Source organism: Cygnus atratus, chromosome 16 (genome assembly GCF_013377495.2).
Source record: "Cygnus atratus isolate AKBS03 ecotype Queensland, Australia chromosome 16, CAtr_DNAZoo_HiC_assembly, whole genome shotgun sequence".
Lineage (NCBI taxonomy): Eukaryota > Metazoa > Chordata > Aves > Anseriformes > Anatidae > Cygnus > Cygnus atratus.
In genome coordinates, this window is record NC_066377.1 from 21,998 (window position 1) to 82,945 (window position 60,948).

Consider the following 60,948-nt stretch of genomic DNA (forward strand, 5'->3'; position numbering starts at 1 on the left):
GGATGGTAGGTGTACAATGCCATTATTTTTACAATGCCAACAAACAGTTGTTTGAGCCAATTCTGTTCAGGTAACCACGAAGTTAGTTTCTCCCAAATGTTTCTAAATGCCCAGGAACTGTCACCTTGAGCTACTCTATGTAGGATCTTTCCCCCCCACCCCCCTCAATATACTTTTTTTCCCCCCAAATATCAGCCAAATTCGTCCCATTTGATCTACATATTTAATCACAAAATGAACTTTCAAGAGACCTTGGGATACCAGGTCCTTGGGATTCATCCACGAGTACTTTCTCATTCTGACCCCAAATCTCTCATATGATTTCTGTGTTGTCCATTATTATTATTCCAGCCAGGATCAGCAAGTGGGTATTTCTACCCTGCCGGTATTACCCCTGGTCCTGGAGGATGAGCTCTCTCCCATTTTTGTATAGCAGCTCTCCTCCCGATCATTCCCATTTCTTTCCCTGTAAACAACATACTTATAGACATAATTCCCCCTCAAGAGTGTAAGTTAGGTCCTAGGAACTGCTCTAATAGTTCAGCTAGCCTGTTGGGGTCCTCAGCTAAGGACTTCATCTCCTCCTTAAAACTCCTAACCTCTCTGCCGGTAAGGAGAGGGGGGAGTTCACCTAAGAGGATACACAGTTAGCGTTAGTACTGTTAGTATCAGGGAAGGCAAAATTCTCAGTATCTCTTCTACCTTGTTCTAATTCTTGCCAGAGCCTAGAGTACGCTCCCTCTCTAGGGATAGTGTTAATTACAGTCCCTGTCTCCCTTCCTGGAGCGACTGCTGCTGCCACCGGTGCAATATTAGGATTATAGGGAGCGTAACTTGGCTCCTTCTCTGAAAAAGGAATCTTATTGTTTACATATAAATTTAAAGCCTGAATTTTCATCAGACCCGTATTTTGGCCAAAATACTGCTGTTTCCTTAATTGGTTCTTTTGTCCTGACTGATACGCAATATTTAACCTTTTTTTTTTTTTCCCTTATATCATCTCCTCTGATTTTGATATTATTTTTCCAATTTCTTATCATTCTTCAGGAAGACCTGTCGGTAGGCACTCCCCCAGGGATATCTCCCTGTCCCCTGGAACTCATATTTCCCATTTTTCCTAGCCCTTGTCAGTGTGCTGCTACAGAAATTTCCCTCCTGCAGGGTACCACACACTAATGTTCCGATTCTGGAAAATGGGGGCGTACTGCCAAGCACTTTACCGTGCAAGGGCTACTGTACACCAAATTTCCCTGGTGTACTGCCAAGCACTTCCCCATGCAAGGGCTACCGTACACGAAGTTTCCCGAGACTCTTCCTTTCTCTCTCATCTCGTGCTTCATCTGTCTCCAGCCATGCCCCTCGCAGAGCTACAGAACCAATGATCAGGACTCTCCACCCTCGCTTCATACAAAAGTACGTCTCAATCACATATCACACAGAGCCTCACCCACCCACCAAGGCAATACTCAACATTTCTTACCTTGGTCTGTGCAAAGAGTTACCGGATCAATTCTTAAACCCCATAGTGCTTACGTTCTTCCCTTCCCCACTACTTCATGTATCCTGCCTCTTTAATCAGTCTCAGGCCCTCTGTCAGCTTTCTGCAGAACTGCCTCTAACAGATCCTGCTAGTTGTTACCTTAAAAAGAAGGATGTACCAATCTCTAATTAGAAATGCATCAGTCCATAGACTCTGGCCCACCTAAAGACCCCTGCAACTGACTGAAGGAAAACCAAAGCACTTACCCCAAAGTGCAGCCCAGGCAGAATGAGCTCTCTGATGGCATGCCTGGGGCTCATATACCATTTGGCCCTGCCCAGCACCCAAACCCAATCACCTGGGAAAGGTGAAAAGGAGGGGCAAAGCACAAGAAAGTAGAAAGAGAGCAGGAGGAGCAGCAGCTGTTTTTTCTTTTCCTTTATTTTTTTCTAGCTTTTCTGAACAGCATGCAGAGTGCAGACAGGAGAACTGGTGTCTCTCTAGCAGCAACAATACCAATGCTTTTGCTTCAGCTGGGAATATTGAAATGACATATGAGAAAGCAAGTTACTGAAGCTAACTGGAATTAGCTCAACCTTTCTTCTACACAGGAAGAAAAATCTAGCAGCATAACAGATAACACCCCAAAAACAAAAACAATGTAGTAACATCACTCGCAGGAAAAAAAAACTGCGCATGCGCGGCCCAGCGCCGCCTGCAGTACCCAATTTTCCCCGGCAGGGGGCGGCAGAGGGTGCCCGGGGGCTCCACCGCGCATGCACGGCCCCGAGGCGCCTGCAGTACCGAATTCTCCCCGGCAGGTGGCGGCAGAGGGTGCCCGGGGGCGCCACCGCGCATGCACGGCCCCGAGGCGCCTGCAGTACCGAATTCTCCCCGGCAGGTGGCGGCAGAGGGTGCCGGGGGCGCCACCGCGCATGCGCGACTCCGCGCCGCCTGCAGTACCCAATTTGTCCCGGCAGGTGGCGGCAGAGGGTGCCGGGGGCGCCACTGCGCATGCGCGGCTCCGCGCCGCCTGCAGTACCTAATTTGTCCCGATAGGTGGCGGCAGAGGGCGCCCGGGGCGCCACCGCGCATGCGCCACCCCGCGCCGCCTGCAGTACCCCCCTCTCACCGACAGGTGGCGTCCCGAGGTCAGCAGGGACGGCTTCCCAGAGAGAGCATTTTCCCAGAAAAAAAAACACAAACGAAAACAGCAGAAATTTGCACCCCCCGCCGTCTCAGGGAGGAAGTATCTGAGCAACGTGCCGCTCACGGCTGGGAAGCTGAGCGGCGGCAAGCTGAAACAACACATTTTTTAATCAGGATAAAAAAGGCAGGGAGATAATAACAAACCCAACGTGGGCAACGGGAAGCTCAGAGCCCAAAGACCACACAACTCCCGGCTTGCTGCAGAAGAAGGTGCTCCTGGTTGCTTGACAATGCAGACGCCGCGGAGCCAGCCGCGAGCTTCCCGACCTGCAGCCCGTTGCCCGCGGACCCGTGCCTGCCACCCCGTGCCATCCCCGCCTGGGCTTTCCCTGCCCCGGCCACCAATCCCACGGGAGCCGGCCTCCGCAACGCCCTCCCCTGCCCTGGGGGTCCTGCCGGGAACCCCCAGCCCCCCCCCGCCCCCAGTTGCGCCTCTGCAAGCAGCCCCCGCTACACAGAGCAGTCCCCCCTGGCCCGGGGAGCAAAGACAGCAGCGGGCTGCCCTCCTGGTCCCACAATAGGCAGCCGTCCCCCCACCCAGCAGGGCTGCCCCCGCACTCCGAGGGGTCATCAGCATCCAGCGGCCGACGAACACGGGGCTACCTCCCCCCCTCACCCACAAACAGACAGCAACAGCCACTTCCCGGGGCAGCAACCACCAAAGGGGGCACGGGCCATAAAGCAAACTTTATTAAACTGCTGTGCAGGAATCCCGGGAGGGGGGCTGCGGTGGGGCTCTCTACCCAGTCATTCTCCCCTTCCCCTGGCAGGCAAGGCATTGAGTGGCGTCCATCTGTCCGTCCATCCCTGCGTGGGGAATGGATGCTGGAAGTGGGCTTCTCACTATCACTGCTTTGGGCAGTTGTGGAGTAATTGCCTGAAGTAACTAGGCAAATTAAACTACTATTCACCTTTTAAAGAAAGCGTACAGCATTGAAGAATCTTTCAGGGTGGAGGGCAGCTGCGCTACCTAAGCATTCCCTAGGCCTCCAACTTTACATGCTATCGCACTAGGGGAACTCAGTGTGCTGACTCTAAGGAACGGGATGGAGCGTAGAGCAGAGTGGAGACACAGCAGCTAGGCTCTGCGACCAGATGGGGACCCGATACTCTTGTGCACACTGAGACCGATAAGCTGCATGTTTGCTACCCTGAGCCAATGACCTGTCTTTTTTTTTTTTTTTTTTTAAACAAAACACTGTACTCTAGGGAAATTTTGCTCATTCTACTATCATCATAATAACAAAACACGCCTCCATCCCAAAAGCTCCGTGCCTCCAAGGTGCAGCCACCCCTCACTGAGCATACACTCTGAATTTCTCAGACCCCTGTACCTTCAAATGAAAGCAAGAAAACTTTTCACCAATCATAACCAAGGTATGCCTGACTAGAGTCACTCAAGCCCCACCTAAAGGAGAGAAAATAATGTAAACTGTCTTAAGTGAAAGGGGATGTTAGGGAAGATACCATCACAAAGGATACCTTTCTGACTTCTGGGATCAGTCGATGGGCTGAGCCTCTCTTCCCCCCGCACTGGGATGCCGTGGGGTAAAATTTGAATGCTTGGTTGTACCAGGTGTCTCCTTGGAAACTTAGAAATCTCTAGAGTCTTTGTGCCTTTTAATGCGTTAACAGCCAGGACGAGTACCTGTGTATTTCATGCATGCTCGCTTGCTTTCGCGGACAGTGAATTTATCGCCGGCGATCCAAAGAACCTGTGTCCTTGTTGCTGTAATAAATTGCTGTTCATTGCATTGTTCCTAGCCGTGACAGTTCTCATTGAATGCGACTAGAGCGAGGGCGTGCTACATTATTTAGGTGAATCCCTGACCGTGATAGTTCAGTACCCTGAATCCAACGAGAACCGTAACAGTTAGTCAGCTATGCCCCTTAACGCGACAGTATTTCATAAGGAAAAACATTAAGCCTAAGATTTCTCATGCCTAAGGCCCTGGGGGGCAAGCAGAGAAGGAACCTGAGACTCTTAGTATGTCTCCTGAGAATCGCAGCTTACAGTTAGTCATTCACTGTCTTCTGGTCTCACAGGATGAGGCAGAGGTCTAATTAATTCCTTCTCCATCTCTCTGGAAAGAGCTTTTCTCCTGTCTGTGACAAAGGAAAAAAGAGTTGTGATCATGGGAGTCATTACACAAAGCCACACTCTGTGAATTCACTACTACAGTTAAGATCATTTTTAGTCAAAAATACCTCGGCAGCAATGTTACCACTGCAAACATAGCGCTGCAAAAAAAATTCAACTCCAGATAAAGGAAAGGGCGAGCTAAAAGGACAAATAACATGACCGAAGGCGTCTGCAACAACCATCTGGTAGATGGTTGTCCACAGCCCTCGGATTTCATGGTCGTCTTTCCTGACGAATGAATCCTGGAATAACAGAAAAGATACACAATGTGTCCAGAAAAGCCTTTGGGGAGACTACTGAAAGGAAAACCAAACCAAAAAACTAGGAACAGCAAGCGGCGTGTACGTCAGTTTTGTTAACAGAGCAACACTAACGTACTAGAAATTTCCACGTTCCTTGCCTTCTACCTTGAAAAAGTCACCCAATTCTGTCAGTGTTCACCGTCACCTTTTTTTTTTTTTAATTTTCACGTGGACATCTGAGGAAAACATTTCGAGTCCCTGTCATCAAGGGAGAAGAGGAGAGAAAAAAGAGAGGGATGAGGGGGGAAAAAGCGCAGCCATTCCTTTCCTCAGTAACGCATGCAAAAAGCTCAGGCGCTCGGCAACAACGTGCTTTGAAAGACAAAACACAGAAGAAACTGCACATTATTTAATCTCAGCTATAGAGCCACATGTATTTGTACCTGCTCATTTATTCATCTGCCAGTTTATTCTGCTACAGACGCTACAGAACATAGAGACTGCAAGGTTACTACTACCTTTTGTAACTGATGCGACCTTCGGTAGGAATAGCTATCTAAAAGAGCCAACAAAATCCCCTTCGTCGACAGCCATCTGAACTTTTATCGTCTAACAACAGTCCTACAAACATCCCCCAGAATGCTCACCTTCAGAAACTTTCCGTTCAACTTGAGACAGAACAGGCCCTTACCCTGGACACCTTCACCTGGCTCTCCACTGCTAGCAGAGTAGCACTCTGATACTGTCCAGTACGCGCTGCAGCCTACTCGCTTATGCGTATTTACTGCGGCCTGGATCGATACGCTCACAGAGAGACCCATGAAAAATCCACCCTTTCTTTCAGAAAAGTAACCAAATAAATACATACATACAACACGGTAAGGAAGAAAAGCTGAACACACGGGATGCGGTCCTTTACCGAGGGGCAGATCCAACATCAGCACAAGGAGCTTCGGGGCACGTGAGTGATCATCTACACCAGCCAACCAGCCATCGGGACAAGCCAAACGCACACACACGAGCCTCGATTTAAAAAAAAAAAAAAAAAAAAAAAACGAAAAAAAACCACATTAAGTTCCTTTACAGCTTATGGAAGTAACAACCTACAGCTTAGATGCAGTTGGATTGCATCAGCTTAGGGACTGCCTCCTTCAAAATGCACAGGGGGGTAGGGAAACCAGTCTCGAAAACCTGTTGCCTAACAGGAGACTGTTGCCTGCTCCTCCATAGGTTACGTTCTTCCAAGCATCGTCCTGTTCCTGGATTTTACCAGCCACAATGGGATGGTCCCACTGGCATGAGTCGGGGACGCTTCGCACGGGGTTTATTTGACGCTGAAGTAAGTCTTCTGTGGGTATAAGTAACACAGCACAAGATGGAAAGTAAGCTAAGGTACTGTCTGCGGCAGTACGATTGTGCGATATTGGACCTGAGGGGACCAGTCAAAGCCTGCAATAATCGCTGAACGGGAGGGTAAGCAGGGAGCCCTACGGGAAACAGAGCTCATGATCTGCAAAGCTCTTTTCCCGTCAAGAGGAGGACCTTTTCTATTCAGCGTCTTTACTGAACTTTAGGCTACTTCCTATTTGCTTTGGCAAGTTAGCCTTTGTAGAAGCCAAGAGATTTTAAACTGCCAAGCACCATTTATAGTTCTTGTTCTCCAACGACAGGGAATTTCAATCGGGGCGCTAGTTAATAGGAAAGTCTGGCTCTGTTTCACGCAAATCAAGTACCTAAACCACGGACAGGAGTCTGCAGAAAGATTACTTTAAAAGGTGAATTTAAAGAGAAGGATAATACTCACTTTTCCAAAATTTCTGCAATGACTGTGGCAAAAAAGGCTGAACCAGGGACGTTTCTATCATCCCCTCTAGGATTTAGCAACTCCATACAGTTAGGGGTCAAATACCACAGCTTCAACGCAAGACAGACAGGGACCTCGAAGGTCACGTTTCTGTCTGCGTACCGAGTTCCACTGGAAAGACCCCCAGCCGCTCAATTCCCAAGCAACTTTGCCACGGCCAGTGCTTACCCGGAGTTTTGCTTTCTCTCGCTGCTCAGTACAGGCCTGAGGCCTCTTTTATTGCACACAGTTCAAGCAAAACTCTTGGGACATAATCAATAGACAGACAAACAGAAAGAAATTGCCTCTCACGTCTTTCTTGACCGACCACAACCAGCGTTCTGGAAAGCCCTGCAAGCACCGGTTTATTTCTAGGACAACTCTGAAAGCTGAGGCGGGACAAAACTTAGCCTCTCGTACCAAAGACTGAGCAACAAAGAGACAGAGTTTGACAGGCCAATTCATTTTAGTTCTAGGAAGCTACTACAGCTTGGCAGGCACTACGCGGCTTTCCTTTGCGCTTACCAGCTCCAAGCAGGAAAACCTCCGAGGCGCAGCCCAACGATCAAGTGCAGCAAGGACCCGCGCCCGGCCGCCGCAACCCCCACCCCTCCCAGCCCGACGCTCCGGGGAGGCACCCCCGAAGGCTCTCGCTCGCCTCACCGCCGACAACCGCGCTCGCAGCCAGCGGCAACCTGCGCCTCCCGGCGCGCACGGCCCGGCCCCGGCTCGGGGAAAGACCGGCCACGCACCCCGCAGCCCACATGGCCGCCCGGCACCACAGAACTACAGCTCCCAGCATGCCCCGGGACGGAGCAGTCCATCCAACCCAAAGAGGACTCCGCCGCTCTTCCCCGCCCCGCCACCACCTCCCGCCGCTCCGCCCCCCTCTCCCCCAGCCGCCCGAAGCCCCGCGCAGAGAAGACCCCCTCGCACGCCCGGTCCGGACCAGCTCCGGCGCGGCGCCGCCTCTGCCCCGCACAAGGGCCGTTTCCGCAGAAGCCGCGGACCGCGCTTCCCGGCCCGGCCCGACCCGACCCGACCCGAGCCCGGCCCGGCGCGGCTCCCGCTCCGGAGAATGCCGCCGCCATTCTGCCGCGGGCAGGGGTCCTGCGGCGCCGCCCGGCTCCCGCTCTTGAGGCGAGCCGGCCGGCTCCGCGCATCCGCAGAAGCAGAGCGACAGGCACGGCTTCCCGGAGCAGCGCTAATGTGCGAGCTAAAAAAAAAAAGAAAAAAAAAAAACAACAACAAAAAACCACTGACAGCTTTATGCGTTTACACCACTTCGGGCAGAAGTTGCCTCTTTGTTGCCTTTTTTTTAAGTGGTGTTTTTTTTGTTTGTTTGTTTAAGAAGGTCCGGGTATGCTTGGTCCTCTCTTAACAAGGGTTGTAGCAGGTGGTATCTTCCTATGTTTTCTGGCCTAAGGGAAAATTAGCCCTACCCTAAAGGTAAAAGGACTTTCTCTTTACTTGTTTGGAAGCAACCTAAATACATTTTTAAGTGCTTCCTGCAAAATACAAGCTACCAGAAAACTTAACCACAAAACAAGAAATTTTGGCTGCAAAATAAAATTATGCAGTGCTGAGGCACACACCCATTCTTTAATCCCAGTCCTTTTGGGAATACCAAAACCCATTAGAGGCAAATTGATAAAACTGATGCTAGACAGCACACAATAAAACACCCCTCAGAAAGGAGTATACACTTAGGAAACACCTTGCACTTTGCATCCAAGGTCCAAGCTGCCAGTGTGCTCTGTTTTGCCGGTGACTGCCACCTGAGCTGACTCTAGGAAAGTCACGGTCCTTTCTGAAGGTGTTTAAGAACTCGGTGCGACTTTTTTCCTCACAGCACAAACATCTCTGAGACTGTAAAGCGTACTCCTAAGCATGGTTTCATTAAAACATTTTCAAAATTATGAAGTAACAGAAAATATGAGCATTTATCAAAAGGTTGTGGGTTAGCCCCCACAGATGGCCCTGAGTCCCAGGCAGACCCTTGCTCACTTCCCCTTCAAGAGCAGGGTGGGGGAAGAGAATCAGAAAGGCAGAAGCAAGAAAAGTCACGTGTTGAGGTCAAGACAGCTTAAAAGGTACAGCAAAAGCAGCACGCGCAAGCAAAGTAAAAAAAAGGAGTCCAGTTCCCCTCCGCCCCATCTCTGTCTTTACCCCAGCATTTACTGCTGAGCACACCGCACGCTGTGGTCAGCCGTCCTGGCTACATGCCCTCCCAGCTGCTCTCGATTAGTTGCTATAGCATGCTTAAATTGTAATCCATCGTGAGGATTTTCACTGCCATAGTATTGCCGTGTTTGTTTACTGTATCGTACTAAGCTCTATTTGCTGCTGTATGACTCCTTTTTACTACATCTAGTTGCCTTTTGATTACCTCTTATTGCTGCTATTACTTGTGGTTATTCCCTCAGTATCTGCTACCTGCATTTATTTACTTTCTGGGAACACCATGTTATCAATACTCACACGCACCTTTTCAATAATCACCGTGTCTGCAAGTGGTGATTTGTGGCAAGCAGCAACAAACAGAAATTTGAGAAAATAAGGCCTCCGCGTCCACCTGTAGTGGGGAACCCTGCGAATCCTGGTCACAAGTACCGCCCCCGACAGCCTGGAAGCCCCATGGGATCGAGCTGGCCGCGCAGCCAGCCCGGCAGTGACCTCGGACGCGGCTCAGCCGGCAGAGCAGCCGGTGCCGAACCCGCGCGCCGCCTGGCTTCAGCCCCGCCTGCGGGCATCCGCGGCGCTGGTGGCGCCAGGGGTGGCAGCGGTGGGGGCAAAGACGAGGGCCGCTCTGGCAAAGCCAGGGACATTGCTCCCCTCCGCTAAACCGCGCGAATCCCTACGGGGACGCGTCCGAGCCACCCCGGGGGGTCCGCGGCGGGGGCGGCCCTCAGGGCTGCTGCCAGACCCGGGCTGGGCTGAAGGGAGCCGGGGGGCGGGGGCGCGGGGCTGTCGGCGGCAGCGCCCGTGGGGAACTGTCAGAGGGGCCGTTGGTACGCACCATCGCCCACCGACGGCGACGCTGAAGGGGCGGCTACCCCCCTTGCGCCGCGGCGCCTCCCATCCCCTATCCCACAGCCGCGCGCGTGCCCGCCACCGACTGCCGGGCGCCGCTTCCCGCCGGGCACTCGCGCAGCCTCCCTGCGACGCGGGATGGGCGCGCGTCTCTTCCCGCCCTTGGCTCGGGAGCCGTGGGAGGCGGCCGCTGCAGAGCCGCGGGCGAGCCAGTGGGCGGCGGCGGGGCTGAGCCGAGCGACTGCCGGCAGGGTGCGCTCTGTGATAAGAAACCTCGGACAGCCCTGGGGCAGAGGTACGGTGTTACACGGGGCACAGAACTGCAGCATTTTTATTTTGTGCCTTTTTATTGTGTATGCACAGATATGATTTTTAGAACGTGTGGTTTCTTCGCAACATGAATTTTGAGCCCTCTTTGTAAAGCCTCCCTGTACATGTACACTTGGAGAAACAAGCATGCACTGTTCACTGTAAACCATATTTGCTATTTAATTTCATGTGGTTTCCTGTGGACGGCAACTAGGAAAAAACCCAGCTTGGGAAGCTTGGGATTCTTACTTATTTTCCTTTGGCCATTACTTTACTGTAACTCTGAAATATTAGCATGCAATCCTTCACTTCCTAATCTGTTAATTTGTGAAGATGCTAAGTAACCTGGCAGATAATCACAACTGACACAGCAAACCTGTCCATAAGGTTTTCATACGTATGAGATGCTGTATTGAAGTCAATGATACTCAGTGGTGTGGGCCTTGTTTAGGATACTGAAAGAAGGTCGCCTGCAACCACATCCTAAGAATGTAATGACAGCTGGCTTTTCACTTCCACCTGAATAAAAAAAACAAAAACACGAGTGTCCAACCAAAAGTAGATTGAATGATGGGGATTCTCCTGTGAAGAAAGGCTGAAAGAGCTGGGGCTGTTCAGCCTGAAGAAAAGGTTCCCAGGAGACCTCATTGCAGCCTTTCAGTACTTAAAGGGGGTTTATAAAAAAGATGTAGAGCAACTTTTTACTCAGGCAGACAATGACAGGACAATGAGGAATAGTTTTAAACTAAAAGGGGAGACGTTTTTGTTAGATGTCAGAAGGAAATCTTTTGGGGATTCCAGCTTCCACCCACTCAGACCCAATGACAGCCTTTGGGCATCGTCTTCTGGAACTTTCTATAACGGCGAGAAGGAACCACAGTCAAGAGTACAAAGAATAAAGCAACTGCTTATTAGTTAAGGTAGCTGAACAATACCTGGGAGTAAGTATGCTATGGGACTTGGTGCCAGTGTATTCCCCCTCTTCCTGCAACACCTTGAGCATCATTAATGGGCCAGTGTTCTTCAGCCCACTGGGGAAGGGTAAACTCTTCCTCCTGCCCTTGATATAGCAAATCACTGAGCAGCTGCCACACAGACACACAAACACACACACATCTTTTATTTTTGGGAATAGGATTTAGATCTTGAGTTTGAAAGGAAACCTGGAGCTGCAGTAACTGACTTTTACCAAAACTTCTCTCATTTTACAATTAATTTCCCTCTCTCACTTGCTTTTATGTAGCTTTGGTCACATACCATCCACCTAAGATTATAACCTGGTGTCTTGTAGCTCTTAAAATATATGCTTCATAGTTGCATAAAGTCATGCACAACGAAAGTATATGCAGTTATGATACTTTTGCTTACATATGCAGACCCTGCCCTATACATTATTGATATGCTATCCTGATGACAATTTAACAGTGATCCCTCCTCACTGGGAGAAGTAGGGTTTCTCTTCTTTGGAGACCCATTTTTCTGATCTCTTCAAGTTCAGCCATGACAATGAATCTAAAAAGTTAGCATTATATTTTTCCCTTTGCACATAAGAAAACAAAAATGATAACTAATGAATAAATGAATAAAATGATTTAAAAACAAAACACACAAAACAAAACAAAACGAAAAACACAGAAACAACCAAACCAAAGCTAAGCCACTTACAGTTAACAATATCCACAGGGTAAGAATGGATTATTTAGTCCTCAGTGCAGCCCTTGGGACACAGAAACAGCAAACTGTTATCAACAGTTATCCCAGCTACCCAAGAGGAAACACACATTTGATGGGAACAGCCACAGAGGCAACCTGGCATAATGGGACAAATACAGTCAGAAAATGTCTGCTAAAACACTGACAGAAGAAAATGCCTGCCAGTCTGAGAACTCCTGGCCTGGAAACCAGGTCTGGGAGCCAGAAGAATCTTTGAGAAACATTGTTTTTATTCTGGTTTAATATTATTCTGCTGTTCAGCATTCTCTCTCAAACCCTCATATGTGCACGATTAATAAGTAATTTCCTCAATGTTTAACATAAAAGAGTGACAGCACTTAATTTGATTCCCTCTATTTCAAACATTATATTTTTCATACCTCTCCTAGATTGCTCCTATCCTTGTATCCTTTCTTTCAGTGAAGATAACTGAAATGAATGACAGGACCACTAAGTGGAGCTACTTCTCTTCATTTTTTTCTGTTTTGGATGGTTAGCCTGCAAAACAAACCAAAAAGACCATTGAGGCCCTGATTTTCAGAGCACTTCTCCAAAGCTTTAGGTGGGATTGATGAAACCACTCCTCTTCACATTATTTAAAGTTACTTCTATCTATTATTTAGGACTAAATTGTTTCTTGCTTAGGTTGGTTTAGGCTTCGTTGTTGTTGTTTGGTTTGGTTTGGCTTTATTCTATACATAAGCTTCATTATCTGCTGCTACATAGGCAGACATCTCTAGCCACTTCTGCTTTTACAATCCTTTTGGTAACTAAAGGTGGTAATCAGTACCACTGTTGTCTTCTGAACCGGTGCAACACATTTGTCCTTCCCTGAGGCTGCGCCACAAAACTGTGTTGTTTCCAGCTGCATGGCTGGGGCTTCCTGTAGCCCTCAGTTTTGCTCTTTTTTTCCTTTTTTTTTTTTCTTCCTTCTGTGCCTTTCACTTTTTTAGGCTATTCCTTAGCCTGAAATTTTATCTTAATGTTTCCCTTAGGCATCATGCACTGCACTATTGTCCCACATCAACCATGTAAGAGAGTCCTCTTGCATATACAGAGGGTTTGGAACGGTGAAAAATAAAAAAGAAAATTAAAAAAAAAATCTTTTAGTCATCTACATGTCCACCCATCAACAGCCTTCAGCAAAAAATGCTGTAAATTTATTCTCCTTTAAAAGTCTACGTACTGAAGGAAGAGAGAAAGGTGTCATTCGATATTTATTAGCACACCTTTTATAAATTAATATATTACTAATAAAATCCTGGCTGTGTCCCCTCCTAATCTCTTGCCCAGTCACAGCCTACACATTGCAGGGGGACAGAGTGAGAAGAGCCTCAATGCTGTTCAAGCTCTGTTCAGTGAGAGTTTAAACACTGGTGTGTTATCAACACTGTTTTAGTCACAAATCTAAAACACAGCATCAAACAGGCTTCTATGAAAAAATTTAACTCCATCCCAGCCAGACTCAGTACAGCCCCCATCCGTAACTGCATGGTCATCTTCATCATGAATCCTGTACATCAGCCTGGACTCCCTGGGGACACAATTAAACACACAGTGGTACTTGTTGATCTGTATAGGCCTTCTCATCACCAGAGAGCAAGATATTCTCAAGGAAGGAAAGTTTCTTGTGGGTGATTTACAGGAAAGGCTGGAGGCTGGCTCAGGAAGGCCTCGTGCAGCAGCCTCTGTAAGCTGAGAGGGGCTAGGCAAACATGCTAAGAAGAGTTGGTTGTGGAACACTTGTCCTCTTAGGCACCTGCCAAAGCCCTCTGCTATGGGGCACTATCATATAGCTAACCATGGGGCCAGAGAGGGTATCTCCATCAGACACTAGGGCTAGCTGCAAGCTCTTTGGGAGGGAAGTTAGTAGGAGTCTTGCTGCTCTCCGGTGGAGAGTGATAAGAAAAGCATAACTCCCAAAACATAAACAAGCAGCGCAACTGATAACAGGGCCTGCAAGATACTGCCTAGCCCAGGCCTCTGATGTTCTCTCCTGTGTCTGCCTCTGAGAAACACTTGTCACAAGTCATACTCATTTCAAATTCATTATCTACAGTTGTTTTTCCTTTTTGCTTGTGGGTACTTTGCCATGAGTAGGGCCTTTCTTTGCAGCCACATCTCTACCAGTCTGCTACTAAGCAGCTTAGGCCTGCCAACATATTCTGCACTGTTCCCAACCCGCCCCCCCCCCCCCCCCCCAGCAAAACCAGAATCACTAGGTGAGGTTGGGAGGAAGGGAACCCTCTGGAGATCATTCAGTAAAATGCCTCCTGCTCAAAGCAGGATCAACTAGAGCAGGTTGCTCAGGATAGTGTCCTGTTGGTTTTGAATATCTCCAAAGCTCGGGACTCCACAACCTCTCTGGGCAACCTGTTCCAGTGTTCTACTCTCACTGTAAAAAGCTTTTTCTTATGATTAAACAGAATTTCATGTATTTCAGCTTGCACTTTTTGCCTCTTGTCCTGTCACTGTGCACCGCAGAGGAGACAATTTCTTTACTGTCTCCTTTCCAGCATTAATAGGCATAAGATTCCTTCTGAGCCTTCTCTTCTCCAGGCTAAACAATCCTAGCTCTCTCAGCCTCCCCTCATATGACAGATGCTCCAGTCCCTTAATCATCTTTGTACCTCTAAACCAACTATCACCTCTCCCGTTCTGATCTGCCCACCTCTTCTCCTATCCTCTTCCCTCTCTTGGCTTCAAGAGAGAGAGGGAACTTCCCACACAACATGAAGGAGCAAGTGCGGTTCCCCTAGCATGGTCAGGGTACTTCCATATATTCAACAGCATTCCTCAACAAAAGGAAAGGCTGCTTGGTAGGGCTATCGAGAGAGCCTGGTGATAAGGGCAAGTGTGGTTGCTGGGGGCAACAGATAAGGTGAAGGCAGCTGTAAACTGCAGGGAGGAGGAGGATCAACCTCCAGGAGGTAGAGGGAGGACTGTTGCTCTCTGTTACGCCATTTCCCACCTCTCTAATCTTCATAGCTTTCCACATTTCTGAAAATGTATTGCTGCCAAACACCGCAGACCCGGGTCCCTGAAGGGTACAAAAGGCACATCCAGAATGACCACACAGTTGACTGCAAAAAAGAACCCACAAAATATGATGATGACTCCAAATCTGTCATCCTTTATCCTCTGTTTCACCACAAGTAATCCTGGCCAGACATATACATCTTGATTCTTGCTAAAATGTTGATATAGAAAACAAGTATGACAGATTAGCTGAACGAAATCTATATGAAAATTAACGAGAGATTTAAATCAGTTTCATTTAAAATAAAATCAGCTTCCCCTCTTATACAGCATTACTACTAGCTTTGCTATATTCACTTTACACCATGGACTGCTCCTCGTAGATCACTTAAAATTTTCAATAAATCCTAGTAGTGTGTGGTTACAGTAGCATGTCAAAAAAGGGAGGGAGCTATTTAGGGAAGCAAGGATGCAGCGAGCTTGCAATAGCTCATCTTTCTGAGGCAATACTTACTTTTACATGTTTTGCACAAAGGAAGAGAATTGCCACATTTACAGTTTCTGCTATTACACCAAGAAGTTCTTAGTTTTCAGTTCACAGAGAAGTAATAACTGTTGAAATAAGTTAGTTTCTCAAAAGTAATCCCAATTGTGCTAATACAAGCACCCTGAACAGAGGGAGGGCCAATAAAATGAGTATTTCTGTCTACCTGAATACATGTGAGGCTTAGAAAACAGATTTCAAATACAAAATACAATTTGCAGATTTCATGGCTTCTCGGAATGTTACTATTTTTAATTGAATGGAAAGAGGAAAGACAGAATCATCTGCAATAGTCAGTATCATTACTGTTAGTACCAACAGCAATTGTTTAAAATTGAGGGATATTTGGTACAAGTGACTTGTTCTTTTCCTGTGTTGCCAAGTCATAGCAACGATTATTTTTGTTCAACACAAGGAAAAAAAATACTGCATTCTCATTTATTATAACGTTATTTGCTTCAAAATTTTCCAAATGGAAACAATGTTCCAATAATTTATCATAAAAGACAGGATTAAATAGGACAAAAGAGCTGACAATAATGTGCTGGGGTGGGACTTAGGTGTCAAGTCACGGCACCTATCTTGTCAGTTTCCCCTTCTACTCTGTTGTCGTGGGATTCCATCTACAGTACTGCTTTCAGCTCTGGAGCCTCCAATATAAGAAGGACAAGGATCTACTAGAGTGAGTCCTGGGGAGGGGGGGGGGTGGCAATGAGGATGAACAGAGCGGGAGACCTCTCTCTGGGGAGACCTCATTGCGGCCTTCCAATACCTAAAGAGGGCCTACAAGAAAGCAGGAGAGGAACTCCTTATCAGAGAGTGTAGTGATAGGACAAGGAGTAATGGCATTAAACCAAAAGAGGGTAGGTTTAGATTAGATATAAGGAGGAAGTTCTTTACTATGAGGATGGTGAGGCACTGGAACAGGTTGCCCAGAGAAGCTGTGGATACCCCATCCCCGGAAGTGTACAAGGCCAGGTTGGATGGGGCTTTGAGCAACTTGGTCTAGTGGAAGGGGGTTTGGAACTAGATGATCTTTAAGGTCCCTTCCAGTCCAAATCATTTTATGATTCTACGATTTTATAAAACAGGGATATTATTCACTACGGATACTAGCTTTAAAAAATAAAAGAGTTTAAGGTAAGCTAATCGTGCTATGGATGTTCTTGCCATAGCAAATTATTACGCGTCCAGAGACACAAAATGGATAGTAACAAAGCCATAATATCTGCAGATAAGAACATATTCCTTACCTGTGTTCCTTCCCCTCTTTTGCAATTAAAAGTGCCTTTAGGCTTTCAAAAGTAAATCTTGTCCAAATAGTAAGTTTCTTATGTCAAATCTAACTCATGGTTACAAATGACAGAAGCCTCTATTTTCTTACAACGGAAGGCATTTTCTTTCCTGTACAGCTAGAGAAATTTTATTTACATTTTCCATAAAGACAAACAAATGGTCTCTGTGACACAATGCACCTTCTTTGATGTGTTAATGCTTCCTTAAATCTGCAGTGAGACTGACCTAACTCTCTAAAATGCAAATACAGGCTGATCTTTTACCTTGAAAATAATCCTCAGCTAGGCCCTTCTTTTGCTTGTCGTGTTTTGTGTTCTCCAATCTCTTCCCAAATCTTGGTCACTCCCTTTACTCCAGTCAGACTGATAGATTCAGTCTAGTGTGGGAATTAAATGGATTATACTCTATTTTAGCCATAGTTATGTGTTCCAAACTGACTTTACGTTTTATTGATGGGGAACTCAAAACAAGCACAGGAGGGCCTTGAAGCTAAGTAAGATGTCAAACTGGTGGCCAGAAATATCCAGTCTGATTTGAAACTGACGAAAGTGGTGTGGCTGTGAGTAAAGGTGAGTTAAGAAAGAGGGAGCACTTCTGCACAGTGCTAGATTCTGCAGAACAGTTTGGTTAGTTTAGGTTTATACTGTGCCAGTGTCTGGGGAGAAAAACTTCTCAAAACCATGGCACCATGTTTGTTGGCCAATATATTGTAGGCATGACCTCTTCCTTGCCACACATAGATTCCAGAGAATTGTCTTTCAGAGAGCATGTCGGGCACAATTATTCACTAAGGCATTTATAGCGAACTTCTAACTATCTATTTCAGGTCTTTTAAACTCCTAAACTCCAGTCTGACTGCCCCTGATGCAAGAAACAGAATTTGGAAAATGACAGTAATGCACAACAGAGCTGTAGAGACAGCCCAGGAGAAAAGGGACAGATGGTATGGCACGAGGTGTGGATGTAAACACTGCTTCGGGGATGGGCACCCCATACTGCTGCAGAAGTTGCCACTGCTGACAGCGGGTTTGTAGCCTTGGCAGCAGCAGTAACAATTGCCAGGCTTTCCAGCACTCTGACACAGATAGAGGAGGCATCTTGCTGACACCCCAGCAGTCTTCATCCTCGGCAGTTTGCTGCTTTGCCTACTATTGGAGCCAGTCCTCATGGCCAGCCCTCATCTGTCAAAGGAATTGTGGAATGCTGCTACCTTAAGCATACTAGTTAAGCACAGCTACAGTGTGTAGTGCTACATAATTTCCTACTAAAAGAACAAAATGTCTAGTTATAAATCATAAGATTAGTGGTCAGAGAGGCAAGCACTTAGTTCCAGATGAAGTACTGCTTCAAATTCTTTGAAAAATTTCAGCTTTGCCAAAAAACAAATGCTATTCTAATGCTAGTGTTGCTGTAGCCATAATGCTCCGAGGTTACAAAACAAATAGGATTGGCAGGGTGAGCACATGCAACTAGAAAACATTTTCACAATTCAAATATGCACTTCTTTATTCATCTACACATCTAAACATCTTGTCCAGGGTCTTATTTTATATCCCATTATGGCAGCATTCATTTGTAAAGGATTCAGAAATAGAGTCTTCTGGGATGCTTAAAACACACAAAGCCACCAAAAACTGGATTAATAAAATATAGCTCTGGAAATTCTAAAAAGTATTATAATGCTATTTATTGATGGTGTATTCTCCCTGCCGCATCATGTTCAATACTACACATAAAAAATATACAGAAGAAATTAAATGAGCTTCAGAAATGCATGACATAGTCCAACTACGATATCAGTGTGACAAGAGACTGAAAAGTCTGAAATTATGTAATTTTAGGGATAAAAATATAATATTTTACATGAATATAAAACACTGAACAGTAAGTGAAGCAAAGCCATGGGTATCTCTTAATTTTGACAGCGAATTTTAAATGTGAAAGGAAATGTTTAGAAGATTATTTACACAACTCATAATTACAATGTGAAATTCATTGCTCTAAGATACAGAAAGTCAGTGAACTTTAATGGATTCTAAAAAGGAGGCAGCTTTTCTCTGCACAAGAAGAAGATGTGGTTATTTTAGGGTCACATATAAATGCCTTCTTTTGGGGAGCAAGTGCCAAAGTGTCTGAAGGTAGGACAAATTTTACCTTCGTGAGGTAAGCAATAAAGACTGCTGTGGGGCTTCCTGACAGTTCTTGGGAACTGACCTGTATTGACAGAAACAAGAATCTCAACTGATGCAATATTGGGCAAATACTGTGCTAACATTCCACTGTTTTGTGCAAAACATTACATTCCTTTCTTGAAATGAACATTTGAGATGAATGTGACATGCAAAAAAAACTACAGGCTTGTGTATTAGGAAGTCAGGAATTTAGAAACTCTTCACCATAGGACACAATGGGAAGTTTATTCACTATGGGTAAGTAAGTCAAAGCAACGAAGCAACAGCAAGGCAAACAAGACAGAATCAATATTGAATGCAGCCTACTTAGTTTCCCAGCTAAGTCCCTCTCTACGTCATACAGTTCAACTTCTAGTACCAGGAGTACACAGCAGGGGCAAAAAAGTCACTGTGACAGCTTTGACATCAAAATAAATTCCAGAAGGTAAGATTGACTACAGATGTATGTATTATCCTCGACAAACGTGCATTCAGTCCATTCTTAATATCCATGGAAAAAAAATTATGAATATTTTCACAACCTACCTATAGTGTCAAGCTGAATACCTATCTGCATTGCCAACATTTTATTTGATACCTAACCTTAATATTTTTAGTCACAGACTGAAGCTTTTTAAGCCCATGACGCCTTGACTGGCCTTCACTTTCTATAACCACTTCTCACATTTTTGGAAAATTGTCATCATATATTCCCACTTGCCTCTGTTTTAGACTGATCCAACTTGATCCCCAACAGAAAGAGCATATTTAATAGACATGAAAGTTCCAAGGCAGCTTTTCATGGAAATTCAGTCACCACGTCCTTCCACTTTGACAGTGAATCTTTGAAACAACACACTATTTATTTCAACAAATTATGCCATTACCTAACAGAATTTTTGTGTAAATACTGCTTCCAAAGTATGAAAATGCTATGTCGGCTCTTGTTGCAAATAAAAGTCAATATGGATGATGTCATTTGTCCTCCGGTTTATTGATCTGTCTAGAAAAAAAAATTACATGAGCTTAGCTGACTCCTTGGCAAGTTCATGCTAGCTTTTAATCATCATCTAGATGCTAACAATTTTATCTATTCCAGTATTTTCCAGGAAATGACATCAAATTAGTTGATGTAATCTAATTTATAAGCTCTTTCTCATGGCTCTTACCTCATTTTAGTATATGCAGGTATTATGCTTGTCCATTTCTGATCTTATGAAACCTCCACTCCTCAAGTTCTTCAAGATAAGCACTAACATTCCTGAGATAACTTCAGGTTCTGCTCCTCATTGTAGATAAGTGAGATAAAGTGATAATAAAATGAGACAAAATACCTTATTCAAATCTGTGTAAATGTAAAGAAATGGAAGCTCCAATATGAAAAGATACAGAGATCCATTACCAACAAATCATTTTTTTCCTTGTATCTATAAAATGCCCTGTACATGCAGATCAAAGTATTTTAACTTATAATGTTGTGCCTTTATAGTCAGAAACTAGATGAGTAACCGCTACAGAAGTACAAATATTATAGTCTTAATTTGTACCTGCTACAAAATTAGTGTTTTCTTTAATTTATGAGGATGAAGTTTCCCTTTGTGCAGGGAGAATTACTATTTGAGATCTACTCCTCAGAGCTATTCAGCATTCAGTAGTTTGTCAAGTTAATAGCAGCTTACATTGCATTTACAGCATTAACGCTATTCGTATTAATTCACAGAGACTCTAAGGAGGGACTGACACAAAGGCGTTACTGTGGTGATCCCAAAAAGAGGACTGATGAGGTAAATGAAAAGGTTTTTTTTTTTTTTTTTTAAGGCTTATGAGTATACTCATAGGGAGGAAACCATATGAATTTTATTATGAATACATACTTTTATTTCATTAATAATCACCTGTGGATCATGCTAGGAAAATATATTCATTCATACTGACTCAAAAAATACCCTGTCCTCTTCCCAAGTGATGCATCAGTGTATGTGAAACTCCGGATTCCAAGTATGCAATTAAATGTTCTACTTTTCTGAGCATCTCAGTCAACCCTCTGGATATGTAGCCTGAATTGCATAAGTGCGGTGTGTTAAAACCCATGAGCTAATATATGGTCACTAGGAAGTTTACATGCCCACTGGTATGACTTACCTGCCTCACCCACCTAATGTGAATTATAATTGGTTTGAACAGAAGGAGAGGCCTAGAGTTTTCTCTATAAATGCTGCCACACAACCAGAGCTTGAAGTCTTATCATATAACCCTACAGTTGCTCACAGAAATACAAAGTCCAAGACACAGAGGAGCAAGGAAGCATGGATGGTAAGTAAAAAAAAAATAAAATAAAATAAAAATTAAATTTAAATAAATCTCTTCATGGATAAGGAATGGGCAAGTGAATAATTTACCATACATTATTTTTTTTCTATGGAGTTATTGTTTGTAAAGGGTTCTGAATTGTTGGAGTACACTACATGCAGAGATTTTGAATGGGTTATTTCAGCATTTTCTTTCCTGAATTTTCCAAAAGACACAAGCAAGGAAAAGAAGATAATCCATCCACTACCATACTGGAGCTAAATATTATAAAACTGCAAATAGAGCAGAAGAAGTACTGGCAAACTGCAAAACATCTTTTATTGTGAAACGTAATGAATCAGAGAGTTCAGGTATGAATGAATCTTGTGTTAATGGTCACATCTGTGCTGAGAACAGACTATAGACTAGATTCCTTCATGGAGATTCAGAGTCAGCAGAATGGAATGTGTGAAAAGCAAAGGGACTTTAAAATACAGACAAATCAGTACAGATATCCTCAGGAGGAAAGATATTGAATCAATACACTTTAGCAAGGTTGGCCTTGTACTTGCTTAGACACAACTTGTTGGGACCTCTGTAAAAATGTATAATGAGGCCTGAGTGCAGATACTACTTTACCTCTTCTAGGCATGGAGTTCATGCTATGCTAGCTTTATGAGACACAAGCTTGAAAAGTTCAGGAAATTAATGAAAAAGCAACCATCCACAGAACAGAGGATAAAGTGCAGAAACAAGGGGTATTGTTTCCCCCTCATGGAGGTTAAAAGAGGCACAGCTACCCCATTGTCAAAAAGTTTTAGGAGAACTGATTGCATAAACTCTTAGGACACAAGTATTCATCTATTTACAAGTATTTCAAATAATTTATGCTATTGACCTGAATTACTTGTGCTAGCATCCCTCAACAGCGTCTGCTCTTTGCCTGGCCTGACTGTGCCTACTTAATGACTGTCTCAGTCATTAAGTGTAATGCTAAGTGTAATACTATCTAAATGTTCACTTTTTAAGTGCTTAACATAGTCTGGGAGGGAATCAGGTGCATGCAATGAGCATAAGGCTGTTGTTTCACTCATAAATCTCCTCCACTGGGTGGAACTTAAATAAATGGCAAAACACAATACGAGTCAGTCTGAAAGTCATTGGAATGAGTAGAAAAATCCTTCTTTTTAACAAAAAAAAAAGTGCTGTAAAGTAGATAGCAAAAACCTTCAACACCGGTAATGGTGAAATAACCACAAACCAATTGTTTCTGCATTGCAACATTTCCTTTTAAGTAACAACGTGCTAATAACTTAGCCAAGCCATTTTAGCAAGGCAATCCTTAAAAACTTCCTTTTAAGGTGTCATACAACAGTCTGTCCTTCTTAACCACATGTTTCTCATCATACTAAATGCAAGAAGCAATAGCAGCATTTAACGAACAAACTGGCATTTGCTGATCATGGTCAACTCTTGCTTGTGAAATACCCAGGTCATATTGCACGCCCAAGTTCATGTCAAAAGTACCCAGGGGATCCTTCTCACAGTGCCATGCAGAATTTTAGTGTGAAAAGCTGTGAGTGTGTCTGCGCACATAGAACTGTTTTCACACGTGCACATGCTCCAGACACACACATCCTGCAAATATAGTCTTTTTTTTCCAGGAAGTTTTTTGCATCTGTGTGCCAATCTCTAATGGACTTAGTTTAACAGGATCCAGAAACAGAAATGAAGGAGGTGCCTAAAGAAAAGGGAAAACACCTAAAAGATCATATAAATTTGATAACTTTTTTTTTAAAAAAAAAAAAAAGATTTTGACAATCTGCAGCACATTACTTCTACTAAGGAGTCAGCAATTTGTTTCATAGTCTCACTCAAAATAATTATCTCAGCTTCTGCCTGTCACCTCTGTGTCATTACCACTGAGGCATGAATCACACCTGCAAGCATCTTGTTTGTAAGGTAGAATTAAGAGTGCTTGTCCACAGAATGGGACAATATGCTGGATTCATGTTCTTAGAATAAATGAGCAGAGCCACGTAGTGAATGGAGCTTGCAAAGAGGTATTCTTTGCTGATGAGTGGGCAGCTGTAACTGGAAGTTACAACTTCCAAATAACGTCTTTACTCCATTCCAGTGGAAGGGATGTGTGCGTAAGTGGGAGAGGTAGGGAAATACCTTTAAATATAATAGGTTATAAATAACAGGTCATGTGTGACTATGTGGGAGTTGGCTGGGAAGCCTGGCATAGGTTCAGCCCAGTGTGTGCGCCATCAGTTTGATTCATTCCTGGGTGCTGGTCCCTTGGTACTTTATGAAGTTCACACAGTAGTATATGTCAGTAATATATCACTGTCAGTTTCCTGTCTGGAATGAGCCATCGTATTCCTGCCAAGATCCTAAGGGTAAAACTGAGCCCAGCTAAGAGGGGAGTTTACCCTCACACAGACAGTATGAGTGCTGACTGTTCCAAGTTTGGCTGCCTGCAAAGTTGGGCTATTGTGAACTTCAGGAATAATCCTCTAGGAATTTCCTAGCAGGCTGTGCCCTGCTAGTTAGGGCATGTTGAATGGAAGAGGAAGAGAAAAAATAAGAACTATGTAATGGACAATATGTAGGGCCTAGAGGAGATCTCAGCCAAGTGCTTTTCCATGTGGACTTGACCCATCTACATCAGAGGGTTCTAGTCCTGAAGAGTATTGACATAAGTCAGTCCATACCACTATTCCAGGGTCCCAACTCCTGCCCTAGTGTGGTTGACAAATATAGTAACAGCTGCAGAAAACCACTTGACTTCCGGCATCTAGGATAGCAGGAGTGATTTTGGTGATGAAATTCCTTGCCGAATTATCCAACAAAGGATTGAGAGGGGAGACAGAATAGTTCAGACTTCCCAGGGAACTGTGATGGTCTCCGGTGAGTCATGGCCAGATGGTTGTTACATTGTGTTTTAGGGATACGCATGGAAGAGCTATTCTCAGAAAGAATAAAGGGGCAGAAAAAGACTGATTTCCCATCCTCAAAGAAAGGCACAATTATTTATAGGTGACATTTGATAGAAATCAAGTATCGCTGTGGATTAATACAGAGTTGGTGGGGAAGAGAAAGCTAATTGAAAGAAGGGTCAAAAGTAATAACGAGGGTAATTACTCTACTGCAAATCATGTCCTTCGCTGTTCAGTGCTGAACTCTTCCTCCTGTATACTCATTTCTTTAACGCGGTTACTGGAGTGAGGGAAGAAATCTGCGTATTACTAGAAAAGGCTGTCATGAGTTATGCAACTGAACCAGTCTGCAAAAGATGATTCTGATACAGCTCATTCTGTGTACTTGAAACAAAATACTAATATGGCTTAGAACTTGCATTTTGTGAGCTCCATAATAATCTTTTCTAGCTGACCACCAGGCATATCAAGTGCCTACCTGTGTATTCTTTACATTTACAGCCGCAACGTAAGCTCTGCAAATATCACTTGGCTTACAGGAAGGTGTAAGGTGGGTCAGATGCATTCTGCTTGACTACTGTTCTGACTAGGGCTAATATTTCTCCATAATTCAACTCTCATTCTCAACCTTTGCCCATCATCTTTAATGCACAGGTCTGGTATGTATCATTCATCAGTTTTACAAACAAAGCAAAGGAGAGGCCTGCAAGGCAACTTAGCCAGAGTTGGGAATAAAACACGGGAAGCTGCTGCAACAGAAACAACTTGTTTTCCTTGTCATACTGTCTTCCACAATATTCACAGAATCACAGAACCATCTAGGTTGGAAGAGACCTCCAAGATCACCCAGTCCAACCTCTGACCTAACACTAACAAGTCCTCCACTAAACCATATCACTAAGCTCTACATCTAAACGTCTTTTACAGACCTCCAAGGATGGTGACTCAACCACTTCCCCGGGCAGCCCATTCCAATGCCTAACAACCCTTTCAGTAAAGAAGTTCTTCCTAATACCCAACCTAAACCTCCCCTGGCGTAACTTTAGCCCATTCCCCCTCGTCCTGTCACCAGGCATGTGGGAGAATAGGCCAACCCCCACCTCGCTACAGCCTCCTTTAAGGTACCTGTGGAGTGCGATAAAGTTGCCCCTGAGCCTTCTACCTGTTTTCCCTAATGTACTGTTTATAACTATACTATCATACCATCAGGTACCAAAAACAATTATGCCAATGACCTACGGGACAATACCCAGTACACCATTGCTATCAAAAAAAAAAAAAAAAAAAAAGAGAGAGAGGGAGAGAGAGAGAAACATGACCATATATGAATTGACAGCTATCTCAGGAATAATCAATGATCTTTTTTTTTTTTTTTCTTTCAATCATTGTAACTAATCTTTCTATTAAAGAGAAAAGGGTTGCTACGTCTCCAATGATAGGCTCAAACTCTATCAAGAATGTATTCTAAAAATTGTTAGCGTGTCATTGAAGAGAATGTAGGGTACGGGAAGGAGAAGGTAGCTTAACATCTGAAACCTTCATAGTTTGGACTTAACATTTTAAAATCAGATTCTAAAAAAAAAATAAAATTTAGGAATTAAAGTTGTATCTTCTAAAAATCACAGTTGGATATTGCATGTGATAAAACTATGGTCCCCCCTGAAATTAAATATTATTAATAAACAGAGATTCACAGCAGCAGTCTGAATTACACCCAGGTAAAAACTGTTTCTTCTAATAAAACCTTTTTATAGGAACTATGAATAAAATAGTTGTATGTGAAATGGATACAGCAACTTTCATTTCTAGACTTTTCAGAAATCATCCAAACTTGAGAACAGAACTATTTGGGCTGCTGAATACTATGTCCAGCCAATTAAAACTCTGCAGTTGGGAATACGTACAGCAGTGGCCAGCCCAGCATACTGGGTCTCAGTTAGAGGTATGCTTATGACTGTGCATTGAATACATCAAATTTTACAGATGGTTTCAAAGAAGCATCAGAATTAGCATTTTTCTTTTTTACCAGACAATGGAACTACCTGCAAAGCATGTGTAAAAATTTTTCTCCTTGAAATGAAGTGAAAGATATTTGCGCACAACTGCATGTTGCCATCAAAAAATAATAGTATACCAGCTGGAAACAATGATAGCTATTTTATCACAAGTCACAAATGTATTTATTTATCATCTCTGTAGTGTGTCATGCAAATATGACAATGAGTGTTTGTCTACTTAATGTTGTTAAACAGTAATTATGTGATAAATGAAAAATTGGTTCTTTAACTTTCGCATGATTAGATTTGGACAGACAATAGCTTGTTCATTGTTTTGCAACTACTACACTGCAGAGAAAAATAATATAATTACAGTATGAGGTACATTCATTGTTTTTCTATTTGGGGAAAGAAACTAAATTAAACTATTTACACAGTATGCACTCTGATTAGCTCCAGCAAGAGACGATGACATGTCAATAATAGTAAACTCCTCAGAAGACCTGGAAACAGGCTTTCTGTGCAAGGGCATAAATTATTCTGATCCTCATTTAGACCTGTGGTGGAGTCAGAAGCATTCAAGGAAGCAGCCCCAGGAAAACGATGGATTCAATATATTATTTTTAAAAGAATGTCACTGTAACTATTGCTTATGAAAAATTCCAAAATTGAAAACAATGTGGTGCAAGAAGAAGTTATGCTATTACTATAATTTTGTTATCACAGAAAGAAAAACAACTAAATACTGAAATTCTTACAAATTCAAATACAATAGAATCTTTTAACAGGTGACTGAATTTTAAGCAAAAATATTGTTCAAACTTCATATAGTAGGTTGCAAGAAAGAGAAATCAGGATGTGAGGACTGAGAGGGGAAAAAAAATGCAAAAAAAATCCTCATGCTCCATTGGTCAGATTGCTCCCTTTGCTGGGGAGCAAAGGAGGCTATTGAAGCTCCACCCCACCCCTCCATCCCCCCGCCCACCAGGAAATGTGGCAAACTGGCAACTTTACAACTAGAGTTTTAAAGAAGTGAAAAGCATCAGACATTCCTTGAGTCAACAGAAGTAGAGGCAGCCATTCAGAGGAAACCTCCAAAAGCTGCTCTTACAGGACGTATTGATCAGATATGGGCCAAGGTGAGCAAGGGGGCAAGCCCCTTCTGTGGTGCTCTGTCATTTTCTTACATTGATACCTCATATTCAGCTCTGTAACGGTCACTGAAAGATCACTATTCTAAGGATTTTTGATCCAAGAAAAAAAGGGGTGTGTGTGTGTGTGCTTTTTTTTGTTTGTTTGTTTTTCCACTTAATGTTCATATGGGAAAAACAAGCTTATGAGAACAAAATTTGGGAGAACAGATATTATCCAATATAGACATGTTGTACTTTGCAAATAGTAAGGAAAGGAAAGTCTGCAGCTATTTGAAGTTGTCAGGTGAGCGCAAATGAAGACTGACAAATCTGACATAGGAGGCAACACAGATCTTGGAGAAGTTATCATTGAAAAGCCTGACAGAGGCTACAATGAGAAGAGGTTGATACCTGAAGTTAAGGCTGAGAGGATACAAAAATTTGAGGATTTTGTTTGTCTGTTTTTTTTTGTTTGTTTGTTTGTTTTGTTTTTTACTTGCTAGTATTTATACATAAGCAGTTTGCCCAATCTAGTAATTATTATAAATGGTCCCATTTATAATAGCCTTAATCTTTCTAAAGACAAGTCTCCCCTACCCCTGGGCTTGCTTTACAACAGATGTGCTTCATTGCTAAGTTTCTGATTTTTTTTTCTTAACATAGGTGTGTTCCTGAAAAAATCAAAGTACATGCTGCTTGCCTAGATACTATGAAACACGTTCTCCCCATTTAAACTGTGACTACATTGCTAAGTTATTTGCTATAGTTATTTCAAGGCTTGCCTAAACCTCATAAGCCTAATATCATGCTGAAAAAAAAAGAAAAGAAAAAAAACCCACCTTTCTGTGGATGAATCTGTTTGACCATTGCATAGTAATTTTTTACTCAGTAACAGCACAGGGTACTTCTGTTCCACTGCTAAGAACTGCACTGTTACTCTTAACTGTTATCCCTCTTTTTAGGGGTGAGTGGAATGGAGGAAAAGGTGGATAGAGACTAATAAAAAAAAAATAAAGAAAACACACAGTGCCATCTTTTTCTTCTGTACTTCTGCACTTCATTTCCACCATCGAGCTGTCTTCTACTAGTTAACCCTCCATAGACTGGTGATGTCAGAGCCAAACCAACCTCAAATACCTGTTCTTTGGCCTCTGATGAAGCCATAGCTCATACACAGGAGCTTTCTGCGGCTTATTTCACATACATGACTTTAGTAGTGTTCTCTCTCCAATTCTGTCATTTCTCCCACTGCCAAATGACAGCCCAGTGTCCATCAACATATTTTTGGTAAGTGCTTCCAACAGATAGTGGCTGGTAGTTATATCAGAGGTACATGTAACATAAATGTGTCTAGAGATTACTTATCACAATTCAAAATGCAGAAATCTTTCTCAGGTCATTTAGGTTTCTTTGTTGCTTGTTCAGAGACAGCAAATCTGTGACTTTGTAAGTATAACATCAAGTCATGGAATGAATGAAACCTTGAAGGAATTAGCAGAGTTCAGCTGGATTCCTTATTCAAGTAACTCACAAGTATTCCATTCTCTCATGGTTCTCTCCTCTCAGATTCCTTTCTGATTTTTCTTTACTACTGGATATACTTCACCTGTTTTACTGAATTTTGCAGATAATCTCTAACAATCTCTGCAAGGTGGAGAATTTCCAAAATAAATAAATAATACGCTCATAATTTAATTACTTGTATTTGTGGTGCAAACCTCACATGGCTACTAGGTAGCTATAGAAAGTAACATGCAATTTGTGAGAGTGTTTATGTGCTTCTTCCTCATTTTAAAATCTTGGATGTACTGTAAAATTTTCTTGCTCTTGTCACTTTTTCATAGCTGCAACGCAGCTGAGTACCAATTGGCACCTGAAAGAAAATACAAGAGATCACCACACAAATAAATTTTCGAGCAAAGAGTTGATTGTGAGGAGAGGTCAAGCCTTTGTTGTCACCTTCAATGGAATTGAACAGCCTGAGCAAAACTTAACATTCATCGCAGAAACAGGTATGACTCCCAACTTCTTTCACAGAAATTGTAATGCCACGTAGGCCACATTCTTCTGGCCTGGTATGTGCTATATGGTAGCAAGATAATACCTCAGAACCACCATGCTGCTTTACGTAGGCATGGAAATGTTTGAGTTCTTTGTTGCATTAGTCCCTCCCCAGCTAGCAGTGATAGCGCTCTTCAGTTTCAAACATGTGGCACATTCATCTGAGGGGAGGGTTACATCTCCGCTGAATTCTTGACAACTAAATTTCAGCAAGCTGGAAAAAAAAAATTTAATTGTTTATTTTCCTTAAAAGGTCCAAAACCCTCAAAGCAGGCTAAGACCCAGGCCACATTTGGTATTTCCAGCACAGCGAGTAAGGAGAATTGGAGTGCAGTTCTGCAGTCCACCAGTTCCAACTCTGCAAGCATCACCATTTCCAGCCCAGCTAATGCTGTCATCGGACGTTACAAGCTGAGTGTTCAAAGTACTTCAAGTGGCAGCTCATCTCCAGCAACCCTTGGCACTTTTGTTTTGCTCTTTAATCCTTGGTCTTCAGGTATGAATATGTTGGCATTCCCCTGAAAGAACTAACTCACTTGTAGTTTGATTAATATTTGCAGCTTCTCCGTTTGATCTATAATTTAATACAGGGGCTGAACATTCACCACATAATCTAGTACTGAGAAGAGAAAAGCATATAATAGTTTCTTAGGACCTTCTGGTACATCAGATCAGCTCTGTATCATGTACTTACTGGAGGGCTCCTTGCCCTAAAAGATTCAGGTTAAGTGCTGCTTTTGCCAGAGCTTCTGCGTTTCTGCACAAGTTTAGAAGAGTGCGTCCAGTCTCTCTAGAACCAGGAAAAGAGACGTATCTACCCTCTGCCTTCTTCCACATTTGACATGGTCATACCTCTGTCTTCACTCAAACACACAACTTCCAACCCCTTTCTCTAAATACAGGAAGTCCTGCATTTCATCATATGGATATAACAGGAAGAATAGTAAAGGGTGAATATCTACAAGTGTTCGTGCTGATGAAGACCAAAACTCTGGAGGTTTTTGATTTATTTTGTCTGCTGTGGTGGTACATGCTTCTGTTTTGGCTTTTCAGGTGATGATGTGTTCATGTCTAACAAGGCTGAGTGTGAGGAATATGTGCTAGAAGAGTTTGGCATCATTTTTGCTGGCAATACGCATCATATCAACAGCTTTGGATGGAACTTTGGCCAGGTAAACACAGCACTGAAACACCAGACAGTGTTTTGTGCTCTGGTTTTCACATAAGGTGGGTGACCAGCTTGTTTGCTTTTTACAGTTTATCACGGTCATACACCTCTGAAAAGCAGGAGTCTAGTATTGCAATTAGAACTCCTGTAAAGCCCTGTTATGCTGATTAATAAGAAAATTTGTAATGGATCAATCAGTGAATCAATTGATCTAGGACTCAGAGATGCAGCCAGCAGAAATCCTAGTGTCTGCTGGGTAGTATTGTGTAGCAACACTGTATGGCACAGGCTTGGCCTTCAGTCCACAGATTCTGACTTTTGAAAAGCTCTTTGAATTTTAATATTTATGGTTTTTTGAAGCTGTATTTTTATGTGAAATTCCTGGCTGAGCTGCAAGATTTATTTTAGTGATTAAATAAACATTAAATGCTTATGTAGCTCTACTTATCCTGATTTTTAGCGCAGTAGCATAATCTGTGGTTCCAATACACTAACTTATTTCTATAACATAGTTTCAAGGAGATATTCTCAATATTTGCCTTTCCATGCTGGATCGAAGCTTAAACTACCGTCAGGATCCTGCCACAGATGTATCTCACCGAAATGATCCCAAATATCTGGGCCGAGTTCTCAGCGCAATGGTAAGCAACATGTTCAAAAAGTCCAAACTACTAAACATTCTTTTAAAATAGTTATGTATGAAGAATATGAATATATATGAATACTATATGAATAGTTAAAGTATGAAGAGACTTCTCAAAAAATTTTAGGCCACTGTTTGTATACACCAGAAACCAGAAATATGGGTCAGAGAAATCCCTACATGGCTGTCTGATCTAAGCCTTCTAGATTTATGTCATCTGTGGTATGTTTGATATTACAAACTTTGATATCCAATAGTCAAACTGAAAGTTAAGTTGTGGGCTGGTATGCGGAGGGGCTAGTGCTATGGAGGTCTTTAGTCCAATTTCTCCATTTGAAGTGGGAAGTGGTGGCACTAGATCAGGTAAGCCATGGATTTGTCAGGTTGTCTTGAAAATCTCCAAGGATGGAAAATTTCATGGCCTCTCTGGGTGACCAGTCCAGAGCTGTCCTAGCCTCTTAGTGATTAATTTTTCTCTTACGTCCAATATGGTTTTCCCAAGCTACAACTTAATGCTGTTGCCTCTTGTTATATAATATGCCAGTACAGAGAAAAGTTGGACTCAAAACTTTGTATGTTCAAGTAGTTGTAAGCTGCTATTCATTCTCCCTTATCCTCACCTTTACTAGACAGAATTAGCCTAGCACTCTCAACATCTTATAAGCTGTGTGCTCTAGGGCCCCTGACAATCATGGTAGTCCTGTCTCTTGGTCCCTGTTCAATGCCTCAACGTTCCTCTGAACTGAAGACCCTGAAACTAGAGACAGCACTCCTGCCACAGTCTCACTAGTGATAAAAGGGGGATAACAATTTTCCTCAATATTCTGATAATCTCTGGCATTTGCTGTAACTCACATGTTCCTTTCAGCTGAGCTGCCACTCAGCAAACCGTTCCCAGCCTGTACCAATGCATGGTGTTATTCTGCCCTGAGTTCTGAAATCTACACCTTTTTTTCCTGGATTTCATGATATTTCTGTTGATTCAGTATCCAAGATTCTCAAGGTGACTCTGCATTTGTTGTGTCTGACTCTTCTCCTAATGTAATACTGTCTATGAATTTGCTAAGGGTTCACTCTGTTATTATCCAGACACATTCTGACAGCTTAGCTGCATATATGTATTGCTGATGCCATTCAGTGGAAAAGTACAGTGGAAAAGTTGCCACCTTATGACAGAAAGATTCACTACAGACTTCAGTTTCTCTTCTTGCTGGGTACTACTACACTTGGGTGGAAGACACAGTGGATAAATGCTCCTCATTATTTTGAGGACACATATTTCATTTCCCTGAAAAGATGAGACTTATTCCTGAAGGCCAACTTCAAGAAGCAATGACTTTTGTCCACTAAAATGTCATTCAATGCTTTTCTCCTTCCCCGCTGCCACTTAATCTGTTATAAACTCTTAATTTGTCTTATAAATTCAGTGAATATTTTTACAGGTCAACGGCAATGACGACCAAGGAGTGGTACTAGGAAACTGGAGTGGAAATTATGAAGGTGGGAAAAGTCCAAGCAGCTGGACTGGAAGTGGTGAAATCCTGCAAAACTGGAAGAAATCAGGATTCAGGCCTGTTAGATATGGACAATGTTGGGTGTTTGCAGCAGTATTGACCACAGGTATGCTTTATGTAATGCATATAAGATAGCGTACAGATTCTGTTAAAAAAAATAAATAAATAAATATTTACTAATAATGCTTTCAACATGAAAGTCTATCCAGACATTAATATGCTATATGAAACTATATGCTGGAAATAGTGCTTTCTGACTATGGGTTTCTATTTGCTCTTTAGTGCTTAGATGTCTGGGGATTCCCACTCGTACAATTACAAACTTCAGCTCTGCCCATGATGCAGATGGAAACCTGCGTGTGGATGAGTTTTATGATGCTTCTGGAAATCATTTGGAGAGAGGAGCTGACAGTGTCTGGTAAAGTTCTACAATATTTAATAATAGGAACTATCAGTGATTATAGTCTTCAGGTGCAGAACATACATTCTAATGAAAAATGCTGCATTAACTTCCTGAAAATTGACCTAAAAACAACTGCACACACAGGAGCAACAAAAAATCATAGCACTACAAAATTTGGTATTTTCACTCTTTCTTAATTAAGCATGACTAAAAACAGCAAATTGAAACCAAGGCAGACAAAGTTATAGCTACGATGACACAAACGACTGAAAATTTGGGATATTACACTGGAAATATCAAACAGTGGGACTTCGCTTAGTTTGGAACTATTCTTCAAAAGCAGCTCCTGTTATACTATTAAAGTTTTGACAGAACCTGTCCCCCTTCCCCTACCTTTTTTTTTTCCCCTGCAACGAAGTCATTTGCAGTGAAAATAATTTAATTATCACTACTGAGCATCAAATGCAATTGAAACAAGTTTGCATTCAGCAAAGAACAGGTGTACCCCCTCACTTCTTGCCTTGATTACTTCCCTGCTTGTTTTGAAACCATCCTAAATATAGGAACAACAGAAATAACTGTGGCATTGTGCTATAAGAAACACACCTGAAACTACGAATGTGCACAAACTCAGAACTTTTTTGGGAAAAAAAAAGGCTCAGGAAATTGTATCTAATTTCACAAATTTGCTTTCTCCCCTTGAACATTTATGTCTGTTCCACAATGCAATTTTCAGCTCCGGTGTAATTAAGATAGCCAGGATCAGAGTGGAAGTGGTCAGTCTCAGATAAGAACCTTTAGAAATTAAAATATTCGATAACTTCAACTAAGATGACTGATTAATGGATGTGAATAGGAATTTGGAAACACGTAACAGTGGTTTACTTTATTCATTCATGAATGTAGGAATTTCCATGTCTGGAATGAAAGCTGGTTTTCCCGCAGTGACTTGGGCCCCTCATACAGTGGATGGCAAATTCTGGATGCAACTCCCCAAGAAGAAAGTGGAGGTACACAGATTTAATTCCAGGAATAATGACAAAAAATTATGAAGTCAGCCACTTTCGGAGAGAAAAAGAAATTGTAAAGCCATTGTAAAAGTAATTTCTTTCCCTGCTCAGAAATCGTGTGACGGTATCTGTCTAAGTAAAAAAGCCTCTGCTCTTCTGTGGCTGCCAAGAAACAAACTAGGCTTCTAGGAGCAGTTTTTTGTAGCTGTTCCTATGTTTCCAATATAGGTATCCAGAGCTACTGAAGAGTAATGAATACTAGAAAACCAAATCAAGTGTATCTTCAGAATAAATGCAAGACACGTTGGTGATCAGCCTGGTATGAGGGTCTGCCTCTGTAAGGCTTTTGACATGGTCCCACATGACATCCTGATCTCCAAATTGGAAAGATATGGCCCGGAAGGCCAACTGCGTCCTGGACTGCATCAACAGAGGGGTGACCAGCAGGTCAAGGGAGGTGATTGTCCCCCTCTACTCTGCCCTCGTGAGGCCCCACCTGGAGTACTGCATCCAGGTTTGGGGCCCCCAGCACAAGAAAGATGTGGACCTGTTAAAGCGAGTCCAGAGGAGTGCTACAAAGATGATCAGAGGGCTGGAGCACCTCTCCTGTGAAGAAAGGCTTAGAGAGCTGGGGATGTTCAGCCTGGAGAAGGCTCCAGGGATACCTCACTGTGGCCTTTCAGTATTTAAAGGGGGTTTATAAAAAGGATGGAGAAGGATTCTTTACTTAGGTAGATAATGATAGGCAAATGGTCTTAAACTGAAAGAGGATAGATTTAGATTAGACATTAGGAGGAAATTCTTCACTGTAAGGATAGTGAGGGACTGGAACAGGTTGCCGAGAGAAGTTGTGGATGCCCCATCCCTGGAGGGTGTTCAAGGCCAGGCTGGATGGAGCCTTGGTCAACCTGATCTAGTGGGTGGTATCCCTGCCCATGGCAGGAGGGTTGGAAGTAGGTGATCTTTAAGGTCCCTTCCAACCTGAGCCATTCTATGAGTGGGACACCAGCACTTGGTAATTCAGGGGTCGTTGACAAATATCTGTCTAGTAAGCTGCTTACTGTGAAACCATTGACTAGTTCCAAGTTATTTTTTCTTGATGCCATAGGAATTTATCAGTGTGGTCCTGCCTCACGGAATGCCATCAAAGAAGGAGACATAGATTTGGACTACGATTGCCCATTTGTATTCGCAGAAGTGAATGCAGACTGTATGTACTGGAATTATGACCCTGCAACTGGAAAGAAAACATTAATATTCTCCAAGTCTACAACAATTGGCCAGTTCATCAGCACAAAGGCAGTTGGTAGAGATGATCGTGTAGATGTCACCAGTGATTATAAATATGAGGAAGGTAAAAAAAAAAATTTAATACTCTAGTTCTACAGTTGCTTTGTTCCAAAGCTTATGTAAACTTCAGGATAGGAGTCTCTTGGTGGGCAGTTTTGGTCATCTATAAGGTGGGAGCATAATTCATTCAGCTGCTTCATTTCTAACAGAAAAGGGAAGAGAAGGGAAAGAGTAAAAGATGATGCCTTGCCCTTTCTGATACATAGCTGCTTTGTGGGACCTAAATAAGGCAAGTCCAAACAACTTTGAGTAAAGCATTCGCTGTTCTGCCTGTCTATGCTAATGTGCACTGCCTGTGCTTTGTGAGAATTAGCCTACAACCCAGTTATTTGACAGCAAGAATGAAAGGCCTGTGACAGAAACCTAAGCTAAATCAACATTTAGGTCCAAGAACAGCAACTCTTTCAAAGGGTCACACAGTATGCAAACTTGTCAGATCTTTGGTTTTGATAGCGCAGAAAAAAATACGATAATCATGAACTGAATTTGCAAGTGCAAAGAATGAACACTGTTATTGGAAATATATACACTAAGGTTAAAAAGCAAGATAAAGTAGAGCCCAAATAACTAGCTTCCACTGTATATTGGGCCTGGCTGGGATGGAGTCAATTTTCTACATAACAGCCCCTATGGTGCTGTGCTTCGTATTTGTGGCTACATATTGATAACACACCAGTGTTTAGGGTATTGCTGAACAGTGCTGCATTGTGTCAAGGCTTTATTTCTCCCTCCCCCTTCTCCCCTGTCCCAATGAATAAACTATGGGTGGGCAAGAGATTGTTAGGAGACAGAGCCGGGACAGCTAGTCCAAACTGACCAAAAGGATATTCCATGCCATACGACCCAGCAATAGAAGTTCAGGAAAAGGAAGAGGAGGACTGGGGGGACATGTGTGGTTATGGCATTTGTATTCTCAAGCAAGTGTTATATTTACTGAGGCCCTGCTTTCCAGGAAGTTGCTGGGCGTCTGCCTGCCAGTGGGGAGTAGTGAATGAGTTCTTTTTTTTTTTTCTTTGCTCATGTACAGCTTTTGTTTTTCCTTTTTAACTGTCATTATCTTGGCCTGTAAGTCTTCTCACCTTCCTTCTAGTTTCTCTCCATCCTGCAGGAATGGGGAGTGAGTGAGGGGTTAGATGGTTGTTTGGCTGTTGGTCAGAGTCAACCTAACACACAGCACCTAACACAACAACCTAACAACCTACCACATTACCATAGCCATTCCCTTATATTAGGGTCCTTTTCTGTATCAGCAAATATGAATTCACATTTTTAGATATTACAACCATTAAGAAACATAGAAAAGGGAAGGGTGAGAAACTTCGGACTTAAGATTTTGTGTTACAAAAAGATGCTATTACAGGAAAAGTGACATTGCTGGCTGCAGATCTAGAAAATTAAGTGTGGCTGTGGAAAACACTGGCTCTGTTCTTCTTTAAGAACAGACACTAAGTTCAGCTGACTAGCCTCTAGGTGTAATGTAAAAGAAGAGATGTGTGTGAACTGTTGAGGGTAATTTTCATGGTTCTTTCTAACAGGCTCTAGAAAAGAAAGAGATATTTTTAAAAAAGCCCGTAAGAAGCTGGGACTTGAAGATAAATTTGATCCTACAGCACCGACACCAAAGGAAATTGAACAAAAGCCTGATATCTCAGGGAAGTTCAAAGTGGCTGGTCCTTTAGAAGTTGGCAAAGATCTCAATCTAATTCTGGTTCTTGCAAATTTACAATCTGATGTTAAGTCTGTTCATGTAAATATGACTGCTTGGAGCACTGTGTACACTAGAAGACCAGTTCGTGAGATCTGGAAGGACTCCATATCTGTCACTCTGTCTCCTGAGGAAGGTAATATTTCAAATTAAAAAAAAAAATTATCACAATTCTTACTAAAAGTTATCAGTAAGCAGGCAATAGAAGTTGGTCAACTTGGGGGAAAAAGGCATAACAAACTGTAATCTGAAAGTTCTATACAGAAGAGGCTGAAACAGCCAAAAACATACTGCACTTATGAACAGATTAAAAAGACATGTTTCACATCCTCATTAGGAATTGGAATCTCAGTGAATAGACTAGACAAGACTAGAACAGTTGGAGGGGACTTTCATAGATCATCTAGTCCATCTGCCTGACCTCTTCAGGGCTAACCAAAAGTAAATCTTTGAGGTCATTGTCCAAACATCTCTTGAACACTGGCAGGCACAGGGCATCTACCACCTCTCTAGGAAGCCTGTTCCAGTGTCTGACCACCCGCATGATACAAAATTGTTCTCTTATATCTAACCTTCCCTGGCACAGCTTTATGCCATTCTCCCTCCTGTCATTGGGTGCAAGGGAGAAGAGAACAGCACCTCCCTCTCCACTTCCCCTTTTCAGGAAGTTGTAGAGAGCAATGACATTGCCTATCAGCCCTCTCCTCTCCAGAGTAGACAACCAAAGTATCCTCAGCCTATCCTCATAAGAGATGCCCTTCAGCCCTTTTAACAGCTTCATTTCCCTCCTTCATACGTTTTCAAGGACTTTAACATCCTTTTTGTACTAGGGAGACTAGAACTGCATGCAGTATTCAAGGTGAGGCCACACCAACGCTAAATATAGTGAGAAAATCACCTCTTTTGACCAGCTGGCTATGCTGCATTTAATGCATCCAGAACATTCAATGCATCCTAAAATACAGTTTGCCGCCCCCCCCCTTTTTTTTTCTTTTTTTCCCCTGCCAGGGCACACTTGTTATATTAAACTATGGGCTGAATATAGTCAGCAGGGAGAGTTTTCCACCAAGTCTGATGACAGGGGCCATTTTTGCTCCCTTCTGTCAAGTGAGGTATGCTCCATTTGCTAGGATTTGTACTTAACAAATCTTGCTACTGGCAGAATCTAGGAAATTCACAGTGTCTCCATTTTGTTGCTTGCTTTTGTGAGACTTTATGCTGGTGACTTGTCATCTTGTGTTTTTCATCTGCTCTACACTGCTGAAAAACACTTTGTGGCTCACAATGCTTGCATGTAGCATGGATGCTCTACAGTTCATCTGAACTTGACATCTACTGTATGAATGGCCACTGTGGAATTACCTGGATTCAAAGACAAGGGAGAGCCTTGCCAATCCAATGTTCCTTGATTTGAATTACAGCATGGAAACTACTGTAAAAACACATGAATAAAAAATAGTGCTAGGAAAGAAAAAAGGAATGTAAACACGGCATTTAACCCACCTCAGAGCAGCTAGGACTAATGAGGCCTACCCAGAGAGCATCCCATAACAAATGTAGTGACATGTAAATTCCTTAAACTCTGTCTTATTTTTCAGGGCAACTGGGAGGAACAGAAGCCAAGCAAGATAATACTAGAGACTAGAGGAGTGATAATATTGAAGAAATCTCTATTTCTCTAGCAAACTGACAGATTCACATGAACTGACTTTGGCAGTGATGGCTACAGGCCTTTCTAGTCAGGCACAGCACAAAAGGAAAACATTAATACTAGATATGAAACTCTGCTCCCTTATAAAAGCGTTTATCAATTTTTTTTTTTCTTTCAGAGAAACATTTTCCCATTAAGATATCTTATGCTGAATATCAACAGCAGTTAACTACAGACAACACAATTCAAATAACAGCTTTATGTCATGTAGAAGGTGGAATTCAAGTACTAGTGCAAAGAGACATTACCCTGGACAATCCTGCTATTGACATACAGGTGAATCACTGTCCCTTTACTCTAACTGCAGCATAGGACAAAAGGGAAAATGAGCTTTTATAAGTACTTCCTTCCCCAGAAAGGGATGTTCTGCTCAGTTCTGCCTTGGTCCGTAGTAATGAGACACTAGGATGAGTGTCTCTTGTAATGGCTGAAGAGGCTTAGATTTGAAAAGAATACTGAGTCTGACCTTTCAAGCATTTTCCTTGTGCAGGTACTTGGTGAAGCAAAAGTGAATAAAGAAGTTGATGTAGAAGTGGTATTTACCAATCCTATTAATACAGAAGTGATGGACTGTGTGCTGCAGGTAGAAGGCAATGACCTGCTGAGAGGAATCCTTGAGATAGAGTAAGTACAAGAAGTGCCTTCTTCCTGCTATCAAAAATACATAAACCAGAACATAGACACGGATGACTTTGAACTGAACACTGAGATGACACAGAATTTTCTTCTTGCACATAGCTTTAAACCAGCTTTCCATCTCAATTAGGCTTTGGCTCCATAGTTTGGGAGGGTAAATAATTACCGTCACAATTTGACAGAACTTGTTTGCTGATCTATCTAGCAGGACCCCACAGTTTCAGCAAAATGTAAATGTATACCCATGCAGTGAATGTTGCTGAGGCTGCCTATGCTGCTACAGGCCAGATGGGTTAAACCTTCTTGTTTTGATCATAGGACTAGCAATAGACTATGAGTGTTTCTGTACGAACTATACTGTATTTTAACCAGGATATTTTTTCCCACTTTTTAAAATGGACTGCAGGTGCCAGTCTGATTGTTCAGCCTTATAAACAATTTGCATTTACATCACACAGACACACATGTAAAAAGCAGATCACAGAATTCTAGGGGTTGGAAGGGACCTCAAGAGATCATCGTGTCCAACCCTCCTGCCAAAGCAGGTTCCCTAGAGCAGGTTGCCCAGGCAGGCGTCCAGACGGGCCTTGAGTATTTCCAGAGAAGGAAACTCCACAGCCTCCCCAGGCAGTTCCAGTGCTCCATCACCGTGAAGAAGTTCTTTTGCATGTTGGTGCGGAACTTCCTGTGATCCATTTTGTGGCCTGAATTTACTTGTCTAAGGCCTGGAACTTGTACACAACCTAAATCCCTGAGGCAGGCAGGAAAAGAATAGGGAAAATATTATCATAAAGGTTGCAGCATTTTGTTGTTGTTTTCAGTATAATAAAAATGTTTTGGTGGTGGTGGTTTTTTTTGTTTGTTTGTTTTTGTGTGTTGGTTTTTTTTTTTTTTAAGAAGTTTTTCAAAACAGGAACTACAAGTACATTGATTTTCTGCTTTTAGAACTTTACCAAATAATGACATTGGGAGAGTAGAAAGGAAGGGCACACAGTCAGGAAGCTACTAAATGATATTGAGATGGGTAACGAGAAGACTGGAATAAAATAATTTCCTTTTACTATAGATCCCGGGTACCTGGACTATGGAAGTGTGCTCTTTCACTGAACACACACACACGCATGCTGTCAAACCCAAACACAGCAATTTAGCATTGCCATTTGCACTTGAGCAACTAGGAACGGTCTACCCATAATTTATCATCTCTCCTAAGGGAATTTGGCAACCCTGTGTTATGTATCATATACAACTTTATCCTCAGGCAAGACAAAATAATGTCACATGGTAAGCCTGTTTGGTAAAATCATAAATATGGATCTCCCAGAATTTTAAACCATACTAGTTTAAAACATTTTAACTTACATTTAGAATTTCCTGGTGTCTAAACACTTAGGTTTCCATGGTGCCACAATCTACTGTAATTTGAGAGTTTGCATTAATACGCATCACGGTATTAGCTTGTTCTTTTTAATAATTCCATTATGTCTTTTATGCCTCCTGTTCTGCTTGAAGTTTTAGCTCATATGATATTAGAATGCTCCCACCCTCACCCCAAATGCGCAATGCTTTGTGAGAGAGCACTTAATGCATGGGCTTGAGTATTTAGGTATTTATCAAATAGCTAAGTCCTCTATGGTCGTTTCGTGACCATCCTACACTGAGCTGTTGGGAGTGCTTATGTAAAATGGGAGCTGGCTATTGAGGAAATTCAAGCATGATGTATAAGCCTATTTTCTGCTGATATTTTTCCCTTTTTTTCCTATTTCTAGCGTACCGCCATTGAAAGCTGGTGAGAAATCCAGTACAAAGTTTAAACTTACTCCTGTCGAGATGGGTTCCAAGCATCTACTCGTTAATTTCTCCTGTGATAAATTTTCAAATATCAAGGCCTTTAAGACTGTAAATGTGATTGACTAATAGGAAGATGCATTATAAGTGGTCTGTCTCTCTCTAAATTGAACAAAATGTCGTAAGAAATCTTGTATGGGAAAACCACGAGGAAAATAAAATCCTTACTTTCCTGATAATGGGTTACCAACTTTACATCATTAAAATTTTACAATGTAATTTTAAATAAACTCTGGAATAGGTGATTCTTCATTTACTGATGTGAGTGTTCATGTTATTAAATAGCACATCTTACCTTCTATTCGGAGACTGCTTGTTTGACTTTCATCTGTTTATGTTTGGAAATCATTCTTTCTGGCTCCAGATGTTTCTACACAAACATTCATAAATACATTTTTACATATTCAAAGCCTTATTCAGCGGACTTGCAAAGCAGTGTTTCCCTTTCACTGCAACCATGGAACAAGAAAGTAGCCAGGATTATGTACATGATTTACACTATTTAGCTTTTGTCGTCTTTTTTTTTTCTTCCCTCCTGTAAAGTCTGTCACTGTAACTTGAGCACTTATCTAGACACATTCTTTTCTCTTTCTCCTCTTTTTGCAAATCACAGGACAAAAATGTTCTAAGTGAATTTAGAATGATGTCCAATTTCAGAGCCATTTCACAAACAAATTGGGATAATTGACAGTTCAATCTTTTTATTTTTTTTATTTTTTTCCCTCACTTGCTGATACTCTTCTTTGGGAATCAAAGGGAGAGTAATCTTAAGACCAGGGATATTTTACCTAGAGAAAAATTAGAAACTCTTCATTATAGTTTGTGAGTCAGGAAGCCATCCCTATCAGCAAATAATATATTAAATACAGAGTCCGGTTAATATCAAGGTCATCAGATTTCAGATTTAGTACAGTTTACTTAAACCCTTTATCAGTAGATGGGTACAAACTGCAAGCATGGAGAAAAACAAACAATCAAAAAAAATAGCAAGGGAAAGAGTACTTTCAAATTTGTTTGGGTGTTGTGAGGCCCAAAAATGGTAGCAAAGAGGTGTGTCTTAATAAAAGATGTCTTAGACTTCATTTAAAAATTGTATAATTACCTTAACTATTGAATTCCACATCTCGAGTTCCTGTTGCTAAACATTATGTGTAATAGCAAATGTTCTTTCAACACAACTCTGTCTGGCAGGTGGAGAAGTACTTTGAGTGGAAACAAAAGCTAAAAGCTAGATTCCAGGACCTAGAGCTAGGCGTAGCCCACTGAGTGACTGGGTTTATGGATTATATAATTATACAACAGTAAGTCAATATCTGGCTGAAAATGAGCTGTGTAGATGAAGTGAATGGAAAATCAAGCTACTGCTCTATTGTACTTGGACTGCAAGGCCAGGGAACCGGTAAAAACTTAGCAAGAGCCTGGAGCCAGCTCTGTGCCCGCACTTCTACCCCACAGCACAGAGTACGTGTGACTTTCAATAGGGAATGCTCATTGTCACATGAGCAGCCAACACTCAGATTAGCTATAAACCCCTTTTGTCCTTTTAGCCTGCAAGAGTGCTTTAGGAGGGCGATTGCAGTCACTTAGTTTTCCAGTGCCAGTCACGTAACATCAGTACGACAGCATACTGGCTATGTAATGAGATGGACTACAGAGAGGTTGAACAAGCAAACCACAGTTTTTCTCCTGATGTTCTTCAAGGCTTGCCAGAGGCAAAAGCTCTCATCACATCGACCAAATGATGACAGTTCAAGCTCAAGCACAGCCTTACACTCACAATGTCAATATACTCTTAATGACTTCTTTTTGCATCCCTTTTATGAGTTAAAACCACCAGACTCTGCTAAGTCAAGTGATTTGCAGTAGCAGAAAAGACAGAATGTGGTGAATGGGACCTCTAGGTGAATTAAAAAGAGGCAACACGCTTCCCCTGTGTTAGTGCACACATGCATAAAGTTGATGTGTCTAATTAAACATGTACCTACTGGGATACAGACTCACAGAAAGGATTCTGCAACATTTCCATGGAAGTTATACTGATCTCTTTCTACTAAAGACTAGAAACATTACAAGTTTAAGGTGCAATATGGCTACTCTGAGGTTATGACAGTACAATACCTGAACAACAACTTATTAAGGAGGCAAGAAAAATATAAAATTATGTTTTCCTTAGAAAGCTGAAGAACTGCACAGCAATTTCAAGGCCACGGAACTAGGGAAAAGAAGGAATAAAATATTTTGAGCCATTTGGGATTATAGGTGGGTGGAATTGGGCTACGAAAAACACCTGTGACACTATTAAGTCATTAGTTACATAGGAACCACGACTGCTGCATTCCAAAGGGATTACAAAAGCAGCTGCCGATGCTTTGGTGTGGTGAAGGTGCCAACTGTCAGGTGTCAATTTGGGATGTAGGCCACTCTGAAAGTTTCTGGTGGCTTGGTGAACACTGCTGTGGGTGTGTCATGCAGAGGTAAAGGAGGTGGTTACTGCTGAGACAGAAAAAGTGGTCTGAGATTTAATTGCTTGTATGAGTAGCAAGGAAGAAGAAAGGAAATAGTCATGCTCCAGAGGGAGCAATGTGCAGTGTCTGAAGCAATCACTGTAAGTACTGAACACATGAACTAAAGAACTGGTCGATGTGGTTTATCACTAGGGCTGCGTGTAAAGATCAAGTAACATCAGAGGCTTGTGGCTCTTCTGGTTTCCAAGGAATATGAATTAAGGATAAGAGAAGAAGACCAACTAAAACAGCTCTGTACAATCAAATCTGTTCAAGAAGATTCCTGAAATAAATTCTAAGAGACTGAACATCCCAGAAACTTCCAAGAAGAGGAAGGACCTCTGAATTATAATGTAAGTGGAGATATACAAGGTCATAGCAGATATCATACTGCCAAATACATAAAGATTTAGTGTTCTTCTTTCAAGACAGGGATATTCACAAAAAGATGCAAGAAGACTCTTTTTGTTTGTTTCTAAATCTGCCTTAGAAGCAATTGTTAGAGCTCAAGTTCTACTTGTTTTCAATTATTTCCTTTGTAATTGTAAAATTCAGACTACTTTTTTGTTGTTGTTTAAGTCTTTACTGAGTACTAAAACATAACCAGTGGAGCTGTGGAATCTTAACCAGATAATTATTCATCCCCACAAAAACGTCACTTTATTACCTGTACACTTTTTAAGTAGACCTTAAAGTTTGCGCTGATAGAAGCTACTTGTGCTCCGTAGTTTCGCTTTTGTTTTGCTCATAAGAATTTATTTATTTTTAAATAGATAATGTGGAGCTGGCTAACAAATCAGGTAGACAGGTATTTGTTCCAGGGGTGTTGGGGTTGAGTTAATTTAAGACAAAAAAAGAAAAAACTCATGGTTGTTAAACAAAACCAGAAGTGACATGAACCAAACTGGAAGTTAAGTAATCAGGAAATGCCTCTTTTCCTTCATGTGGTTCATATGTCCCACCACGCTCCCTGTTTCCTCATCCCTGAAGATAACTTATTCATGGCACACCTATTATTCTTTGTAGGAAGTTCTACTTGTCTTGGAATCCAAGAGAATGCATTTCCTCTGAGTAAATAATTTTGGTATCTCCTCCCGTAATTACACCCACGTTGAGCAGTACCATTGGCATTAGATTTACATATATTATAGTAACTAGTCAATTCATTTGACAAGTCTACAGGTATTAATAACAACTGCTAAGTACCTATTGCCTCTGTTGAATTTCAGCTGACAGCACAAAAAGCTTGCTGGCTTTTTTCTTTTTATGATTAACGTGGATTGGACATCCTTGAAGAACAAAGTAGAAGGTGTATGCGATTCACTTAAGTTGAGGGAATGGCGGGTGAGTTCTGTATGTCATTTGCTTACCTTCAGCAGGTTCTTTATTCGGGACTGTTTCTTTAAGATATATGCCCCGTAGGTATCTGCATAGAGATGTCTTATCTAGAGGAAATGTTATATTGTAATTTGTTCTTGCATTTCATTTTCAGTGTTTTGTTGTTATTATCAGATCTGTTTGAAAGTAATTTTCAAGATTAGCACAAGATGTTGGGGGAGGGAGGAGAGGGGAGGGAAGAGAGAAAAAAATAAATTCCCATTTCTTCAATGTCACCACACGTAAATCTAGCTAAACTCTTTATTTTTAAAATGTTATTTCACACACATTATACTTTACACTAATTTTGTTAAACCAAAATAATCTATCTTAATGGAGCCGTGAGCATGGAACTTATAGATGGGATTCAAAGAAGCACTGAAACCACACTCAAGGAAAATGGTAATGAGAATATCTCTGCTTAGTATTAGCAGAGATCAAAATTTAGAATGATTGGTGACCTGGGCAATTGGAAAGCAGCTCTATCTTTTATTCAGTGATGAAAAACTTTTTCAAATCAGTTTTTAAAATGTTGTTTTGCGGGGTAAACAACAGCCTAATGCAGTTCTTGTTTGTCCAAGATACTAGTGCTAAAGATAGTCTCTTTCAGCCCATCAGAAGTTACTCACTCTACTTCTATATGATCTTGGACTAAAAGAAAAAAAATCCTTCTTTCTTGATTTTAATTATAGCACTTCACTTTTTTGGCAGATTAAAAAAGGAAGAAAATGAAATTTAAAGATTGTATGTAAACTGTATTTTAATATGCAGCTATACTGCTTCAGATCTGACTTCATATTTCATTGCTGTGCTTTATGGTGTGTGACAGAGTTGGAAGCTTCTTTGAAGATCTCTGCCATAATACTGCATTGTGCCACAAACCTTAATCTGTCTTAATCCATCCGTTCTACTCGTTGTTTGTTGTTGTTTTCATTTGAGGTTCCTTTAAAATGGTAATGGTGGTGTCACCCCCCGCTCCACCCCCCAAAAAAAGCTCATTGCATCTGTGATACTAGCACTAAAAATTATTTTGTAGAACCTTCCCCAAGGTACTTGCAATACAATGCCCCAGATGTACTCTCTGGAGTCGCACAGGACAAACACAGGGCCTCTCAGAGCTCCTAAAACAGTATAACTGCACTAGTTGGAGCATGGCAATAAAGCATGAGCAAGAGAAGGGAAAACACTCTTGGTAAGAGAATCATATAAATACTTGCTTTTACGTTGGCATAAAATATATGCTATAAATGCTATATACGTAATCATACGTGCTTTAATGCTAATATAGCATTTAAGGTGGCAAATGCCACTTTGTGGGTTTTAGACTGTAGACCACGATAACAGCATGTAGGGAGACATTTGATATCAGAGAACTACAAGCACACTAAGTCATCAGAATTCCTCTAGGACATAAGGGCAGGGTCTATGAGAATAGAAACACGAGCAGGCCAGCTGTAACTTCAGATGGAGCTAAATTTAGTCAGATGGCTTTCTTTGTCAAAAGCTCCAACGCATGTAAGAGACAGACTAGTTGTAAAAGACAGACTATCACCATGTATCCTTCCCTACTGTAGACCAGATGGCACCAGAATGTAACCAGGAAAACACCTCCTAATAGCCATTTCTAGAATATTAAAAATACATATGTTGAAAATGTAGAGGGGCTGCTAGCCACTTTATTTGGTGCCAACTTTGAAATGACCCTGATTTGCTTTTTTTTTTTTTTTTTTAAGTCCAGTGATAGAACAGTATCTTATACTGTCTACGAAGTAAATGAGTTCTTGGTGTACGATAGTGCAGTAACAAAACCCAAGCACAGGTTTTTTTGTTATTGACCACTAGACTTAATCAATTTATTTGGCCATCTGCTCTTTATCCATCCTTCTTCCAGTAAAAGCTAACTGCTGCTAGCAATCTCATCATTCCACCTGGAATAAATGACTTCTTTCCACACTGGCTACTTTTTAACGTCTTCTCTTATTTTACAGATCTGACACCAACACATATCAGCTGGCAGCCATCAGTAAATGCAGGTGCACACCATACTGACAGATATGCTAACACTGAGTTGACTGTGAGGCGAGGACAAGCGTTCACTATTACTTTGTACTTCAACAGACCAAAGCAGCCTGGGGAGAGCCTAGCCTTTGTCACTGAAATAGGTAACACTCCCTTAGGTTACTCCATGCTCTCATAGAGCTGTAAGTCTTTACTCCTTTTAGCTTCCCCTTATTCTGTTTAGAAATTTAATTTTTCTTCATGTATTTCTAATACTCCCCCCTCACCCCCAATTGTGCTCATTTCAAGTGTGAGATTAATACTGAAACCACACTCTATAATGCAAATCAATCATCCCTTCCTTCTGGCAGGGCCATCCCCCTCAGAATCTCACCATACAAAGGCTGTATTTAACCTCTCTGAGGTGGGTGCAAGTGGCTGGAGTGCTGTCCAAGGATCCAGTGAGTCTGGCTACACGAGTTTTACAATATCTAGCCCAGCCAATGCCATCATCGGACGATACAATCTCATCCTCCAGGTAACCTCAGGGAACAAGATCTTCTCCAGATTCCTAGGGCAGTTTGTGATGCTTTTCAACCCTTGGTGCCCAGGTAGGTACTGATGCCATAGCTCTTGAACATAACTGAATTATTTGCTTTCCTATCTGCACAGTAAGCTTGCTCCCTCAAGTTATGCCTCTTGCAATCTTAGCCATGTGTTCACAGATCTGTTTTAACTGCATTAAAAATGCACCAGCCCTCCTCCCTTCCCCCCCCTCCCCATTTATTTATTTTTAATTAAAGGGAATGTGCTGTAGAGGATGACATAACAGACTCTTTCTTCAGGACTGAGCAGATCACTTTCTGTAGATGAGGGCTGACAGACTTTTGTAAGTGCACGTACGTTTCAGAACAAGCATACAGTGATGTCCTTTACTTGCACCTAAATCAAAGCAAGTCTGCTTTTGTAGATGTTACCTGCAAAGATAATAGCTCAACTAGCGTTATAAACTGATAGAGGGCTAGTGTGAGGAAGACTGGTATTTCCCGTATCTTTCGTCATGGGTTAAAAATGGACATCTCTTGCCACTCCCATTTTTTATTTCTGCAGCCTCAGCATATCGCAGAAGAAATGCAAGTTCCTAAGCTCTGATTTTGCTAATACATGACAGAAACCTAGATTAGCCCTAAAACTATACCACTTTGGAGTTAAAGAGTTCTCATCCAGCCAACTGACTATACAGCTTATGTAAGAAGAGAGAAGTTACCACCATCATCTGCTGTTTTTTTCATGTGATCAGATGTTAGTTAGGGGCCACTAAGAAGTATGTCAAGAGCCAAGATTAAAAAACAAGAATCTGCTAATTAGTTTGGCATGTCTGGGAAGACAGAAAATAATTATATTGAGGAAACTCAGGCTGTCTCTGCATGGACAGTCCTGAAGAAAAAAAATAAAAAACTTCTGTAGAACCTCCTGAAAAATCATTTGTTGCATAACTTCTAAGTGATAGGAACCACACTGCAGGGACATTAAAATTGTCAGTCTTTGACAGTGGTACTTCCAAGACCAGACAAACTGTTGCTAGAGGAAAACTGAGAAAAAGGAAGCTATGACCTTACAATTTAAAACTAATGATTTTGCAGAAGAGTCCTCCAGATTTATCAGACACAGTGACCACTGCCAAATAAAAAGGGAGTATCCTTAAAGTAGGATGTGGCTGAACAAGCTTCTGCGAAGCATGATAGCTCTCTGATCCTGACAGACAGGAACACGTTCACTTTGAGGGTATGTTACCACTACAGTAATTGTCACAGTAGATAGGATATAGAAAAAAAAAATATATTCTCAGCAAAGGATAAATGGCAGAAACAGTCTGTATATAGTGTTCCACATGGGAGCTTAGTCACTAAGTTGGAAAAGACAGGGATTAATTCATAAACTGTAGTATCGGTAAAGAACTACCTAAAACTAAACAGTCAGGACCATAGATGAAAGGAAAAGCAGTGGGTTAGAGAAAAGCTGCTAATGGATCCTAAAGCGCCATCTGAAAGGACGCACTTATCAAAAGCTTCATTATTGACTTTGTAATGCTGACATTAAGTGGCATTGTTCATAGACAGATGGACTGGGATACCACAAAAATAACTGGATGACCTTAGGGACTGGAGTGCTAGAGAAGGGATAAGATGTAATAATAGAAAATAAAAGACCGGGGAGAAATAAGAATTCCAATGACAGGCTCACCAGCTGGAAATCACATGTAACATGAAGGTACTTTTTAATCAAAGGATGAGAACCACAGTGAAGTGGCTCTGAAAAAGGCAAATGCAATATTAAGCCGGGTAAGAGGAAACAGTCCCTCTGATATGTAAGTATTAATGGCATTGCACAAGGAGGTAGTGTGATCTCACTTGGAATATTCACAATACATCTTTCATGAACAAGAACTATGAAGTATAACAAGTTCAGAGCAGGGTTACTATCATGACTGAACACAAGAAAAACCTTCTGGATAAAAACTACTTTAAAATTTTTAGTTTAGCAAGCAGAAAGCAATTCATTTCACAGGTTGTGTATCTGAAATAAGCACAGAATTTGGACACAGAAAACACTGATCTTCCTACAATGGTAATAAGCCAACAAGCTTAATAATTCAATTAAAGTATTTGTTTCAAACCTGTAGATAAAGCAAAAGTGATGTTTTACCATTAAATGTCCTTTTGAGACTTTAGTAAAGGCAAACTTCTTTAAGATACATGCAAGCCAGCCTTTGATAATAATGCATTATATCCTGATGCTATTGAAGGAATGTACAGTCAACTACTAGAATAAGAAGTGAACAGCTAATCATGGAAACCATTTCCAGGTACATGAAGATAATCATCAGGAGTAGTCAGCATGGATTCACTAAGGGAAGTCATGTCTGACCAAACCAATAAGCTTCTGTAATGAAATCACTAGTCTGATGGATGGGGGATGAGGTGAGAGGGAGCAGTGAATGTCATCTTCCTGGACTTCAGTAAGGTCTTTCAGACTATCACCTATAAGATCCTCATAGAGAAGCAGTTGAAGTATGGGATGGATGAACAGAGAGTGAGGTAGATTGAAAACTGATTGAACTGCCTGATCCAGAGGGTAGTAGTGGTGCAAAGTGTAGTTAGAGGCCATTAACAATGGGAATACCCCCGGTGTCAATACTAGGCCCAATCTTTTTTTTAAGATCTTCATTAATGATCTGAATGAGGGGGGTAGAAGACACCCTCAGTAAGCTTGCAGACAGCACAAAACTGGGAGGAGTGGCTGACTCACCAGAAGGCCATGCTGCCGTCCAGAAGGACCTTGACAGGCTGTAGAAGCAGGCTAGTTCAACAAGGAGGAATCTCAACAAGAGGCTGGAGTTCAACAAGGAGAACTGCAGAGTCCTGCACCTGGGAAGGAACTCCAGGCACCAGGGTCTGCTGGGGGTCACCCAGCTGGAAAGCAGCAGAAAAGGACCTGGGGGTCCTGGTGGACACCAAGTTGGACATGAGCAGCTGTGTGCCCATGCTGCTAAGGAGGCTAAAGGTATTCTTGGCTGCATTAGGCAAGGTATTGTCAGCAGGTCAAGAGAGGTGATTCTTCCCCCTCTGCTCAGCTTGGGTGAGGCCGCACCTGGAGTGCTGCATCCAGTGATGGGCCCCCAGTACAAGAGCAACATGGACATGCTGGAGATAATCCCATATAGGGCCACCAAGATCATCAATGGAGCACCCCTCCTGCGAGGAGAGGCTGAGAGAGCTGGGATTGTTCAGCCTGGAGAAGAGAAGGCTCAGGGGAGATCCCATCAATGTCTATAAATACCTGAAGGGAAGGTGCAAAGAGGATGGAGCCAGGCTCTTTTCAGCGGTGCCCAGTGCCAGGACAAGAGGCAATGGGTGCAAACTGAAAAAAAGACAGGAGGTACTGTCTAAACGGCAGGAAACACTTCTGCGCTGTGCGGGTGACAGAGCACCGGCATAGGTTGCCCATTGGTGCTAGAGACTCCTTCTTTGGAGATCTTCAGAATTCATCTCGACAACCTATTCTAGGTAGCCCTGCTTGTGTTCTAGGTATCCCTGCTTGAACAGGGTGGTTGGTCCAGATGACATCCAGAGGTCCCTTCCCCAATCTAAATCAATCATTCTGTGAAATAAATTACACATTCTTTTTACTTGCAGGGAGGGAAGGGAGCTCATTATAAGAAGGTAAAGAAATTGACTCAGTAAAATAGAAAACTTTTTATAAATTATTTTTTTAAATCCTGAAGTTTCAGAAAATAATTTTAAATATTACGAGATTGAATACAGCACTAAGTAAATAGTACTAACCTAAAGAGAGAACAAAACAACCTGGAAATCTGTTTGAAGACAGTGCTTTCATAGCAGCAATATACTGTGTCATAGACTAGGGCGACCAATGAGCAACAATGAAATCAAAGCGAACGGTCCAGCAGGATATCCTAATAACATTTCTGATAGTGATTTGGACTCTTAAAACAAGGTTAAGATCACTAGAAAATAGAGTAAAATATCATTATCATCTGTACGATTGTTTTCAAATGTGTCTTCTGCTTGTAACTACTCCAATAAGGCAGTGAGCTAACTTGGACATTTCTCCATCTTCTCCACAAAACTACAACATAAAGACAAGGAACATTTGTATAATATAAAAAGGCTACACTAAAAATTGGGGGAAAGAGTCACAGTAATATAACATGCATTTCTTTCCCTCCCTCTGCCCCCCCGCCCCCCCCCCCAAACAGTAACTAGGTATTTTCACTGAACCGTACATGTCCAGGGAGTTATAGCAATGAGATACTGTTTTCCAAATAGTAAAGCTACTTCCTCACGTTAGGTCAAGATTAAGTTTTTTTTCCTAAGGTTGCTAGTGTTCCCAGCTTTAAGTGTAAAAGCACGTCCAACTTTGTTTTCAGGTGATGATGTCTACATGGCTAATGAAAACGAGAGACAGGAATATGTTCTAAATGAAAATGGAATTATCTTTGTGGGCAATGCAAAGTACATTGAAGCAAGAGGATGGTACTATGGACAGGTAAGCTGTAAGGAATTAATTAGGACTCTCATTCTGTCTCCAATATCATTTTCTCTTACCATTGTTTGCCTCTTTCATAAGTATACATATGTATATGGAAACTAGACAAACCTGGCTAGCTCTACTTGTGGTTTGCTCACTGCGCACCTTGTAGGACTTAGGTCTGAGAGATGACTTAGCACAGCACTGCAGCTAGGACTGATTTCTACACGTACCACGGGCCTCATCTGCGATCAGAGCATCCACAGCACGACTGAAAATATACTAACGTGGATCCAAGACACCCACTGTTTTTTAATGCAGTTACAATGGGCTAGAACCAACATTGATATAATTCCAATAACTGCAGACAGAATAAGCTTGCCAGATTCAGTTTTATTGCAGTCATTTTTTCCCTTGACGGCCAAAGACACCGTGCCAGATTTCTGATTTTAGTTATCCCTGGCTTTAGCCAATATAGCAGCGTGAACCAACCACACACTACCATCTTTGTGCCTCACTATTCCTGCCACTTTTGAGCTGAAATAGCTAAAAAAGAAGGAAATGAAGTGGAATCTCCCGTAATTTTGTTAGCATAACTATCTATTTCTTTAACATTTCTCCTATCTGATCACAGTTTCAAGATCAGCTTCTAAACATCTGTCTCACCATGCTTGATCTGAGTCTGTACTATCGTCAGGACCCAGCCATTGATGTATCCCGAAGAGGAGATCCTAAATATGTGGGCCGAGTAATCAGTTCTATGGTAAGAAATGCACAACTTAATCTAAACTCTGCACATGGAAAGCAGTCTCTGCCCCAGTGAGACTTAACCACCTGATCCTTGAGCAATATAATTGAAAAAAACTAGATATGGTGCATTACACACAGCTGATTTTGCCCATTCTGTCCATTGGCCTATTTTTAGATCAATGGAAATGATAATGATAATGGAGTTCTCCTTGGAAAGTGGCAAGGAAGTTTCCATTCACATGAGAATCCATCCAGATGGGATGGCAGTGTGGTAATCCTCCAGAAGTGGCGTCAGGACAACTACAAACCTGTTCAATATGGCCAGTGCTGGGTTTTTGCAGGTGTGATGTGTACAGGTAAGCTTTGAGAATAAAGGCCTATGGTGAAATGGAGGCAACATGTGACCTGTGGTTTTGTCAGAACTACAAAGCAATTAATTCTACAAGAGAAATAATGCTTTGAAGACTGCAAATGCTGAAGAACCACAACATATTTAGAAACAACTGTTTCTAAAATATCTGTAATCACTGGAGTCTTTTGTTTTGTTTTTAATGTATTTCAGTTTTGAGGTGCTTGGGGATTCCAACTCGTTTGATTTCAAATTTTAACTCTGCCCATGATGTGGATAGAAACCTCAGCATTGATAAATACTATGACAGCTCCGGGAAGAGTCTTAATATCAGCAAGGATTCTACGTGGTAAACTTAAGTTTTTGCATCTCACCCACAGTTAGAGAGAGGATTTATGAGATCAAAAAACATGAGCGTTAGTAGTACAGAAGCAACAGAAAGGATATTTAATACAAACATCTAAATTAATAGACTAGCCACCCATTTGGAAAGAAACCATATTGCACGGATTTGGGGTAACATTTACTTTTTACATCATTTACTTCAAACAAAAAACAGCAACAAGTTTTCTTGCAGTCCCAGACCTCAGACTAGTTGCAGCTTTAAGAAAAACGTATGTTTCCATTGAGAATGTACCAACTTCAGAGTCTTTGATTTATTTACCCTTAATCAGACTGTTCCTAATAATGCAGCTGTGTACCTTCCATGCTCCTAACTAGTTTACTGCTGCAATAACTTTTTCGTTACATATCCAAAGCCAGTTTCTCAGAGTGGCCTGCCATTCTCCTCAGGGAGATAGGAGCCTCCCCAAGAAGTTTTCCAGCACTCCTTTAGCTGGCCCTTCCCTTTATGGGAGCTGTAAGAGAGAACAATCCCAACACTCTCCAGACTTGATTACTGAGGCCTCGTAGTCCAGTGCTCTAAACTGTAAAGTGATCTACGATCATGACTCAAGCCCCAAAATTTGATTAGCCAAAGAAACATGATTTTTTTTTATATTATACCATTTTATACTTTATTTACTCCCCAGTTTCAAATCAGAACGTGAACTAACTACAGCCATTTACCCAAGGGTATATGACATAACTCAGTCTTTTTGTGCTTAGCCAAAATTTCACTTTTACATAGTGTGTTGTTTTTTTTTCCCCACTGAGCGTATGTGGCTGAACAACATGGGAACATTTTCCATCCCCTAACTTCCTCAAAAGCATTGGCCTCTGAACAAAGCAGACAAAGCATCTTTCTGGGTCTTCCTGTGACTTACGATTAACCAATCCTGTGTGCTATCCTCTCCTTTAGCCTGTGGAACTCAAAGAGGTTTTAAACAGGACAAGAGAGATTCGTAGAGAATAAGATGACTAATAACCATTAACCTAGTGGTCTCAACTCTGACTGCTAGAAAGCAGTAAGGCATATCATGGCAGGGGTCATTCAATTCACATACTCTTCTTAGCTTGTTTCTAAACATTTCCTGCTGCACACTACTATAGATGGACTATTGTACTTTGTTAATGTTTTATTTCATTCCATTATAGCTTTGATAAATTTCTTTTAAACTTAGCAACTCCCACATTTGAAGGTTACTGAGCCCAATCCTCAAGTGTTGCCTACATCCACAGCCTAAATCTTTCATATCATTACAAAAGCAAGCTGTTGACTTCTTTTTGTTATTGTTGTGGGTTTTTGTTGTTTGCTGATTTGTTTACTCAGAGGCCTACAGCTCAACAGCAAGCAGTAAATCTGTACTTTGAGAAAGACAGTGAGTTGCTGTCTCCGGACAGCTCGTATTACATTTTAGGGAATCTTTAAAAACCACAGTTCCCTTCTCCTTTCAAATTGGAAGTTTGTACGCCTCTGTATTACCATGCTTTCTAGACACTGTTCTTTGTCTCCAGGGACTATCATGTCTGGAATGAAAGCTGGTTTATTCGCCCAGACCTGGGAACACAATACAATGGATGGCAAGTTTTAGATGCGACTCCGCAAGAACAAAGCAAAGGTAACTGTATCATGACTTAATATTGCTTCCCCAAACTAAGCATGACTAATGAAGTTTGATGCTTTTTTTCATGTTTTAGGATTATTCCAGTGTGGTCCTGCATCTGTCATAGCCATCAAAGAAGGCGATGTAGACTTGGATTATGACACATTATTTGTATATACAGAGGTGAATGCTGATTGCAACAGATGGATAGTATACAATGATGGAATTAAGAAAAGAGTTTATTGTGATACTGAAATAATTGGCAGGTTTATCAGCACCAAAGCTGTGGGCAGCAATTCCCGTGTGGACGTCACTTATAACTACAAATACCCAGAAGGTAAAGGAAGAGTTTGTTATCACAATTCATCTCCTACAGAATTCTTGGTGCTAGGCAGCTAGGATGGGTAGACCATTTTGCTTGGGTATCTCTCTGATTCCTTTAGAAAATACTTCTGTTGTCAGACTACTTTCCTAATACAGTGTGAATTATATTTGTTTTTGTGTACTCGGTAGTTTCCTTGCTAAGGCACAGCACAAAATATACTTTAGTCTCTCACAGAAAATTACAGAATGAAGTGTATAGAGAAAACAGGGCTATAAGTTATGTTTTACTACCTAAGGCAGACAAATTCTCAAGCTGTCATACAAAGAGTGCACAGGACTGTAGTATGGAAGTGACAGATTAATAGATAGCAGCTTTCTGGTTTATCTGGCAGACGGACTGGGACAGCAATCAAACCTCTAATCAAAAACCTTAAACTAGTCCTCTAACACTGGACACCTATTATCTCCCATATGACCACATACTCAGACTCAGCAAATACATTCTTCCCTGCTGTGTCCGTTCCAATACTTCATGTTTCCTTTTGAAGACTCCACTATACTCTGCTCCCAAGAGTGGTGACTCACTTGGTCTCCTTCTCTAACTAATACACCGAACTATGCTCTTTTGTGCTTCTGCTCTGACATCCAGCCATCAGCTAACCAGCTGTTCAGTTGTTATGTGTTTGTACTCCCTGTATACTCAGTCTACAGGGTATTGGATTCTAGAAACAGAACTACTGGGAAACAGTAAAGGGAATAATTGCCATTCACCTGTACTTAGGAAAACAAAGCAGCAAAGGTTAAAAACGGCTTAGTCATGTTTGCAAGAATATTTTTATCTTCCCTTAAACACTCGGTATCTGTCTTTTCATAAGAGTTGAGGCTTGCCATTCAGAATCAGTGGCCGTATTTCAATACTCCAGTCCACAAGCTTTTAGTGCAACCATATTTAATACAGAGGCTGGTTATCATCAGGTTAGCAAAGTGACACTTATCACACTACTCCATATTCTGACCAAAGAAAAAGAAATCTTGCAGTACAGAGTTGACATCCTGTGTCATTCTGATAGTCTTTAAGAGTTCAGTGGAAGAAAAAAGTCTGAATCTGACTTGGTTCTTTCCTTCAACCAGGTTCTTCTGAGGAAAGACGAGTTTACAAAAAGGCTCTGGCCAAGATATTTGGATCAAACATCACAGAAGGACACACTGAACCTCCACGTGAAAGATCTTCAGAGGCCATTAGAAAACCTGGGATCTCTGGGAAGTTCAAGTTGGCTGAACCTCCAGTGTTTGGCAAAGATGTTACCCTTATCTTAATTCTCAATAACCTATCTTCTGACCACAAGACTGTGAAGGTGGACATGAGTGCGTCAACTGTCCTGTACACAAGGAGAGCAGTGGCAGAGATCCTGAAGGCAACCGCATCTGTGGATCTCGGTTCTAAGCAAGGTAACATTCAATATCCCCAAGGAGCCAATATAGGCCTCCTCTTAGCCATTAAAAGTCACCTGAAGGCAACTGGAAGGAATAAATGTCGATATCATGTCTGTATCAGCCTCATAGTACATTGACTTAGTCCATATCTTAGCTTAGCAGCATTGTTTATGACTATTTTACAATTATTTTTTCCCCCCTCTGAAAACATTCACTAGTTCAACCAGGAACTGAAGGTCCATGAGTTCTTATATAGAAGGCTATGTCTATATTATAGCAACAGAAGCAACACACATGTACGTGTCTGTGGTCATTATGACATGTATAGGAACTCTTAAGAAATAAAGAACTCTGATTTATGCTTTCTGGCACTCAACAGGCAATACTTCAATATAATAGAGTTTAACAGAAATTAACAGGGGCAAAAGTTAAAATTTACGGTTACTAGCCCCCACCCTATCACCTCCCCTCCGCCCAGCCAAGGTGGAAACTAGCCTAAACTATTATAGAGATCTTTTTCATCCCCAACCTCTGCAAAGAAACTTTCCATCGCCCCTCCCCGCCCCCAGCAGAAAAGCACTAGGACCAAGACAGTAAGCAGCTGACCAGAACACTTGAATAGGATCTCTGAAACTTGACTTGACTAAACAAATAGAATATATGGAGGGAATAGATCAAAATGATTACATATCTAATTATAAAAATACAAAGGTACAGGAATCCAGTAAAATGCAGATAAGCAGATTCCATGTTTCAGGTCAAAATTCTCTATTCCAAACCGTAAGGGTCAAATGAGTTCTTTTAAAATACAAAAGATTCATCAGTAGAGGGAAATACACAACTGGCCTCACAAGGAAGAAATATACACAGACTCCAGCTGTCTTATCTTCTGTTCTCTTCCATAATTTCCAAGAGCCTCACACTAACTCTCTCTTCTTTAGCATTCTTTGAGAATGTAATGGCTCACAGATGTCTGAATTGCAGGAAAACATATCCGGTTAAAAATCCCTTATTCTTATTATGGAAAATACCTGACTACTGACAAAAGGATTCAAGTTACCGCTTTGTGTGAAGTCATGCACATGCATGGGGTAAAGCTGCTGGTGGAGAAGACAATCATTTTAGAGGACACAAACATTATCATTAAGGTAAACAATTTTGTCGTTGAGGTCCTAAATGGACAGAAAGAACTAAAGAGTCTTTCTGGAGCTCAGAACTTAAGATGAAAATTTGAGGATAAATGCATGAATTTAGACCGCAGTTTCAGATGTTGCTCTAAAATTCTGAATGCTTAAATGGAGAAAGTATGTTTTCTCAAAATGGCAGCATAATGTGAGAAACCACGTTTGAATCTTTGCTGGAATCTGCCCCCTGTTCTTCAGAACAGCTGTTACCTTTCTTCTTTCCCAGACACGTTCCACTGCTGTGAGTTTACAGAAATTGTTTTCATTCCATCTTTATTCTAGTTGTTGGCAAGCCTTTGTGTTGCATTTAAACAATTTTGCCTTCTCCCAAAGTACAGACATAAGCCCTGAATTCTAATTTATATTAGGGACAGTTTATATTGTTATAACACTTTAATCAATGATATGCCCAGAAAAACACAGTTAGCAACCCTAATATCAGACAGGTTTAATGAGACATCTGTATAGTCAGTATTTTGTTTCACTGAAATTGTATATAGAACACTGCAAGCAGATTGACGGCACTATTTATTAAATCCAAATCCAACTTCACATATTAGCAAAGGCATACCATGTGTGAAATTCCAGTGCTCCTACAAATATCCTATTCATCTTCAAATATAAGAGATGCTCTACTTACAGTGCAACTGAACTCTGACTCTAGAAAAGCGTAGAAGAGTGAATGATCAGAAAAGTGTCTTTGTCATTTAGATTCCTCGGCGGGTTGTAGTGAACAAAGCTGCTACTCTAGAGATCTCATACGCCAATCCCCTCCCTGAACCTGTGAATCGCTGTGTACTACTAGTGACTGTGATGAATCAACAGGTCAAAATACAGTAAGTGAAAGCTGCAGCATTTACTCAATGCTTCTAACATGACCAATAGCATGGTTAGTTTCTCAGTAAGAAAAAAAATCACGGTTAAATTGTCTTTATTATGGAATATATATATATTCAATTTCTGAAAATAAAAACACCACCCAATAAATATGTACTGAGAATTGATGATTTCTCAGTCACGTTGTTTTTTCTACCTAGGAACTTCTTCAAGAACTAAAAACTGCTAACATTCTTCTTGGGAGAGCATGTGTGCATGTCATATTCTTTTGTCTCTATGTTAGATCAGCTTGCCTTTGCATTTCTGTTTTTATATACTTTTGTACTATTAAGGTATTGTAAGTCTGAGCTAGAGCAAACCAATAGAACAGTGTCATAGCTTCTCTGATTTCAGCCTGAACAAGAAGTTGCTCTGTACTTCATTAATGTAGGAGAAAATTATGCCTTTTCAAGGCATGACAGCAAGATGTTCTGTTACTTTTTTTTTCCCCTCTAGACTCTGACTTTTTATGGGTTAACTCAGCATTGCATACTTATTATTTTCTAAAGCTTGTTTTATTATGAAACAGCCTGACTTGCTGTGGCTCTGGAAATATTTGGACATGATAACCCCTAAAATACGAAAAACATAATTGCAGTGAAAAACTAAGCTGAATGGAGACAAAAAAAAAAAAAAAAGGACCCTGGCCATGAGAAGAAATCATATTATTGCCAAAATGGACATGAGCCAAGCAGGCATCAAGCAGGGAACTGACTTTAACATGTCTTCCTATTCTGAGTTTCTGTGTTGACTAACCAAACTTGTATCCAGCTCTAACATGGAAGCATGCTGTAGTGCTTCTAACCCCATAATTCTATTCAAAAGTAAATGATTGTGGTACTGTCCTCCCTCACTTCTTAGTCTGCGCAGAACCCTAAGTAATTCTCAGAAAACAAAGTTGGGTCTGGAGTCCTGTTGGTTATTGGTAATCTCAGTGAAACACAATATAAGCCTGAATTAATTTTTTTGTTTTGTTTTCAGTCTGGCACAACTGGCACCAAAGGAGAGATCAAGAATTTATTTTGAATTTACACCTCGAAGGACTGGGCCCTTACAGCTGCAAGTAGACTTCTCTTGTGACAAATTTTCACATATTAAGGGCTTTGTAACCATTGCAGTAGCACCCATGTAATGTGATGGAGTCAATCTCCTATTTCAGCATTATCATGACAAGATATTCTTCTTTGTATAGGGACAGTGATGACAGCAAGAAACTTCCCACAGAAATGGGTGACTTCTTACATTACAATAGAATTAAGTTTTCTGCTTTTACAGTGCTTAGTTATCTAGTCTCTACCTGTATTTCTTTTTAGTCCTCTTGTCCAGAGAAATAAAACCCCTTCCTTGTAGAGATAGTTTCACTGTTCTATCAAATCTACTCATTGTGTTAAGCTGCAGGTTTTGACTTTTCCATCAGATAATTAATGCAATCTCTTTGTAATCTCATTCTAAGTGTCAGCAATAAAAAACTATTAAAATAACTATTCTTTTATAATGGCTTGTATATTCCATGAAAGTATTATGAAAAAAAATCAGAAAATTGCGGAAAGTTCTTATTCCTGCATTTAACAAGTTTTATACCTTAAGAAGTGGAACATTTTCTCCATCATTTCATTTCTTTATTTTGTGACACCCGTACCTTTGTGAATGGGGGGGAAAAAGCCTACAAAGACTGAGAAAGAGTAATCTTTCAGACCCACGAAAACAGTACTTCTTTAGCCTGTAGGAATAGGCCTGTAA

At 41.5% G+C, this 60,948-nt stretch overlaps 2 protein-coding genes across 2 annotated transcripts; both read left to right on the top strand.

The window, feature by feature from the left end:
* The first annotated feature begins 27,196 nt into the window (after positions 1–27,196).
* On the top strand, positions 27,197–43,576 carry LOC118258429 (protein-glutamine gamma-glutamyltransferase E-like). The gene is made up of 13 exons (XM_035567224.1): positions 27,197–27,332; positions 29,171–29,338; positions 29,641–29,883; positions 30,441–30,559; positions 31,068–31,196; positions 32,641–32,818; positions 32,995–33,130; positions 34,022–34,125; positions 35,234–35,479; positions 37,011–37,316; positions 39,010–39,167; positions 39,382–39,515; positions 41,297–43,576. Exons 1-13 carry the CDS (start codon positions 27,323–27,325, stop codon positions 41,442–41,444), a joined length of 2,079 nt encoding a protein of 692 aa, XP_035423117.1. The 5' UTR covers positions 27,197–27,322; the 3' UTR covers positions 41,445–43,576.
* A 2,831-nt stretch (positions 43,577–46,407) lies between these two features.
* LOC118258322 (protein-glutamine gamma-glutamyltransferase 6-like) lies at positions 46,408–60,721 on the top strand. The gene is made up of 13 exons (XM_050714004.1): positions 46,408–46,448; positions 47,168–47,418; positions 47,626–47,865; positions 52,206–52,324; positions 52,941–53,069; positions 53,232–53,412; positions 53,619–53,754; positions 55,302–55,405; positions 55,485–55,727; positions 56,846–57,163; positions 58,133–58,296; positions 59,044–59,168; positions 60,190–60,721. Exons 1-13 carry the CDS (start codon positions 46,408–46,410, stop codon positions 60,338–60,340), a joined length of 2,202 nt encoding a protein of 733 aa, XP_050569961.1. The 3' UTR covers positions 60,341–60,721.
* The last annotated feature ends 227 nt before the right edge of the window (positions 60,722–60,948 follow it).

What these genes read in the sequence shown, in the direction of transcription:
- LOC118258429 (XM_035567224.1), top strand. An exon ending in TTGGATGGAACTTTGGCCAG is followed by an intron (nt 30,560 to 31,067) that starts GTAAACACAGCA and finishes TCTATAACATAG; the next exon opens with TTTCAAGGAGATATTCTCAA. An exon ending in TCCCCAAGAAGAAAGTGGAG is followed by an intron (nt 34,126 to 35,233) that starts GTACACAGATTT and finishes TTGATGCCATAG; the next exon opens with GAATTTATCAGTGTGGTCCT.
- LOC118258322 (XM_050714004.1), top strand. Translation starts at nt 46,408, where the DNA reads ATGGCAATAAAGCATGAGCAAGAGAAGGGAAAACACTCTTG. An exon ending in AGCCTTTGTCACTGAAATAG is followed by an intron (nt 47,419 to 47,625) that starts GTAACACTCCCT and finishes TCCTTCTGGCAG; the next exon opens with GGCCATCCCCCTCAGAATCT. An exon ending in TGCAGGTGTGATGTGTACAG is followed by an intron (nt 53,413 to 53,618) that starts GTAAGCTTTGAG and finishes AATGTATTTCAG; the next exon opens with TTTTGAGGTGCTTGGGGATT.